At 47.8% G+C, this 60,948-nt stretch overlaps 1 long non-coding RNA gene across 1 annotated transcript; it reads left to right on the top strand.

Annotated features, from left to right (window-relative positions):
- Window positions 1–30,564: 30,564 nt before the first annotated feature.
- Window positions 30,565–36,162, top strand: LOC128842595 (uncharacterized). The gene is made up of 2 exons (XR_008446032.1): window positions 30,565–31,100; window positions 34,409–36,162. It is a non-coding gene; the product is annotated as an uncharacterized LOC128842595 (long non-coding RNA).
- Window positions 36,163–60,948: the final 24,786 nt, after the last annotated feature.

Consider the following 60,948-nt stretch of genomic DNA (forward strand, 5'->3'; position numbering starts at 1 on the left):
ATCTGACTCAAGTGAGAATGATTCTGGTGCATCAGGAACCGGCAGTCCTTCTCCATGGGGTACTGGGCGTATAGCTGATGGAATATTTGGATAATGCACAGTCCACTTTTTCTTCTTTGACACACCTTTCCCAACTGGAGGCACCATGCAGAAGTAACAATTGCTGGTATGATCTGTTGGCTCTTTCCAAATCATTGGCACTGCAAAAGGCATAGATTTCCTTTTCCTGTTCAACCACTGGCAAAGATTTGTTGCACAAGTGTTGCAGCATATGTGTGGGGCCCACCTCTTGTCCTGATCTCCAATTTTGCAGCCAAAATAAAGGTGATAGGCTTTCTTAACCATAGTGGTTATACTGCGCTTTTGTGATGCAAAAGTCACTTCACCACAAACATAGCAGAAGTTATCTGCACTGTTCACACAAGTACGAGGCATCTCTGCTCACTTTGGCTAAACAGAAATTTGTCCCTTTGCAAAATCAAACACTGACAAATAAAAGAGCACGACACTGCATGATTTCTAGAGCTGATATAGGGCAATTTGTTCAGCAGAGTGTTGTAAGCTTCCTTATGATTGCATCATCCATGACTTCTAGGAATAACACGATGCAATTCAGATCATGTATGACGCAATACCAGCTTCAGATTGCATCATTCATTGTTTTGCCTAAAAAGCAAGTACTGTCCAAACCCAGTCATAGATTTATTCATAGATCCAGTCAAAGCTGTATTTTAGTCATTTCTGGTTTAAATTGAGATCCCTTCCCTTTAGAACTCACTTATCCTCCGCCATTCCCAAGTCAAGGGTCGTATATACTGACCCAATAGCATATCGTGAAAACTAGAGCCAATCAACAATTTTAAGTATCATTTTTGTTCTCAGTGACCCAGAATTAGTAAAGTTTGACTACATTTATTTCAGAAGCATTTTGGCTGTAGCGCAGTGTTATCAGTTACTGCCTCTTTCTGTCTACTGTACAGTATATCTCAGCTGGCCAGGCTAACTGCATAGTTAAGTACATATCTTCATGACTAGAAAGCAAATGTCAAAAATAAAGATTTGTTTTTTCTTTAGAAATCAGTATAAAAGTGCCCCACTATTCTCTGCTGTTTTTGCTAGTCTCTCTCTAGACTCTGCTACCATCACTTTCACATGCTCACAAGGGCCTTGGCAATTCTTTAGGCTTGGGAAGTTGAACAGATTTTCAGATTGCTGTCAAAGCAATGTTTCCTATTCCCATTACCAAACATTTCTGCCTATTTTTCTTCTCGTATCCTTCCACTCCACTCAGGTTTTTCCAGTGTTGGGCACATGATACAGCTCGGTGTGTTGCCCTGGCAAGAGTTTCCGTGGTGCACAGTTCATCCAGGAGCCAGCAGACCAACAGATGGTCCATGGTTTGTGATTCACCTCAGTCACATGTGTCTGAGTGATTGGAATAGCCCTGCTTCCACATATTGATTTTTGCCGTGCCCACTCTTGGTTGGAGGCGATTTAAACATCTCCAAGTCATGCAAGTCTTCTCCACACCTGTGGGAAGGCATTTGGCAGCATCAACATGCATTTTGACATCCTCGTCGGGAATTTCGAGCTGTGTGTGCCACATTTCCAGTCATGTAGACATTGGTGTTTTTTTAAATGGTCCCGGTGCAGCTAAGAAGCTTTTCTGCTATTTCAGGTGGCTAACTGCTGCAGTGTGGCCATGTAGCAGATGTCTGGTATGTTCGACCTGTCATATTCGCTCCATTTTGCTTGTGACCTCTCTCCTAAGCCATCGGGGACCATAACAGGAGTGTTCATGTTGCAGGCCCTGTCAGATTCTCTGAATGCAAATCCTGCTGATCACCCACCACTACAGAATTTCTGCCAGTTACCCCGCAGCACTGAGCTCCATTGCTCTTTTTGTGGTCCTGCAGGCTGACAGATTCTGAGGAGGTGATCTGAGGTAAATGCCACTAACTCCAATCTAACTCCATTCTACCTGATGGGGAGAATGAAAACAAAGCAGGTGGCTGAAATGACTAAACATTTTTAGGGTGGGGGAGATGTCTCTGAAAACTAAAGCCTTTTAGTTGAAGGAGTGCAGGCAAGGGTTTGCAGTAGCCCAGGGCTTTCATCAGAAATTCTCTGCTAAACTACTCCAGTAGCAGAGTTTCTATGAGCTCTCGTGCTGACCACCATCTTAAGGCTGACACACGGGGGATTGGGCTGGTGACCTACAGAGCCAAAAGCATGAGCTTCGACAGCTTATGCTAAAGAAGCAGCTTCTCACAGGGGGGCTGTAACAGACCCATAACTCCTGTGGCCAAGCATAGAGGCGGACTCTTAACCTTTAGGGCCAGAATCACTGGTTCACTCTGGCTACTTTGCACTACTTCCAGCGCAGCACAAAGCAGCCCAAATGTACTAGCCAGAGAAACTGGGTTTACAGTCACTTTACATTGCTAGAGCAGGGCAAAACAGCCAGAGGTTGTTCCCCAGTTTCCTGCTACCTCCTCTTCTCCACTTTCCCCTGAACACACATCTCCCCCATCTCCTGCACCCTGACACTTTCTACTGCATGCACATGTACATTTTCATCTTCCATACCCCTTGTATACACTACCCCATGTTTCCCTTGATCTCCCTGTTCAATGGATCTGATACAGTCGGTAGTTTTTGAATCCTAGTGTTTAGGATGAAAGGTCATTTTTATTGTTATTTTTCATAACTGAAAGCTTTTCTGTCAGCAGAGGCTTAAGAATAAAAATCTCCTTCTGAGAAACTCAGGAAGCATTGCCCTTTTTCAAAATGGCCACCGTTGCCCCATTATTCTCACTGGGACTGAGGCTACTGGTTGTGGAGTTAAGATGCCCTCTTTCAAAATGGCTGCTGCTTCCCATTGTCCCCTTTGTCAGTTAAGCCAAACTGACCTCAGGAAAGATTCAGCATCTGAAAGCTTTTAAGGCCTGAAGAGACCAGCGTGGTCGTATGGTCTGACTTCCTCCGTAACACAGGCCACAGAGTTTCACTTTCTAACTCCTACAATAAATCCATAATTTCTGGTTGAGATAGAGCAGGTCTCTTAGAAAGAGACACCCACTTTTGATTTAAAGATTTCAAATGATGTAGAATCCACTATATCCTGAGGTAAGTTGTTCCAATGGTTAATTACCCCTCACGGTTAAAAACTTGCACCTTATTTCCAGATTAATAGAATCATAGAATATTAGGGTTGGAAGGGACTCAGGAGGTCATCTAATCCAACCTCCTGACCAAAGCAGGGGGAGGTGTCAGGTATGCTGACACAAGATTCATGTTGTTTGTGGAGGTGATGTTCCTACACGGACAGAAAAAACCCTTCTGTTGGCATCAGCTGCAGTGACAATAGGAGGCTGTGCCAATGTAGCTATGCCCAGCTCTGAGTCACTGGTGTAGCTTGTCTCAGGAGTTACCAAAATCCTTCCGTTAAGCTGGTAACATGAGCACACAGACCAGCTCTCTGTGTTAACACTTCTATTGTGTTTGACAATCACAAACCGCCTTCATCAGCTCTTCTCCCCTAATAGGGTCATTTAGCCTGCTGTCCCCTGCAGGGCCCATTAACACAAACCAGAAAGTGCCTGAAGGTGGGAGTTCTGCTAATCAAATGTGCTATTAAGATCCTAATTCATTTCATTATTCCATTTCATTTCCCACTTAGTGAGATTCAGAGATGCTCTATACAATGGGAAGAAATGCACACAGCCTTGTTCTGGGGAAGATCCTTTTCAATGGACTTGTCATTTCAGTTTAATATTTTATTTGCTTATTCTTAAAGCTAAGGGGCATTAAAGATACATAGCTCTGGCTACAGGTGAATTTTTTTTCTAAGTATGACTGCCCAGACTGCCTATTACACTTCTCCTCATGGAATCAGAACCGCGTCTTTACAAGAAGTTATCTCTGGGATTAATGTGCTTGTGTAAGCAAACTCTGCTAAGTGACCATGGTGAATGGCCATTGACCCAGCTCCTTACATCCTGCTGAGAAAGACCAGACTGTCCCATGCTACCTTAATCCTGGCAGTTCCTGATGTGTGAGTGATCCACTTTTCTTTTCATTCTGTATGGAATTGCCCAAGATTTGTTTTTAAGACAAACAATTCCATTATGCAGGACTATTCTCCAGAGTTCAGTAGCATGCTGCATCCTGCACTAGGCTGCAAACTCGGTGAAGCAAGGGTTCCTGCATCATTCCATGCACATTTGCCAGTACTCTATTTGATGGCACATTGCACCTGCCACTGCTCAACACACTTGCCCAAGGCTACTACACCCATGTTAAAAAGTTCTGGGTGCCCCAGGGCCTCCAGGGTGTGGGGGTCCCAAATGTTCTTTGTGCCCAGGGCCCCAATAAATCTTAAGCCACCTCTGCCATAATGCAATGTTTATTTCCCACTGACCAAGCTGCATGGGGCCTCATGGGAGTCACATGACTTTGGCTGCTTCATGAGAGACGTAGTCCAGCCAGGGAGCCTGGCCCATAGGGGAACATGGGGACATCAGGCTCCGGAACCACAACTCCCAAGAGACAATGCATCACAATGGAAAAAGGCAGCTTCATGTTGAACTGATTCAATATTTCAGAATCGATATTTTCTGAAGTGTCCATTGACCAAAAAAATTCAAAATTCCAATTTTTGGCCCAATTTGGTATGAAGAGAAATACCAGAATTGTCAACAGGCTGGAAATTACAAATTTTGCTTAGCTCTACTCTGAGCCTGCACTAGCTACACCTCAGTGAGGAACAGTGACGGATGCTAATTCTTCAGCTCGCTCCATGGTCCCAATATACAATTCCCAATCAGCTGGTGCCCTGAATCACAATGGTGGCTTACAAAAATAAATCAGCGTAGAGACTAAACCAGTGGCCCTCAATTTTTTTCCATAGTGCCCTCCCCACTTACCTATAATAACCTGTCCACGTCCATTCCTTCCAGAACCATGGTCGGAAGCTGCGGCCGGTAGCGGAGCCAGAGCCACGGTTGGGAGCTGGGACCAGGAGTGGAGCCGTGGCCAAAAGCGGAGTCACAATCGGGAGTCATGGCTAGGAGCGGGGCCATTGTTGGAGCCAGGAGATGAGGTTGTGGCTGTGGCTGGGGCCATGGCCAGGATCCACAGCCTGGGTCCAAAGTGGAACTGCTGCCAGGGCTGGGAACAGGGCTGCAGCTGGGGACCAACACCGGGGCCAGAGCTGGAGGTGGGGCTGGGGGCAGGGCCGGAGTGGAGTTGGGGGCAGAACAGGGCTAGGTGGCGCTCCCTCCCTGCCTCCCCCATTGGGGGCTGGCCCGGGCACTGCCACACCCCCTCCCAAATGTTTCTCCAGGTATGCCCCACAGTTTGGCATCCATAAAAAAGATGGAGAAAAATTGTTCTCTCTTGCACAGAGGACATGACAAACTACAGCACAGCAGTTTTAGATTAAATCTCAGGAAAAACTTCCTAACTGTAAGAGCAGTAGGATAATGGAACAGACTGCCTAGGGAAGTTGTGGAAGCTCCTTCCCTGGAGGTTTTCCAAAGGAGGCTGCATAGCCATCTGTCTTGGATGGTTTAGACACAACAAATCCTGCATCTTGTCAAGGGGTTAGACTAGCTGACCCTTTTGGTTCCTTCTAACCCTCTGGTTTATTTGACCTTCTTGTTAGTTATAGAGAAAATGAAAACCACAATATAAATATGGTTACTACTGAAGCACAAACATGATTGAGATCTAGTGTCATTCTGTTTATGTAATAGATCACAAGCTACCTTGAAGAGAAACTTGTTCTTCTAAAGTGCAATAGTAGCTTCATTCTCATTCGGTTTGCCTGTTTTTGTGTAGGATGAAATAGGGACTTCTACCTGTCTTGGATATGGACCATAAAACACCCACAAGCACATGAGACACCTTCCCTCTGCTCTTGTGTTGAATCAGGTGAACTAACAATCTGCAGCAGTGGAATTCCAATGGAGCCAAACCACCAGGATGAGACAGGATGTGGGGAATCAGGTGGAGGGTTCTCCTGAGGTGAATCATTTCAGAACTCAGGAATGTCCCTGGAAATGTGACCATCTCAGTGAGATCAACTGTCAATGTGAGGAACACAAGGAAGGCATGACACTTTAGGTTTGATGTTACAGGTTCACTTCTTGTTCCCTGGGCCAACAATTTATGTTACTCTGGATGAACCTACAGAAGTACTGAAGTCTATGGCAAAGTGCCAAGTGCCACCACTGAAGTTCACTAGGGTCTTTGCTAGTGCCCCTGATTTAATGTGGAAATCAGTCAGATACTGTGGTGATGGATGGTGGTATAACTGATAAGTCCCACACAGATGTTTCCATCAGTTGTTGACACAACTCACAGCAGTGCGAGCTATGGAAAGAAGAATATCATGTATAACGATGTTAGAAACCCCTTTAAAGAAGCCATGCTATTCCTTGATAAGACATTACTTCACCACACTTCTGGGAAATCAACTAGAAGAGCCTCAACTGAACATTTTGGAAAGTGAAATGATTAATACTTCAGCAAGATCTCAGAGAGTTTCTAATTTATTTCCTCTTGTGATTTGGAGTCATGAGAGCGATTTGAAAAGGTCAGTAGAAAGGTGGAATGGAGAATTAAATCCAGATCATTCAGAGTAAGACTGGAGGTTGATCTATGAGCAGGTTAAATTTGTATCAATAAATTTTAAACACAGGATGACATTATTTGATTTGCAGATCAGATTATATATCTCTTCAAAACAAATGAATATTGGGAGCATTGTACTAGATATATAGCGGATTTTGTATATGTGGCTGAGAAATGCAGGAAGGTCAGAAGTTATCAGGTCAATATAAGGTTAGCTGAAAGCCATTGGTTCATTTCATCCAGATGTTTGCATTTCAAATAATGTAGAAGATGTCGCAATGACTAGACACCAAAGAAAATATATGGGACTAGCATTATCAGTAACAAGAACACGCATATTGAGATATTGGACACAGGATTCGGTGCCTCCATTGTCAGATGGGATCAAATATATGGATACAGGTATCCTAGTTGAATGTATTACCTATGAACTTAGAGGACATCCAGAGACATTTAAAGCAACATGGGATGCATAGGTAAATTTCATTTAATTGGTAAATATATATTTAGTTCAGTGCTTGCAGAGTATATGGATATTGCTTTAAAGTTGATATATCAGTATGTTTTTAGGGGATGTTGCACTATGGGATGTGGTTTGGGCTTTTTTTCATGAAAAATAAAAATATAAACAGAACATGCAAGATAAATAAGGCTCATCTTGGCACTCTTGTTTCTATGGAACCAGATTTTCCAAAGGGAAAACCAGAGACATCTGTGATGGAGAATGGAAATGTGAGTTGGGAAGAACATGCCAGGGATGGAGGAGTCAAGAAGGTGACCGAGGGTAGAATTGTCAGCTGGTAGGACGTCTCCTATCCAGCTGGGTCAGCCCCTAAGAAAAGGGAGACTCCACCTGGAGAGTCCTGGGGAGGGAACCCCAGTTACTAGAAAGAGCCAGGTAGTAGTAATGGGGGATTTAATTATTAGAAATATAGATAGTTGGGTTTGTGGTGACTGGGAGAACCACATGGTGAATTGCCTGCTGGATGTGAAGGTTGTGGATCTCGTGAGACATCTAAACAGACTTATGCACAATTCTGAGGAGGAGCTGATGGTTGTGGTACGTGAAGGTACAAATGACATAGAGAAAGGAAAGAGAGAGGTCCTGGAGGCCAAATTTAGGTTTCTAGGTAAGAGTTTCAAGTCCAGGACCTCTGTGATAGCATTTGCTGAAATGCTTCCAGTTCCATGTACAGGGCCAAGAAGACAGCCAGAACTTCAGGGTCTCAATGCATGGATGAGATTGTAAGAGAAGGATTTTAGGTTTAATAGGAACTGGGGAACCTTTGGGGAAAGAAGGGGCCTAGACAGGAAGGATGGGCGCCACGTAAACCAAAACAGAACCAGATTGTCGGCATGTAAAATTTAAAAGGTTGTAGAGAAATTTTTAAAGTAAGGGTTGGGGGAAAGTCAACAGGTGTGGAAGAGCGCACATTTCGAGGGGAGACATCCCTCAGAAATGAATATATTAAAGGAGGAACTCTATATGCTAGTAAACAGGAGAGGAAAGAAGTTGGTAAAGTACAGGTAGGAGCTAGTGAGGAACAGTTAAACATAAACAAGTCCCATTTAAATATCACATTAAGGCAAGCAACTGCATATTGACAAAATGTACAAGTGCTTATATACAAATGCTGGAAATCTCAATACTAAGATGGATCAACTAGAGTGCCTGGCATTACATGACGATATTGATATAATAGGCATCACAGAAACTTGGTGAAATGAGGATAATCAATGGGATGCGGTAATACCAAGGTACAAAATATATCAGAATGACAGAGTAGGGTGTGCTGGTAGGGGAGTGACACTATATGTGGAAAAAAAGCATAGAGTCAAATAAAGTAAAAATGTTAAATGTATCAAACTGTCTCATAGAATCTCTATGGATAGAAATTCCATGCTTGACTAATATGAATATAGCAGTAGGATTATACTACTGATCATAGGCGCCAACTTTCCCCGGCGCCAGTGGGTGCTCGTGCCCTCCCGCCCCCGGCCCCGCCCCAACTCCATCCTTTCCCCACTCCTGCCCCGCCCCCATGCCAACCTCTTCCCCAAAGTCCCCGCCCCAACTCCGCCCCGTCCCTGCCCCTATTGGATCCCTTCCCCAAATCTCAGCCCCGGCCTTGCCTCTTCCCCGAGCGTGCCACATTCTCCCTCCTCCCCCCCTCTCTAATCAACCTGAGCATTTCACAGTCACCATCACCACCCTGGTCAGGTGGTCAGTAGCACAGGTGCTGACTCCGTGGGTGCTCCGGGCCTGGAGCAGCCACGGGGAAAAATTGCAGAGCACCCACCGGCAGCTCCCTGCTCAGCTCATCTCTGCTCCGCCTCCTCCCCTGAGCACGCTGCATGCCCACTTTTTCCCCCTAGCTCCCAGCACTTGCGCTGCGAAACAGCTATTTTGTGTGAAAACTCAATAACAATGGGGGATTTCAACTATCCTCATATCGACTGGGAACATGTCACCTCAAAATGGGATGCAAAGATAACATTTTTAGACACCATTAATGTCTGCTTCTTGGAGCAGCTAGTCCTGGAACCCACAAGGGGAGAGCCAATTCTTGATATAGTCCTAAGTGGAGCATAGGAACAGGTCCAAGGGATGAATATAGTTGAATCATTCCATAATATTGAGTGTAATATAATTAAATTTAAGATCTTTGTAGAAGGAAAAATACCAAAGAAACACACCACAGTAGCATTTAACTTAAAAAAAGATAACTACACAAAAATGAGGGACTTAGTTAAATGGGAATTAAAAGGAACAGTCACAAGGGTTTCAGCCAAGCTACACTTGGCATAGAAGAAAGGGGAAGGCAAATGTTTCAGAAAGCCACTGATGCTCTCCCCTGAACCCAGGGCCCAGTTAGGTCACTGTCAAAACTCAGAGCAATCTCAGGGCTGCTCTAACTTAACCATCTGGTAAGGGCCCTGTAATAGGGCCTCCATGTCCCCACTCCAGTGTAAACTGGCAGGCCAGCTCACCAGCCAGCTCTTTCAACAAAACTGGCACTACTGTACAGTATTTCATTCCCTTCTGCAAGGGATGCATGTATTGTTCAAACACAAACACAAGTGCACATCAATCATGACAGGTAAACCAGGTTCTGCTGCCTTCCCACTCTTAAGGCCTCAGAGGGCCACAGCTGCAGCCTATACATTCAGTATCCCCAGCCCAGTCTTTCATCCAGCTGCTGCAGGAGCCTCCCTCCAGCTCTCCCCCTAAAAGGCCAACAAACACCTCACTTACCTTACCAGTTGGATGGCAGCTGATTAGCGAGGGCTAAGCCAAACTTCCTCAAAGGGTCAGCCACCCTGGGATAGCCCCTAGGGGTCATGACACAGCCAGGATCACCAGAATGTAGTATGCTTCACCAGGGAGGTGAGTAGAGCTGGTTAGGATTGTCCGTCAAAACGGTTCATAGGTGGAAAATAAGGCTTATGCAAAATCAAAATGATTTTTTTTTTATTTTCTGTCAGAAAAATCTAACTGGAATATTTCATTTGGGATCAGACTGTCCAAATCCAAAGTTTGTTTCATTCTTCTTCGAGTGATGGTTCCTATGCGTGGTTGCACATGAGGGTTTCACACACCATGCGCCTAAGTCCAGAAATCTTTAGTAGGCAGTGTCTGTGATCCACACATGCAGTAGATCTCCTCGTGCTCTGAACTGAGAGTATAAAGGGCAGTATTGACCAACGCCTCGCCACTTTTTTCTTACCACCGCATGGCCTGAATTGGAATCCCATCTGCACTTCTTTCCTCTTCTGTGAGCCCATGAATACAATTTGTAAACATTTTAATACTTATGTGTATTAGTCTTTTGAGTTAGCATAATTAGTTTAGTTACTCCCTGCCCTGGAAAGCTTCTCCCACCAAAGAAGGACCATGCCCAGTGTTCTGGGATTCAAGATCTGTGTCTCCTGCCCCCATTCCTTCTCCATCAGTAACAACCACCAGTACTGCCTTTATTGCCTTGGGGAGGCTTATACTGCCACCAACATCAGCAGTTGCACTCCTTCCCTTCCTGAACTCATGAGGAATGAGAGCTCCATCTGCAGAAGCACCTCATGGAGCAGGCTATGAGACCTCATTAGGATTCAAGATGGGGAGGCCCCCCGTACAATGGCCTCAGATGGTGAGCAGCGCCCCTCCAAGCACAAGCTCCAGAGTACAAGCAAAAACTCTTAAGCCTAAGAAACTCTCTCATGAGAGAAGGTGACAGGAATATAAGGACAGATCTTCATCCAGATCTGTCTCTAAAAGAAAGGATCCCTCCCAATCTCGGTCAAAGTCATGTGAGCCCTCTTGCATGGGTCCTGAACAATTAGGTTTGCATAAACCTTCTGTCCAAGAAGGAAAGGCATGAAAGAAGGATCCAATGGTACCGGCTTCAGCTCCACCCCACAAAGCTAATGAGTGGTACCCAATGGTTCCCTCTGGGGCATCAATACTGGGATCCAATCCAACAGCTTAGATAGTCTCATTTTGGGATCCCCTGAACAGTAGATGACTCTGATCCACTGTCACCCCATTTATGGGCCCCACACACATGAGGGAGGACTGAAAACTTTACCTCGCTGGAGGATGCTTTGCCCTACCCATAATCTCTTCTTAGAGACATCCCTACTCCCCCAGAAAGCAGCTTGAGGGGAAGAATATCAGCCCCGACTCCAACTAATGTCCTCCCACTGGTACCGCCGGTGCTACTGGTAGAACAGGAACCTATATCTTCTCAAGTGAATCTGATGCTCCAGATGACACTCCCCCCACAAGCGAAACAATCCCAGTCAGAAGCCATGAACCTGCCACCTCCTTCCAAATACGGGTATCCAGGTACCCACTGCCTTTCATCCTCCCCCTCTGGTCAATCCCTTACTGGGGCCTGTGGGATCCATGCAGCAGAAGACAAGGATCCGTATGGGTATCACACTGATCCTCATCTCCCAGACGCTACCAAACAGCTTCATTAGAAGTTGCAGAGAAGTAAAAGATTGAGTCAGTTCTGCCGGTTCCACCAATTCCAACTGGTATATCACCCTCCTAACCAGATAAGGTGATTGCTTCATCCACCCGATGACCACAGACAATACCAGGAATTGTTGCAGAGGGTGGCCACCAAGTTGCAGATACCTCTTGATGAAGTGCCTATTGGACATCCTCCAGCCTTCTAGCCCTTCAAGGGTGGCCCTTCCAGTTAACCAAGTCATCCTAGAATCTGCCACATTGGTGTGGCACACTCCTGCCTCTTGTGCCCCTACCCTGAAGACAGCTGAGAAATGATATTTTGTACCAGATGAAGAGGCAGAGTTTGTATTCCCCTATCCAGTAGCCAACTCCTTAGTGGTGAAAGTGGCTACAGAAAGGTCCTGGATGCAGTACTCCAATACTACCCAAACTGACAAGGATTCTAACCACCTTGACCTTTTGGGTAGGAAAGCATTCTCATTGACTAGTCTACAATTCAGAGTTGCTAACTACCAGGCACTGTTAGCAAAATACGATTTCCTTAATTAAGCCAAATTTACAGATTTTAAAGACAAACTTCCACAGGAAGACAGGCCCAGTTCCAAGACCTCATTCATAAAGGCAAGCTGGTGCCTTTTAAGTGGCAGTTGACACAACTAAAACTGCCTCTAGAACCGTTGTCACAATTGTAGTCATGAGGCATAAATCTTCGGGATTCCCCGGGGAGGTCCAGAATACCATTGAGGACCTTCCCTTTGATGAGTCTAACCTTTTTAATGCAAAGACCAATACAACTTTTGACACTTTAAAACAACCTTATGCTCCCTGGATATTTACATCCCGGCCCCAAAGAGGAAGCTTCATAAGCAACCCTATAGGCCCAGACCACCTCCTCAAGTGTTCTATCATCAATGCTCATATAAAATCCCACATAAGCAGCAAAGGACTCAACAACCCAAATATACAGCTTCTTCCAGCTCTACAACCACCACCCAACCCCAGCCCACCCACCACACAAGGGGTTCTTTTAATGGTACCAACATTGATGCAATGCCTCATTACTCCCCGAACTTTTGGTGGTTGCTTTACCCACCTTCTCTCAACTGGGAAGCAATAACTACAGACAAGTGGGCATGACATCATCCTCCAAGGCTACACAACTGAGATTATCTCACTTCCAAACCACAAACCCCCTTTCCAGGCCCTTTTCAAGGACCACTCTCAAGAAGAGATTCTGAGTCAAAAGGTAAATTCTCTTCTCCAGAAAGGGGCCATAGAACTGGTGACCCTTCAGCAACGGGGTAGGAGTTCTACTCCCTATATTTCTTGGTCCCCAAGAAATCTGGTAGATGGAGATCAATTCTTAACCTATGCACCTAAATGTATTCATCTGAAAATTAAAATTCCACATGGTCACATTGTCATCAATAATCCCCTCTCTGGAAGATGGCATTTGGCTCATGGGCCTTGACATAAAAGACACTTATTTTCATATAGATTTTCACCCATCCCACAGACGTTCCTCAGACTTCTCATTGGGCAGGACCACTTCCAAATTAGATTCCTTCCATTCAGACGGGCTATGGCACCCATGGTCTTCACAAAGGTCCTTTCAGCAGTGGCAGCTTGGATGAACAAACACCTTTCCATATCTCAACCACTGACTTCTGACGGGCAGGTCCAGCATGGAAGACCAGTTGATAACAGCATTCCTACTTAGTCTTCTGTCTTCCCTGGGAATATGCATCTACTAAAAAAGTCTATTTTGACCCCCACAAGGTCCATAGACTACACAGGAGAAACCTTGGACTCGACTATAGCAAGAGCCTATCTTCTGAGAGATTCCACATCATGAGCAGCCTAATAAAACAGGTCACCCTCAAACCCTGGGATGCAGTCAGGACTTGCCTTTCCCTCCTTCTCCACATGGCATCATGCGCCCATGTTACACCATTTGCCTGGCTCCATCTCCGCTGCCTATCGACCTAGCTTCAGTCCATCTATTTACCAGAAAAAGACAACATCAATGCCAAAGTAACAATTCCAGCCAAAGTTTTGGTCTCACTCACCTGGTAGACAAAGCCGAAGAAAGCTGGGGTGGGAATTCCTTTCCTCACCCTTACGCCCAAAGCGACTATAGTTACAGATGCCTCCCTATTGGGCTGGGGAGCTCATATGAACAATTGCATCATACAAGGTATTTAAACCCCTTGAGAAGCAAGGATGCACATCAACTTACTAGAATTAAGGGTCGTCCATCAGGCCTGCAATGCATTCCTTCCACTCATCTGATCCCTTCATATCCAAATAATATCAGAAAATATGATGACTGCCTTCAACATAAATAAGCAGGGGGGAGCAAGATCCATTCCCATGCGTGTAGAGACATCGACCTCTGGAACTGGTGTCAGATATCACATCACTCTCTCAGCAGTATGCCTTCCAGGCACACAGAATGCTTTAGCAGACAGTCTCAGTAGACATTTTTCAATAGACCATGAATGGGAGATTCTCGAGTCCATTCTCAATGACATCTTCAATCAATGGGGAACACCATCCTGGGATCACATTGCCTCACAAGAGAACAGGAAACTTCTCCCGTATTGCTCCAAAGCAGCTCTGGTATGAGGCTCGAAGAGCAATGCCCTTCTGTTACTTCGGACATACCACCTCAGGTATGCCTTTCCTCCCATCCCACTGATATCACAAATACTGCAAAAGATCCATATGTTCTCAGACCACCTGAGGATTTTGACCTATCCGCTCATCAATATCCCCTCATTTCTGGATCTGCTGATGCAACACAGTGACACAATCAAGCATCACAACCCAGGGCCACTGCAAATCAAGGCCTGGCATTTGGATTGACATCAGGTGTAGAGCACTTGTAGTAGGAAGACGGCCTGAAACATAAGCCCTTGTATCAGATGTCTGGTATGGGGCCTAAGGCCTGAACTAAAGTAGTGGTCAAAACTTGCTAATATAAAGCAAAGCTAAGTTGTGAGCAAGGGGCAGGCCCTGCTCCCAGAATCTGGCAAGAACAGGGCTGATATTGCAGAAACACACATTTCTAAGTAGTGCTAGGCATATATATATGCAAACACATTCCAGAAAGGTGGTACCAGAACACCTCGATACAAGTACATCCCCAAAGATAACAGGAACACACTGACCCATCCTAAAGATAAGGTCAGGATGACAGCATGATGGATAGAGATGTTTTGATCGAACCAACAAGTACAAGGTAATGTGTGGTGGTTAGCTACGTCTGAGGGTGGCACCTAACTACGTCAGAGGAGTAATATGTAATTTGTTTGTATCTGTGTATAAAGATGTATTTCAGAGGCAATGTCTTTGTGTGGCCGAGGGGAGAATGGAAAATCCCGCCATTCGCTGAGCTGGTCCATTGTCACAAGCATACATGTGTTAGTGTACCTGTAACCATGGAGCCAGAACATTACAACCGTGCTTTGTCAGCACTAAACCTGACCAAGTACCTTCACTGAAAACCGAGTCTGGATTTATTGGGCAGTTCGATCAGAGCCTGCTGTACAGGCTATCTGGCCAGAGTCAGTACAGCACACAGAGAGAACACACACACACAGCCAAATATCTGACCACACTGGTGACTCTGACCGCTGATCTGGTAAATAAGCGAGCTTCCCTCTGTAGGAATTGCATCTAACATGGCAGAAAACTATGTGTTAGGGCAGGGGTGGGCAAACTTTTTGGCCTCAGGGCCACATCGCGGTTCCAAAATCATATGGAGGGCTGGGTAGGGAAGTCTGTGCCTCCCCAAACAGCCTGGCCCCCGCCCCCTATCCACGCCTCCCACTTCCCACCCCCTGACTGCCCCCCTCAGAACTCCCGACCCATCCAAACCCCCCTGCTCCCTGTCCCCTGACTGCTCCCCCCAGAACCTCCACTGCATCCAACTGCCCCCTGCTCCCTGTCCCCCCACTGCCCCCCAGGACTCCCTGACCCTTATCCAACCCCCCTGCTCCCCGCCCCCTTACCATGCCTCTCAGAGCACCAGGACTGGCAGCCGTGCCGCCCGGCCGCAGCCAGCCCCGCCGCTGCGCAGTCTAGAGCACCGGGGCAGGCCGGCAGCTCTCACAGCTGCGCTGCCCAGCAGGAGCTCGCAGCCCCGCTGTCCAGAGCGCTGGCAGCACAGCGAGCTGATGCTGCAGGGGAGGGGGGACAGTAGGGGAGGGGCTGGGGGCTAGCCTCTCCAGCTGGGAGCTCAAGGGCCAGGCAGGACAGTCCGGCCTGCGGGCAGTAGTTTTCCCACCTTTGTGTTAGGGAATCCTCTTAACCGCTCCCTGAAAATCCCCCAGGGTTTCATAAGGTATGTAGCCTTTATATGTAGAATATTGCAAACTATAACCATGGCTGTTAAATGGTTAAAACAACATGCCACAAAATTGGCAGAGCAAGTAACAGAAACAAAGAAAGAGTTAAAAAAGCAGGAAAAGTTACAGAGCCCTGGAATGCTCCCGCTCTCCTAACAGGGCAGCAAGCAGTCCAGAGACAGCAAGCACAGGAACACCGTAAAACTTTGGAAACAACTGTAACAAACCTACAAAAAAGAAATGTGCCGTCCTCCGTTATAAATAATGGTGGTCAACAGCAGGCTTCAGGTAGCTACCCTATGGGGAAAGAAATGGAAAAAGGTGGCCTTAGCAAAATTAACTCTTAATTAATGGAGCCTGCTCTATGGGCTATCTGGCCAAAGTCAGTACAGCACACAAAGAGAACACACACACGGAGCCAAGCATCTGACCACAGCACTCATGCTCAATAGCAGTTCGGTTCATCCTCAACCAGAGCAGGAAGGATTCAACCAAAAATCTTATTCAGCTGAATGGATGTCTGTCTATTTGGTCACAACAAGACCAGTTATCTCCAGAGTCCACTGGGAACCCTGCTAACCTAGATTACCTACTTACCCTTAAGACATCTGGTCTCTCTACCAGTTCCCTACAAGTCCATCGGGCAGCAATCAGTGCTTTTCATCCTCCTATTGAGGACCACATCATCTTCACTCATCCTATGATGGCTAGATTCCTCAAAGGACTTATTAGATCTTTTCCACCGATGGTGACGCCAACACCTCGTTCTTTCAGCTCTCACTAAACCTACTTTCAAACATTAGCCACTGTTCTATATCCCATCTCGTGATGAAAGTTGCCTTCTTAGTCACCATCACATCAGCCAGAAGGGTGAGGGAGCCAGGAGCACTCATGACAAATCCGCCATATACCACCTTTCATAAAGAGAAGGTCCTTCTTCGCCACCATCTGAAATTCACCCCTAAAGTAATTGCATCATTTCACATGAATCAAACCATCAACTTACCAGTATTTTTTCCAAAACCATATGCCTCTGATGAGGACAGATGGCTTCACTCCCTAGACATACAATGGGCACTGGTCTTTTATATGCAGAGAATAAAAACAATTAGAACCCCTATGCTTATTATTTCCATAGAAGAGAGATCAAGCTCTGTCTGCCCAGAGGCTCTCTAAATGGACCTCAGGCTGCATCAGCCTTTGCTATCAACTAGCTCATATTGCCCTGAGGAAGGGATGAGAGCCCCTTGCACCAGGGCACAAGCAACCTTTACAGCACCTTTGCAAGACATACCTTTACTAGACATTTGTAAAGCAGCTACCAGGAGCTCCTTATGCGTTTTCACATGACATCATGCTTTGGGCTAGTCCTCTACTACAGATATAGCTGTAGAGACAGCAGTCTTACAGACAGCCACAGTATCTCCTGTTTGACTTACTAATCTTACATGTGTGGAATACACACGGGGCCCATCACTCGAAGAAGAAATGAAGGTTACTTACTGGAGGTTCTTCAAGATGTGCGGTCCCTGTCTGTATTCCAGTCCCCACCCTCCTTCTGCCCTGCTACAGATCATGTCTAGATTCATGGTTAGAAAAGGAACTGGAGAGGCATTGGTGTGCACTGCCCTTTATGCCTTCGGTTCAGAGCTTGAGTTCTAGTGCGCACGTGCAAACTAACAGACACTGCTAACTAAAAATCTCCAGACTCAGGCGCATGATGCACTTGTGTACCCCACTTGTGGAATAATGATAGGGACCACACACTGCAAAGAACCTCCAGTTACAGGTAAGTCACCTCCATTTTTGGTTCAACATTGAGTTGCATACCACTGAGCAGCTGCGGTGCTTCATGGGAATTGTAGTTCAGGTAGGGCGACCAGACAGCAAATGTGAAAAATCGGGACGGGGGTGGGGGTAATAGGAGCCTATATAAAAAAAAGACCCAAAAATTGGGACTGTCCCTATAAAATCAGGACATCTGGTCACCCTAAGTTCAGGTGCCTCATGTCCCCATTCCACACTATGGGCTGGGCTACATCTCCCACTGTATACCAGCTCTGGCTAGAAGGAAATGGTGTATAACTGGCTAAGCCAGTCCTGTGCCAGCCTGGGAGTCCCCCACACAAAGGGACTCCCTGGATGATCTTAGAGCAGCTTACTGCCCACTTTGCCCTGCAGTGTGGTGTAAAAGCAACATATCAAGGGCTGAGAATCTGCCCTATGTTTTTTTTTTTAATGGTACCATCCATTTACAGAAGATAGCTTTCCTAGCTAACAGGACCCAGGATGTCTGAGCCCATTCACAATGAGTTCCACCAGCCCTCATTAGAATACTGTCACCTTGCACCTATATTCAGTCAGAGAAAGAAACTGACACCACCTTTGCTTTCTCGCCCCACCCCTTTTTCCAGCTTTGGAGCTTTCTTTGCCTAACTTAAACAACCCAGCGGTAGGATGTTTTATTTGCCTGTATTTTATAGCTCCTCATTAGCTCTAGCTCCAGGATTTTCATTGTCTGGTGTGTTTGCCATCTGGGCAACTAGTGTGGATAATTCATTTGTGATTAAGCCGTGCAAAGAAGGATGTGTTGAGTCTTGGAAACAGGAATGCAAATCAGCTGCTAATTAAGAGACTGCAATATAAAATCTGCAGGATGGAAAGCAGAAAGAGATTGCTGTCCTGGCTGTTGAAATATGTTCCTGTTCATCAATAGCTGATCGTCTGGCCCTGAATATAAGCTGAAGAACGTCTCTTGTTGGGATAGTGCCACTTCACTGTTAGGTAATGGTGCAGAGAGCACACTTGGGCAGATGTTACATCCCATTGTGCTGTATCACAAGCCTATTGCTCCCAGAAAAAGCCTCTTTATAAACTTCACACGACTGGTGTGGATAGGACAATACTGCATTTACCTTCAAGGTCTTGGAAAACTAGCAGAAAGATTAAAGAAGGGAAGGAAAATTGACAAAGGTTCTAGAGGATCTGACATGATATGATAGCGAGAGAGCAACTTAGTCGTGGAAGTACTCAGAGCTAGATCAACATAAAGAGCCTCAATCATTACTGTCTCTCCATAAGACAGAACTGAATAGGGGGTACATATCTTGCCAATACCCCATGCTGGAACTTTATTTTGTTTGTGTTTTTAGAGACCCAATCATTGTACCATCGCATATAAAATCTCTCTGTTTATAAAAAGAACAGGAGTACTTGTAGCACCTTAGAGACTAACAAATTTATTTGAGCATAAGCTTTCGTGGGCTACAGCCCACTTCTTCGGATGCATAGAATGGAACATATATTGAGGAGATATATATACGCCTACAGAGAGCATGAAAAGGTGGGAGATGTCTTACCAACTCTGAGAGGCCAATTAAGTAAGAGGGAAAAAAACTTTTGAAGTGATAATCAAGATAACTCAGTACAGACAGTTTGATAAGAAGTGTAAGAGTACTTACATGGGGAGATAGATTCAATGTTTGTAATGGCTCAGCCATTCCCAGTCTCTATTTAAGCCTAAGTTGATTGTATCTAATTTGCATATCAATTCATATCAAATTAGATACAATCAATTTAGGCTTAAATAGAGACTGGGAATGGCTGAGCCATTACAAACATTGAACCTATCTCCCCTTGTAAGTATTCTCACACTTCTTATCAAACTGTCTGTACTGGGCTATCTTGATTATCACTTCAAAAGTTTTTTTTCCTCTTACTTAATTGGCCTCTCAGAGTTGGTAAGACAACTCCCACCTTTTCATGCTCTCTGTATGTGTATATTGTGACAGACCCAGACCAGTGGGGTACAGGAGTCTGGTAGAGGGCAAATATACTGGTCACTGGATGAGTAGTTTTCTGTTCCCTGAGTGACCAGAGCAGGGGCTGCACTAGAGTAATCAGGAACCTGCTAGAACCAGTTAAGGCAGGCAGGCTAATTAGGACATCTGGAGCCAATTAAGAAGAAGCTTCTAGAATCAATTAAGGCAGGCTAATCAGGGCACCTGGGTTTTAAAAAGGAGCTCACCCCAGTTTGTGGTGGGAGTGTAAGGAGCTGGGAGCAAGAGGCACAAGGAGCTGAGAGTGAGAGGATGTGCTGCTGGAGGACTGAGGAGCACAAGTGTTATAAGACACCAGGAGGAAAGTCCTGTGGTGAGAATAAGGAAAGTGTTTGGAGGAGGCCATGGGGAAGTAGCCCAGGGAGTTGTAGCTGTCATGCAGCTGTTACAGGAGGCACTATAGACAGCTGCAGTCCACAGGGCCCTGGGCTGGAACCCGGAGTAGAGGGTGGGCCCGGGTTCCCCCCAAACCTCCCAATTGACCTGGACTCTGGGTTCTCCCAGGGGGGAAGGTCTCTGGGCTGTTCCCCAACCCACATGGTGAATCTCTGAGGCAAGAAAATCCGCCAATAAGTGCAGGACCCACCAAGATAGAGGAGGAATCTATCTTGCTTTGACCGTGTGCTTGATTGCTTGCTTGTTTGTTTGAAAAGTGTGAATTGGGAGTGCTTTGTTCCAGGTGGGCCTTGAGTGGGCCTGACTGGTATATAAGGGCAGTCAGCAGCGAACCAGCTGAGCGGCGAACAGCAGAGGCTAACAGCGGGAGTTTGCCTAGGGAGAGTGCACTGAGGCTTTCATCTGCAGGTTTCTCTAAGTAGTTCCTGCAACAGTTGAGGAAGTTAAGAGGAGGGTGATATGGAAGGTGAGCGATCAGCTGTTGTAATCTGCACAGGTTGTGCCATGTTTGTCTTTCTTCCACAGGAGAGAAGCTACTTTGTCTGTACAAAGTGCAAGCTGGTCTCCATATTGGAAGAGAAGGTTCGAGGGCTGGAGAAACTAGTATCGACTCTGCGTTGCATAAGGGAAAATGAAGATTTCCTGGACAGACGTCAGGAGATGCTTCTACGGCCACAATGTTCTGAAGATTCAGAGCAGGCGCAGCAGGGACAGAAGGATTGTGAAGAGGTTTGGCAGCATGTGACCTCCAGAAGGAGAAAGAGGAGCGTCCATGCACCAGCAATGGAGATACAGGTGAGCAATCATTTCCATGTTCTCTCTACAGGTACTAATGCGGAGAGTCAACTAGATGACCCATCTGAGGGAAGGGAGCAGAAGGAGACTCCACCGATTGGAAGGCAAAAGATGCACTGTCCTAGGGATGGGGGTTCCACGACCACCACTCCCAAGAGGAGGAGGAGGGTGGTGGTAGTCGGGGACTCCCTCCTCAGGGGGACTGAGTCATCTATCTGCCGCCCTGACCGGAAAAACCGAGAGGTCTGCTGCTTGCCAGGAGCTAGGATACACGATGTGACGGAGAGACTGCCGAGACTCATCAAGCCCTCGGACCGCTACCCTTTCCTGCTTCTCCACGTGGGCACCAATGATACTGCCAAGAATGACCTTCTTCTAGCAACTAGCAGAAGTTGCTAGATCGCAGGCCCTGGTTCTCATGGGAGACTTTAATCACCCTGATATCTTCTGGGAGAGCAATACAGTGGTGCACAGACAATCCAGGAAGTTTTTGGAAAGTGTAGGGGACAATTTCCTGGTGCAAGTGCTGGAGGAACCAACTAGGGGCAGAGCTTTTCTTGACCTGCTGCTCACAAACAGGGAAGAATTAGTAGGGGAAGCAAAAGTGGATGGGAACCTGGGAGGCAGTGACCATGAGATGGTCGAGTTCAGGATCCTTACACAAGGAAGAAAGGAGAGCAGCAGAATACGGACCCTGGACTTCAGAAAAGCAGACTTTGACTCCCTCAGGGAACAGATGGGCAGGATCCCCTGGGAGAATAACATGAAGGGCAAAGGGGTCCACGAGACCTGGCTGTATTTTAAAGAATCCTTATTGCGGTTGCAGGAACAAACCATCCCAATGTGTAGAAAGAATAGTAAATATGGCAGGCAACCAGCTTGGCTAAACAATGAAATCCTTGCTGATCTTAAACGCAAAAAAGAATCTTACAAGAAGTGGAAGATTGGACAAATGACCAGGGAGGAGTATAAAAATATTGCTCAGGCATGCAGGAGTGAAATCAGGAAGGCCAAATCACACTTGGAGTTGCAGTTAGCAAGAGATGTTAAGAGTAACAAGAAGGGTTTCTTCAGGTATGTTAGCAACAAGAAGAAAATCAAGGTAAGTGTGGGCCCCTTACTGAATGAGGGAGGCAACCTAGTGACCGAGGATGTGGAAAAAGCTAATGTACTCAATGATTTTTTTGCCTCTGTCTTCACGAACAAGGTCAGCTTCCAGATTGCTGCACTGGGCAGTACAGTATGGGGAGAAGGTGACCAGCCCTCTGTGGAGAAAGAAGTGGTTCGGGACTATTTAGAAAAACTGGACGTGCACAAGTCCATGGGGCCGGATGCGCTGCATCCGAGGGTGTAAAGGAGTTGGCAGGTGAGATTGCAGAGCCATTAGCCATTATTTTTGAAAACTCATGGCGATCGGGGGAGGTCCCGGATGACTGGAAAAAGGCTAATGTAGTGCCCATCTTTAAAAAAGGGAAGAAGGAGGATCCGGGGAACTACAGGCCAGTCAGCCTCACCTCAGTCCCTGGAAAAATCATGGAGCAGGTCCTCAAGGAATCAATTATGAAACATTTAGAGGAGAGGAAAGTGATCAGGAACAGTCAGCATGGATTCACCAAGGGCAAGTCATGCCTGACTAACCTAATTGCCTTCTATGATGAGATAACTGGCTCTGTGGATGAGGGGAAAGCAGTGGATGTGTTATTCCTTGACTTTAGCAAAGCTTTTGATACAGTCTCCCACAGTATTCTTGCCGCCAAGTTAAAGAAGTATGGGCTGGATGAATGGACTGTAAGGTGGATAGAAAGCTGGCTAGATCGTCGGGCTCAACGGGTAGTGATCAATGGCTCCATGTCTAGTTGGCAGCCGGTTTCAAGCAGAGTGCCCCAAGGGTCGGTCCTGGGACCGGTTTTGTTTAATATCTTTATTAATGATCTGGAGGATGGTGTGGACTGCATTCTCAGCAAGTTTGCAGATGACACTAAACTAGGAGGCGTGGTAGATACACTAGAGGGTAGGGATCGGATACAGAGGGACCTAGACAAATTAGAGGATTGGGCCAAAAAAAACCTGATGAGGTTCAACAAGGACAAGTGCAGAGTCCTGCACTTAGGATGGAAGAATCCCATGCACTGCTACAGACTAGGGACCGAATGGCTAGGTAGCAGTTCTGCAGAAAAGGACCTAGAGGTCACAGTGGACGAGAAGCTGGATATGAGTCAATAGTGTGCTCTTGTTGCCAAGAAGGCTAACGGCATTTTGGGTTGTATAAGTGGGGGCATTGCCAGCAGATCGAGGAACGTGATCGTTCCCCTTTATTCGACATTGGTGAGGCCTCATCTGGAATACTGTGTCCAGTTTTGGGCCCCACACTACAAGAAGGATGTGGAAAAATTGGAAAGAGTCCAACGGAGGGCAACAAAAATTATTAGGGGTCTGGAGCACATGACTTATGAGGAGAGGTTGAGGGAACTGGGATTGTTTAGTCTCCAGAAGAGAAGAATGAGGGGGGATTTGATAGCAGCCTTCAACTACCTGAAGGGGGTTCCAAAGAGGATGGAGCTCGGCTGTTCTCAGTGGTGGCAGGTGACAGAACAAGGAGCAATGGTCTCAAGTTGCAGTGGGGGAGGTCCAGGTTGGATATTAGGAAAAACTATTTCACTAGGAGGGTGGTGAAACACTGGAATGCGTTACCTAGGGAGGTGGTGGAGTCTCCTTCCTTGGAGGTTTTTAAGGCCCAGCTTGACAAAACCCTGGCTGGGATGATTTAGTTTGGAATTGGTCCTGCTTTGAGCAGGGGGTTGGACTAGATGACCTCTTGAGGTCCCTTCCAACCCTGATATTCTATGATTCTATGATAGAACTTTGTCACAATATATATCTCCTCAATATATGTTCCATTCTATGCATCTGAAGAAGTGGGCTATAGCCCACGAAAGCTTATGCTCAAATAAATTTGTTAGTCTCTAAGGTGCCACAAGTACTCCTGTTCTTTTTACAGATACAGACTAACACGGCTGCTACTCTGAAACCTCTCTTTATAAATTCATTTTATTGTAATTTTTAAGGAACACAATATAGTACAAAAGTATTTCACAATAGAGATGGCCTATTAATGAGGATCAAGACCTAAGACACAACGAAAGAAGAGCTGCATAATATTACTGAGATCAGAGGTTCCTGAATGTTTCATTAGCAATAAATGAGGCGGTGGGAAGGCAGAGCTGTAGGAAAGAGATCTCTATTAAGCATGCTGAGCAACCAATGTTATATGCTGATGCTGTACAGTTTTATGTGCCAGCAACCAGGGCCCAGCTTGCATTCCCCCATGGTGTCACATTGAACTAAGTCCTTCCTGAAACCTTATCTTCTTGCTTCAGTCCCACTCATCAAACTGCATGGGGCACTTGTGAGAAGACAGCTAGCTGGTCACGTGGTGCTGGCTAAATTGCACTGAGACTGCAAAAACTACGTGAAATACATTCCTAATATTACATTTCCAAAGAACCAATTTGTGTGGCAGGGAGGGTATAAAACCGTGATTGGTCCCTTTGGTTCAGGTTCCCCAAATGACCCCATCACCCGGCTTATGACATTGTGTGCCACCGAGGACTTGTCTGTTATGGGCTCCTGGTTTAGGCACCATCACTGGACCTGGGTTTCAAACAATAGACATGCCATGAAGGAAACTGACCACATCCTCACCAGAAATCACTCCGTAGTAAAATCTCACCGAATCTGCAGCAGCACAGAAGCACCAGTAAAGAAGAACTCTCTGTAGCTCAAAAGCTTGTCTCTCTCACCAACAGAAGTCCATCCAATAAAAGATAGGACCTCTCCCACCCTCTATCTTTCATATCCTGGGACCAACACGGCTACAACACTTTAGTTGTCACTCAGCTGTCACTAGGGTGACCAGATGTCCTGATTTTATAAGGACAGTCCTGATATTCAGGGCTTTTTCTTATATTGGTGCCCATTACCCCCCACCCCATGTCCCAATTTTTCACACTTTCTATCTGCCCTAGTTGTCACTGAGACTTCCAACTCCTCACAAGCCAGACATCCACCAACAATACAATGTCCAGTATCTCTCTGAGGTTCCTGCTGAAGCCATAAGATACACTCAGGCTATTGAGGATCACATGCATAACTTTGCTACACTCTTGGATGACATGGCGATCACCTGGAGTAGTATACATAATGCTATATCACATGCCGCTGCTGGAACAATCGGGCATCAGATGATCATGAACAAAACTGTGGTTTTCTGAAGCAGCCTTTGATATATTAGTGAGAAAGGCAGAGGCACACAAGCAGGGAGATGTCCAAAAATGTAAACTGGAAAGCTATTTTCCAGGCCATGGCAAAACATGACTGTATGATCTGCATCAACTGCCTGGGCGACAAAGCAGAGGATAGTCTAAAGTCAAAAATCTGTGCCATGTCTACAAAGCACACACCTGAGTGGGAGCCATAAACAGTCTTCTAACATCCCCATCACAAAACAAGAATACTTCACCTGCTCCTGCACAGATAGAAATCACATTCTGAAAGCATGCTTTACCACGCCCCTGCTGATGACTGTCCAGAGCTATGTGACCTGACAAACCACACGGCTGCACTGGTGACAGACACTGATCCTCCATTACTCAAGGAAGTATGAAAGGCCATCCAAAAGTCATGGAACATACATGCTGCTGGATAGATAGTATTCCACCTGAGCGGCTCAAAGGTAGCTTGAAACATTTCACTGGCCAGGTGTGAGCTGTCATTGATGTCATGCAGCTCTCTCAGTTTACAACAGCATGTTTGTAAGGCAAATCCTGTTTGGTTGGGCTTGTATTTCGTGAGACAGATCAGAGATGGTAAGGCTGAGATGTTCCAACCCACCTCAGGTTCCACACCCTAAAATTCTGACCCACCAATATTTTGTTTCAGCATTGTATAAATGAATAGTTTCCAGACCCAGACCCACTCCCTGGGTAACACAAAATGTACTAGCAAAGGGCTGCAGTCCTTGATTCTGCTGCCTTCACTATCTCTGGTACTTATACAATCCCCCATTACCACAGCATCTGCACACCACCCCTGGGAAGCAGGAAAGTATTATTAGTAACATTTTTACAGATGAGGCACCATAAGGCTAAGTAACTTGCTCAAGGTCACACCGGAAGGTTGTGGTGCAGCATGGATCAGAATCCATGTACTGAACCCAGGTGTTCCAGACCCCAGGCTAAGGCTTTCAGCACTGGACCCTCTTTTCTCTCTTACCCACACCAAGGAGCCTTTACCATTGCAATGAATCCCATGGACTTTAGCAAGCACTCCTCGATGCAATTAAAAGTTTGAGATTTGGGCCCAGAGTGTTCAGAAGTGACACAAGATTTCGTGATGTTTGGAGAATCAAATGTTGAGGGGAAAAGTCTGTTACTACTGGCCCCAGGGGCTTCACCTCAAGTTTTTCTGGTATTTACTCCTCGTCTCCCATGGAGAGCATTCCCTCCAGAAAGTTGGCAAATTTCCATACTTAAATTCTCATGCATAAGCAGGTATCTCTATACAGTCTTGGAAGGTCAATCCAAAGGTACTTAGGGAAAAACAGACCACTGTCCATAGTAACGTTCTCCTAGTCTGAATGTGCAAGTACATGTTTCAAGTTAGAGCCAATTGGTTCCATTGATCTAGATTAATTTTTAAAAAGTCCCCATGGTCTCTGGCACAATTGTGATTCGAAACTTGGTTTGACTGAAGTTTGTAAATTGTGCAGCTGGTTTGGGATGGCAGGTTTCAGCCTTTGCCTGGCCTTGAAGACAGGTAATTAGGAACCTCCTCCACAGCAAAAACATGACAACTCAACAATAGATTCCTGAGAGACAACAGACAAAATGCTGAGACTCTAGCAGAAGTGTGGGGAGCCCAGCTCCGACTGGAGACACTGGTCCAGGGGGTGACTTCAGAGACCTTGTCTGTTTTCCCTTCTCCAGCCAGAACCTTGAGTCTGGCTGAGCAGCACTCAGCACCGGACCTGGGCTGAAGGTTGTTCTAAGGTGCAGGCTTGTCCCCAGCCCACGCAGGAGCCAGTGCCACACCCAGAGTCTCTTTCCAGGCACAGGTATATTTTCCATCCATGGATAATGCCAACCAACCAGTTCCTCAGCCCACCCTGGGCTAGGGCTCCCAGGGGACTTCGCCCTTTGGTCTCTCCTGCTTTAGGGCCTATGGCAGAATTCTGCTATGCTTTTAGCTCAGCACCACCTCCCATGGCTTTCTTTCTGGAGGTGCTTTCCCCCCCGCCCCAGGTTCCCACTTCCTCCCCTCCCATGAGACTCTGGCAGCTTCTCCTAGGAAACTCCCTGCTGCCCCTGCTCCCTGAGCAGTGCCCTGCTTTACTCACAGCCTGGGTCTTTATAGCCCTAGGTGCTGCCCTGCCCGCTGAACTGGGAGCACCTGTTCTAGTACGGGGGTGCTGGACCTGCTTCATGCAAAGAGGCCTGTGACAGTCACCTCTGCATTGCCCTGATCCTGGGGCCAGCCTTCCTGAATTCGCTCTCTCCCTGCCCCCTGAACTGCAGGATGCAGGGCTGGCCTGTTTGCAGTTGGATCCTGCTGCACTTATCTCCAGCTGTAAGGACTGGTGGGTGGACTCTGATGCCTGAGTCTCCCCTTGTAAAGGCCCAGTGATGTCAATGGGAGTTACCTGTGCCCTGCAGTAGGAGAGGAGGGGCCCAAGTTATCACACCTGCCAACCAATGGGAGTGTTTTCACAGGCTAAGTAAGAGAGTGATTGGATGGAGAGGTGGGGGAGAGGTTCTCTGAGGTTATGGGACTGGGTAAGTGTTTGGTTCACTGGTTGCAGGATCCTTCTGCTCTGCAGAGGGGAACAAAACAAGGGAGACGTGCTGCAAAGCCATGACACTGGGGACACAGCGAAGAGATCACTATGCTCTAGCCTGACCTTCCTGCATAACGTGGGCTAGAGAACTTCCCCCAGAGAATTTCATGAATGCTGATGGAACTGCATCAGGAACGTGCTGAATACCCCGTGTCTGCTGCAAGAAGAAGCAGCGCTTTAGCTGTTTGGGGAACCACTGGTGTAACTGGGTCTCCCAAATGGTAATCTTCCTGCTGCATTTTAGTAGCAAAACAATCAACCCCAGTAAGGTGTGATGGTTACATCACTGTGACCCAGAGTTGAGTTCATACGGTATTCTGCTGCTGTGTCCTACAGTCCAGATGAGTTTATTGGGCAGGTAGATGCCTCTGGCATTGTTCAAGGGTGATTCTGAGCCCCATATGTTTTTATGTTGACCCCTCCCATCCCTTACTCTGCTTTCATCAACCCAGAGCTATTAGAGTTGGCAATGACCTTAGGTTACATCTAGCCCATCCTTCTCAGGAGCAGGTGTAGAAATGTGCTCTGCTGGTAGTTCTCCAAAGCTTTAGCTGGTCAACTTTTACACATCCCAGCACACACAGTGCGGCTTCCACAATTCCCTGGGGAGATGAAGACACATTCTAACAGAGCTCACAGTTAGTTTTAGCTTGTGCCACTCTGAAGTGTGCAATTGAAAGGTTACAACTCAAAGGCAGAGAATAAAAAGAGTTTCTTAAATCACAAAAGCTTGTCTTTTCTGTCGGAGATGCACATCCTGCCCTTTTCGGGAATGGAGTCAGTGCAAATATCAAGTGAATGCTAAGTGACTGTTCAGAGTGACTCTTGTTCAGCTAGTGGCAATAAACCAGCCATTGGACACACATTAAACATCAGCTAGGTGTAAAGACAGCACATTCTGGCAGTAATAAACACTTCAGCTATTTCAGAACTAATTCAGGAATGATTTCCTAGCACAGTCCTGCTGTGATGCTGAAAGCCGTGTCCAGGGGCGGGTGTGCAGTGAGACAGCTGCTGGTGACTGGCATGAAACTCATCTGATCTAGAGGAGAATTTGCAGAACACAACAGGAATTAATCAGTCCAAAAGTCTCATTTTATAGAGTACTGAGAGTTTGGCTCCAGTACCCAAAAACTCCAGCTGTTGGGTATGATATCAGATTAGCCAGTGAAGACAAGACATGTTAATTACACATTGCCTGTCTTTTAGCAAGAGGCTCCCAGCAGAGTTTCCTGTGTGATAAACCCCATATACATCCTTAAAATGATTTGTCCCTTTGGAGAGACATTACTGGCTCCAGGGGCACCTCCTCAGCTGATATAAATTGGCCTAGCTCCTGCTGAGGATCTGGCATCAAGACTCAGACCAGCAGTCCTTCCAAATAGACGGAGCTCTTTCAGAGGCTTGGGTGGAGCATGGGACTAGGGATGTGTGGTGTGGAATGAGTAGAGAAGTGATTCAATTGTAGCTGTAATGAGCTGGGTGAAATGCTTCAGGTTTTTGACCCCGAAAAATGTGACACATTTTTCACACACAAAAAATCCCAGCTCTAGCCATACCCAAGACAAGTCATTGCCACTTGGCAAACTCACTTATACTACATGCATGTGCTGGAAATCTTCCTCCAGGAAATCTCAGTTCCAAACAAGACCCCAATCATGGTCGCCCTCCCTCCCCCGCCCCCAGGTGCTACACATTACATAGCAAGCGCCTGTCCCTGCCCCCAAAGAGTTCACAGTCTCAGGGCAAGATGGCACCCTACTCTATGCATAACCCACAGTCCTCTCTGGCATTGTGGCTTCATCTCCAGGTTCTTCTTTATCTCTCATCAGGGCCATCCCTCACCTCACCCCACTGGTGGGCCATTGTGTCTTGCCCACCACAGGAGTGGGGAGAAAAAGGAGGACGGAGGTGGAGCAGTTTTAGAACACACACAAGTGGCTGTTATACCTGCGGCTTTGCCAAGCCACACCTAGTTCCACTTCCCTGAGTACTGGTGCCCCATGTCTTTTTCCTCTGGAGTGTCAGTAAGCAGACAGTAAGCAGACAGGCCCCTTCTTGAAGCAGACAGGCCCCTTGATGTAAGGCCTCAGTTCTAAACCCTATAGCTCCTTCTCTTGGGCTGCCTTTCCTAACACTCTCCCAGCACTCTTTTCTCTGGTGCTGCCTCCCCTACCACAAACTGAAAGGCCAGGAAATGGGTGGAGCCTTGACTGCATCAACAGATACTGCCCAGAACAGTTGAGCCAGCCCAAGGTGGGAAATAACCCGCTGCAGGGACAGACAAGGTCAAGGGAAAGCTTTTGCTCAAATAATCTGACACACATTTACAGCAAACAAAATAAGATGGAGGCTACAAGTGTTGTAAATCAAAAGGTAAACAATGGTGTTGGTGTCACTAGGCATAGCTACCAGGTAACTCGGGAGAGTGGAAGGCCAAAAGTGCCGATGAAGCTCTTCTGCTCTGGGCCTACCTGAACCACAGAACTCCATCTTGTGAACTCTCACCTACTTCTGTGCTAACTACTTACACGCTGAAGCAGAAATGTAAGGGTCAGCTTTTCTAGCAGACAGCTGTTTTGCTCACTCACAAACGCTGTAGTGATAAGACGAGGGAAAACTGCTATAAACAGGCCTTGCAAGGCCAAGAGATAAGCAGGCGAAGGGAAAGTTTCTAACATGCACAATGTGTACCTGCTGTAACTGTTGTCTGGAAGGAAGGGGTCAGGGTAAAATAGACAAAGGCTTGCACAAAAACTGCTTGAAATACAAAAGGGAAAATTTGTTTGTATTTGTTGCACTTGATTTAAGACATGGTGGTCTCCTAGTGCCTTTTTCAGAGCTCTGAAATAAACTTGGCTTGCTTTCTCCCCTCGATGTCTTTATTGGTGCCATGCACACTGGGCAACGAACCTCGCTGTTTGCCTCCTCGGGCCCTTTGAGCTGGCAACAGTTTTGGCGTCCCTGGGTGGGCTCGAGGCTGAAATTTAGCCTTGCCCGGATCCCTCCTGGTGGCCGACGGATTACAGCGACGACCGACGCCCAGCGCGCACCGGTGACTTCATCGGGGGCCTCGGCGGAGACGTGGTTTGCTCGACCCTGGAGGGCACAACGGTGCAACGCACTTAGACAGTAGAGAAGCAGCTGCGGGCGATGGTGGGGAACCGGTCCCGTGGATAGGGCGACGGTGCAGAACCGGACCCTTGGATAAGGTAGGAACAGTCCAGTGGGGACTTTATCTGTTTTGACCTGGGGACGCCCAGAGTCTCCCTATGGGGCAGGAACAGAGTACAGCCGTCAGGGTACAGTGTACACCCTTAGAATGCATTCTGGGGAACTGAAAAGTGTTTGGATCTGACCAGTTAATTAAAAGTAAATTGAAAAGGTTCTGTACAGTTGATTGGCCTCAGTATCAGCTAGAATGCCAAGAAAGGTGGCCACCGGAAGGATCACTCAATACAACATGATCCTTCAGTTGCTTTTGTTTTGTCAGAGAACAGGTAAATGGAATGAACATCTCTATGCATATACATTTATGGTGTTAAGAGATAGGACTGATATTTTGCACAAGTGCCATTTGACTCCGACAGGCTCGGTAGTAACGGTTGCTAAATCCCAGAAGCCTCCCACTGTTGTAATGGCAGAATCGGTATCCCCTTCGGCTCCTCCACCCCCACAGGCTCCAGAGAGTACCCCCTCAGTGGGATTGTATCCGTTAATTACTGAGAATGTGGTAGCCCGTCCAGGAACACAGGATCGTGCAGTCCAGATTGTGTCAGTGTATTCTCATGTTGCTTTTAACCCTGTACATCTAGTTGCTTTCAAGGCAGAAGCAGGGGAATTCTCGACGAATCCAAGCAGGTTTATTTCAATCTTTGAAGGGTGTCTGGCTAGCCATAAGCCTGACAGGAATAATTGCAATATACTTATGAGAACCTTGTTGTCTGAAGTGGGGCGGAATCAGGTTATAGCTAAGGCTAAGAAGAAAGGCACAAAGAAGGCATTTAAAATCATTAAAAAGGAAAGCTATTGAATACCAAAGATTGTACAAAATGGAATCCTCAGAAGTGAGTGTGCTTGTCCTGGTTTGTTGCTTCAAAGCGCTGTACAGAAGTTATGTTACTAAAAAAATGTATAATGGCAATGTGTATGTGGTTAAAAAATGGTAAATGGTTAAAAAAAAGTTGTATAAGTAAAAAGTAAAAGGTTCCTTTGTAAGTTAAAAAAAGCAAAAAAAAAAAAAGAAGCACAAAATAAATTAACTAAAAGAAAAATATAGCTAGCAGCTCAGTCATGCTAGCCTTATCCAAGGACCTTGTTCACAGCCAAGACTTGGCTGACAACCAAGAGAAAGGGGGGCCTGAATGTGCCCAAGCAACTATAAAATCTGCAAAATACTGCAAGGCACAAGGAGGACATCAAAAGGGTTAACAAGCAGCTTTGCTGGACAGTATTGGCCCAGGGATTTAAAATTCCCCCACTCTGTTCGGACAGGCTCTGGCCAGAGATTTTAAAAAGTGGGACAATAAGGACAAAGCCCTCCTTCTGCAATATGTAGATGATTTGCTAATTGCTGCTGTGAGTCGAATCCCTTCTCTTAAAGCTACTGTAAGTCTCCTGAATTTTATCGGACTCCGAGGATACAGGGTAGTGGACTGTGGGCTAAACCTCTGTATGAATGTGTTAAGAGAGCGAATTATGACCCCTTTCACTGGTCCCCAGAAGCGGACAGGGCATTTCAGCTATTAGGTGCCTGGAAACGTCCCGTGGCATACTTCTCTAAGCAACTGGATCAAGTTTCAAAGGGTTGGCCGGCATGTTTGAGGGCGGTCGCAGTCACTGCCCTAGTGCTTGGGGAAGCTGAAAAGCTGACACTGGAAGAAACTGTGCAAGTGTATATTCCCCATATGGTTCAAGCCCTACTGGATACTAAGGGTGGTCTCTGGTTCACACAGGCTTGGGTTGCTCAGTACCAGGCGAAACTGTTAGAGAATCCTGAAGTTACCCTGCAAACCTGTCCCTCCCTTAATCCAGCTACCCTGCTACCAGAGACAGAAAAGCAGGAACATGACCGTCTGAAAATCATAGATACCCACTACTCTAGCCACCCAGATCTAAAAGATCAGCCACTCCCAAATGCTGACTTGGAATGGTATACGAATGGCAGTAGTACTGTTGTGGATGGGCAAAGAAGGGCGGGTTATGCTATTGTGACACTTCATAATACCGTGGAAGCTAAAAGTTTACCTGCTGGGACATCTGCCCAACTTGCTGAACTAGTGGCCCTGACTCGTGCACTCGAGCTGGCAAAAGACAAACGGGTTAATATCTTTACTAACTCAAAGTATGCTTTTGGGGTATTGCATGCTCATGCTGGTCTGTGGAAGCAAAGGGGAATGCTAACAGCCCAAGGTTCTCCGGTTAAGCATGGGTCTCAAATTCTCCAGCTGTTAGAAGCGGTACAACTCCCCTCAGCAGTAGCAGTGGTACAGTGCAAAGCCCATCAAAAAAAAATCAAGATGTAACCAAGGGCAATGCCAGAGCAGAGAGGGAAGCCAAGCGTGCTGCTACCCTGAAATCACCAACAGAGGAGAATGCCCAAATGCATGCCCTCATCCCATCAGTAGGTGAGCTTGCAGCTCCTCAGTACTCCCATAATGACGGAAACCTGGCTGACAGTCTCAGTCTCCAGGAAAAGGAGGGATGGCTTTATTCCATAGAGGAAAAAATCCTCCTGCCCAAGGGCCTGATTCGACCAGTGTTGCAGAAACTGCATCAGACCACACACGCAGGCAGAGAGGCTCTTACCCCAGCTTATAAATAAATATTTTCTAACCTCTAGACTTAAACCCCTAGCATCACAGGTACAGGCTGAATGTTTAATCTGCCAAAAGAACAACCCTCGACCAGGAGTAGCAGTGTTACCAGCCACCCTGGAACCTACCCCAGGCCCAGGATTGGTGTAGCAAATAGACTTTACTGAGTTTCCCAGGACCCAAGGATACAGGTACCTCCTTGTCTTGGTGAATCAATTCAGTGGATGGCCTGAGGCCTTCCCATGTCGTAACAACACTGCCAAGACAGTGGCTCTTAAGTTTGTTAAGAAAATCATTCCTCGCTTCGGCCTCCCCCAGTGAATGAAATCTAATAATGAAACACACTTCACATCTCAAGTTGTTCAAAAGATATCAAGTGCTCTGCAAATCCCCTGGAAGCACCACACACCATGGCGACCACAAGCCAGTGGAGTAGTGGAACGCACAAATCAGATACTCAAGCGACACCTCTCAAAGGTCCGTCAGGAGGCCTCTCTTAGGTGGCCTGATGCTTTGCCCCTTGTGTTACTCCGCATTCGTGTTCTCCCTAAGGGTAGGTTAGGGCTTAGTCCCTTCAAAATTATGTTTAAAAGGGCATGGCCTCTGAATGGTACACTGGTTCTGGCAGGGGAGTGGGAGATGGGGTGTGGTTTTTTGTCTCAGTACATGTGCTCTCTGTCTGCTGTTCTTTCTTCTCTTCACAGATACACCAAAGATTCACAGCCTCTTCTGCTGGATACCCCGGTCCATTCCCTGCAGCCTGGTGACTCCGTTCTCGTGCGGACCTGAAAGGACAAGCCTCTCCAAGAGAAGTGGAAAGGACCCCACATCGTCCTGCTTGTTTCCCACACAGCGGCAAAGGTCAAAGGACACAAGAACTGGTTTCATCACGCTCGACTGAAAGCAGTACCCGCTCCTGAACAGTGGACTGTCCAGCCTGCTAAAAAAACTGCTAACGACAATTTGGGACTTAAGCTGTTATTCAAAAGACAGAAGCACTCCTTCTGTTACCTAATGTTTCATCCACATCGGATGCAGGATGGGAAGCCATCCCTGCAAATATGGCTATCAATACTTATTAGGCCCTGAAAATTGCCTTTGCCCGTGAGTTCAAGCTCTCCAACTGTTGGATATGTGCCCAGACTCCCCACCATTCAGCGGGATTGCCCTGGAGAGTAGTTTCCCAAAATTGGTCAGACTATTGTCAAAGGTGAATGGTTACCAGCAGTAGCACCTCTGACAATTTAAGTTTGCAATCTAACTGTACTGCAAAAGCTCCTTATAGCCTACACAATGGCTCTTGGAATTCCCACTATAGTAGCACTCTTAAGCCCCAGCCTATTCGTTTACGTTCTCCACCCATTGGTCTCATATGTTATCAGCAAGCCAGTACAAGTAATCATACCTGGTTTGCAGGCATTAGTAAGTGTAAATTTTATATTGGTCCTGGTATAAGGCTCACTGTTCCTTTACTAAATGCCACCGGTTTGCAAACCGGCGCTGCATTCTTTGCCCTTTCTCCACAAGCCACCCTACGGGACCTACAAGGTACCAATAAAAAGGCTAGTTATGGTAAAGCATTCTGGGTATATGGTAATAGTGCCTATAAATGGCTTCCTCGTGGTTGGCATGGTACCTGTTACAAAGGCTATCTCGCTCCTCCCCTCCGTGTTCTCACCAAGGCTCCCTCAGGTCGCCCTAGGTACTATCGGTCCCTAAAAGCTACCATTAAACCCATTGGTAAAAAAGACAGGTTTGGAATAATATCCCTCCCTTCCTATGGGGTGGGACGGCTAACCCAACTCTACAGAAGACTGTCTACATTTCTCACTCAGTTTGCCAATGATACCCTGGCCATAAAAAAACGCATAAGTGCTGAGCTGTACCAGCTTCGACTGCTGGCTTTGCAAAACCGCCAGGCCCTAAATTATGTGTTAGCTTCAAAAGTATGTGCCCTTATTAAAAAAAATGTTGTACCTATGTCCCAAAGTTTTCACAAAATATTAACAAGTATATCTTGTTGGCCAAACAGGCCTTAAATCAGTAAAAGGCCCGAAAAGGGGAACCCAGTATTTTAAATTCCCTTTGGGGTTAAAATACCTAGTTTAGGGAAACTAGGGGGACTAGGGAAAAGCATAGTTCGCATCTTGCTCACAGGTGTGGTAATATGTTTTGTCCTTTTCCTTTTGCTCATTTGTTGTAAAGTGCTCATATGTAAAATATGTACCTCCCATTCCCCAAAAGTTCCCTTATACCCTCTCATTAATAATCCTAATTGCATGAAGCTTAATCGCATTTTATCTTTAAAGTATAAAAAAACTCTAACAAAGATTTGTTAAGTGTTCTCAAAAAAAAAATTGTTGGTGTCACTAGGCATAGCTACGAGGTAACTCGAAAAAGTAAAAAGCCAAAAGTGCCAATAAAGCTCTTCTGCTCTGGGCCTACCTGAACCACAAAACTCCATCTTGTGAACTCTCACTTACTTACATGCTAAAGCAAAAATGTAAGGGTCAGTTTTTCTAGCAGACAGATGTTTTGCTCACTCACAAACGCTGTAGTAATAATGTTAAACACTGACAGCGTGTTGGTGTAGTGGTTCATATGTCTGCTTTCCTTGTTAAATGCAGGAGTGTGTTTTTAACATACAATATCCTCTCGAAACAAAATTAAATACACAGCACAGTTTGAAAGCAAGTGCCTATTGAGTTCTCGGAGCATAAATCACTCACTTTCTATCTCTGTCATGCTGCAGAGAATGGATAAAGTGCTGCAGACTAGGAATGCAAAAGAAATCTATTGCAGAAAAAAATCATCCTCCCAAATATACATTAGCCAAACCACAAGTGGTTTCTTCAATTTTTCCTTGAAAGTTTCATAGATCTGTGAGCTGATCTTACCATCAATTGCCCACACAACTCCTGGACTACATTAGGAATTGCAGCAATCAATCTACATTTATAAATCACCCTTCTTGCATAGCACAACTTGCAGCCTGGCACTGAGACACATGGTTAAAAGTATTGTCAGTGACAGATCCAAGGGCCAATGCAGAGCACATGAAATAGATCACAGCACCTTGCACAAACCAACAAGGAGCTGGGGTGTGCAAGGTGGTTCACTTGTGCTGACTTGCCATCTAGAGGGGTCCCCCAGTCTTCCTCATGCCAGCAGTCACTGAGTTAGCACATTCAACCCTTGGGAGGAGGCATGGTGCACCAAGTAGCATCTGCACATTCAGAAAGAAGTCATATCCAGCCTTCTTTGGTGCCATGGAAAGGATGGCTGCAACACAAAGAGCTCTTTTGGGTAGGTGCAGGACTAGCCAGGGGCCCTGCAGAGCTCTATCCTGGCCATAGGAGCTGAAAGACTGCAAGCAATCTTAAAGAGCTGCTCCAGCTACCTTATTTGCTCAATTCAGGGCCTTTTCTATACATCTGAGCAAGCCAGAGGGATTAGAAGAGGGAAGGGCTTACTGACTTTCTGGGGCAGAACAGAGCACCGCCCTCAGAGCTGTGAAGATAGATAGATAGATAATATGCATATGGACAGACGGACTACCCTAGTTCACCTATCAGCCTGTGTCCATTACAATATTAGTGTGGCGTTCGAGCTGTGGAACTGGGTGACTCATTTCCAGGCGAGTTGAGCTCCGCTCCCAGAGCTGACACACCTTGGGGTCTGCAACATCATTTTTGCAGACGACTCCAACTTGATGTTCAGAGCTTTAATGATTCATGGTTTGTGTCGGCAGGGCACTGACCCCTCTGCCTTGGGGACAAATGACAGGGAAGGGGGAGACGGATGGGAAAAAGAGGGAGAGCGAATTCACTTTGGAAGAGGTGGATTCTCCATCACTTGGAGTCTTCCCATCAGTATCGGGTTGCTGTTTCTGCTCAAGCTCAACCAGAAGTAATGGGCTTGAGGAAGGAAGCCCGGAGTGGCGTACTCTGGCCTGTGCTATGCCGGAGACTAGATAATCTTAATGGGCCCTTCTGGCCTTAAATCCTGCGAATCTCTGAAGATAACAAAGGGAGGGAGGGGCCAGGGTTAAAACGACTCAAGATAACATAACTCATGATGTTGCAAATGTCATTCACTGAGGCAATCGTCCCCACGTCATTGAACAATGATTGGCTCTAGGAGATAATTTGGTCCTTATTTTTCACATCACCATGTTCCATAGCTGGGCTACTTTAGCATCGTTAATTTTACCTCCTCATACACCTGCTTTAATCTGGGGCTTCTTTTCCCAGCAACATAGCACAAAAGCCATTTGTATTTCCCTGAGCCCCCTGGCAGCACTAACACGCTCTGCATTTCTGCTGCCCTTCCTCTCTCCCTGCACCTTAGCTGACCCCTTCTTTCCCAGAACAACTAGAGCCCAGACAGCAGCACTTCAAGCATTATTGGCACTATTTGTTCATAAACTTGCCCTGCTGTCTCAGGAACCTCTCTTCTTGCCTTGGTAAAATGAAAGATGTTGCATTCCAAATTTGGGCTTCGGAGGTGCAAATTTGCGCACCTCAAATGCCGCTACAAAAGGCATGTTCTTTAGTCAGTCATATGAGTAACAGCATGCTATATTAAAAACATGCTTTCTAGGGCAAATGCTGCTTCAGTGGCTAGTCAGAAGCGTATTTCCTTCACTGAGAGACCAAATTAATATTGGTGCCTGGCAGACATAATGATGCTGAGTAAATAACCTGCAATTGAGTTTCATTGTTATGATGCTTTTTGTTGCTGTTTTAGCCCCAAGAGAATGGCAATGAAATAGAAAGAAAGCAAATAGAAATCAGTAAGTGCCTGAAATAAATGTGTGTTTTGTGAGAGAGAGAGAGAGAGAGAGAGAGAGAGAGAGATTAATACTGAGTCATTTAGGGTGCATAGGAACACAAGAATTGCCAGACAGCATCAGACCCAAGGTCCATCTAACCCGGTCTTCTGACTCTCACAGTGGCCAGCCAGTGTGGGGTAATCTTCCCCCCACATTACTACTCATTCAAATTTCTAATAGTTAGAGATTGGTTAAACTCTGAGAAAGGAGGTTTAATATCCCTTCCAAAGTGTTTGTTAGCATTAATTGTTGTAACATCTTACCCATGTAAGTGTCCAATTGTTTTTCGAATCTTGCAAAGTTCTTGATCTCAGTGATATTCTGTAGCAATGAGTTCCGCAGTCTAATGACATTCCACACTCTAAGAGCAGACAATGAGTCTGCGGGTTTGGGATCTCTAAGTACTGACACATCAGAGAAGCCATAGTAATTCCAGTTAACCAATGGAGTGAGTCTGGATTGAAATTGAATTTGGCTCAGTTCAGTTAAAGCACAGAGATAGAAACAACGTGGCAAAGGGGGACATGGTTTAGTGAATAAAGCCTGGCTAGCACCGTAGCATCTAGTAGCTCCCAGCATGGGCCAGGATGCCATTGTGCTGGGCAGAGACGGGCCCTGCCTCAAGGAGTTTATAATCTAAGTATATGACAAGAGACAACGGCTGGAGACAGATCGGGAGCACAAGGAAACAATGAGACACTGCTGCTGAACAGGGTGGGCAGGGCTTTCTGCCCCCCCAGCAGCACGACTGCTGTCAAGTTCTTTGTGTTCTGTTCTTGCTACTACCACAAGCTTTTGTGTGACCTTGAACCATTTGTAACATTGGCCTACATCCATCACTATCACTGGTTTGAGGGGGCCCAGTTCAATTCTCACAGGCCACCAAATAGCTGCCATTTGGGTGGTTTTCAGTCACTGCTCAGCAGGACTATTAATCTGTAATCCAACCCATTTCCCTTTCTGGGCTGATTTTTCTACCTATGGGTAAGTGCTTTCTGTTTAGCAGCAGGAGGTGTATTTGGCACATCTGAGCTGATACCAGTGCAAGAGGGATTCTACCCTTTTGTAGAATACACAGGCTGGAGGTCAGTCAGGCACTGATGTGCACAGCAGTCATATTAATTTACGGCGTGTTATCATTCTAAAAAGATGTTTTAAAGACATAACATTATTGCCATACAAGGTGTGATTAGTCATGTAGAATAGAAGCATCTCCATATGGGAGGTTAACATTACAAAATACACATTAGGGTTTTTTAAATTAATCAGTATAAGCAAGAAGAATGCATTTAAAAATCTAATTTGAAAGCTCATTTACTTTAAAGAACCAGAGCGAATTAATATTAAATCCCAGAGCCATAAAGTCCATAGAGCAAACTGCCATGAGGTGAATGATGGGCGCTTCCTTTCTTTTAAAGAGTCACTTTGTGAAAATGCAGAAGAGATGTCATGATATTGTTACCAGATTTGCCAGTTACTTTGGGGTATGCTCATTTATTAGGGTTACTCTTTTGGGGCGGTGTTATGTAATTCTAACAATATACTGCTTGTGTCACTTGTGTTCTCATATGAAGCTCTACTTCTCCCTTCTGCAAGTTCCCTCCCAATGGAGCTATCCTGCAGGACCTAGGTTCCCCAGGGCTGAGTTCTTCCAGCCCCAGAATCAGACAAACCCACACACACATTAAGAGAGCGCATCTGAGAGGACCGGGTTAATCAGCACTTCCAAGCTGTCACCCTCATATGCCCTTGGACTCAGCAGGCTGGGTCAAACAGCACCTCCAAGCTGTCACCATCATATGCCATGGGCACTGCACCGGAATAGAGTACGCCTGAACAGACTGGGTCGAGCAGCACTTCCAAGCTGCCACCTCATATGCCCCAGGTTCAGCACGTCCTTATCCCCACTTTCAGTTACAATTGTTTCGGTAGTAACCCACTTGATGAGCAAACCCCACAGGATTTTTGGGCAGTGCAGGGATCTTTTGCTTAGGTATGAGAAGCCTTGCTGCAGAGTGAATGGGGAAGCCCAAAAACACCCACGAGGAGTGGGAGAGAGAGAGAGAGAGAGAGAAACAACCAGATTAACCAAGACATTTATTTATTGCCAGGTAATAACCATACAGGGGGAGTCAAACAAATAAAACAGTTATAATATTAAATCTAACTTTAATCTGATTATAAAAGTCAGGTTTAGAAAACTATAACTGATCACACAAATCAGCATCAGAACAGAGAGAGCGAGAGTGCTGGATTCTCAACACTCCGTGAAGCTTGAATCAATTGGGGTTTCCAGGTGGTGGTGGTAGCTGAGGGTCCAGAGTGCTGGAGACAGGCAGAGCCCCCAGCACAATCAGTCAGGAGAAGATGAAGTCCCAATGGAACTGATGCAGATTTTGGATCCAGGCATCAGAGCACTTACTTGAGCATGGGTAGGGGTTTTTGTAGGGAAAGAACAATGGTTCAAAGGAGAACACTAGATTTGTTTATGGGTAAACTGATGGCTCAATGGAGAATACCAAAGTTGTTTTGTTCAGGCTAGACAATAGGAACTGGTCATTCCTGACTATGGGAGGTGTTTGAGGGAGCTCAAAATGCAATTAGGCAGCTTCAGTACTTTGGATACCAATAAAGAATTCATTACTAAAATTGGTCTGATAACTACAGTAACGCCTCACTTAACGTTGTAGTTATGTTCCTGAAAAATGCGACTTTAAGTGAAACGATTTAAGTGAATCCAATTTCCCCATAAGAATTAATGTAAATAGGGGGGGTTAGGTTCCAGGGCAGCTTCCCCTACTCTACAAGCACCAGGGGCGGGGGGTTCAACCTTCAGCCTGCCCACTCCACTCCTTCCCCCTGCCCCAACCCTTGACCTGCCTCTTCTCCCCCCCGCCACTTCCTTCCCCTTTACTTTGCTTGCTGCATCCTGGCTCCTCCCCCTCCCTCCCTTCTAAATGCCGCAAGCCAGCTGATTGCCGAGTAGGGGAGAGAGGGGGAAGGTGCACCAAGTCCTTGCTCCTCCCCCTTCCCTCCTGCCTGGGGCAATCAGCTGGCTTGCCACGTTCAGGAGGCAGGGGGGACCTGCACGCCGAGTCCTCACTCCTCCTGCCTCCAAAACGCCACAAGCCAGCTGATTGCCACCGGCAGGAGGCAGGGGAGGGAGTGGAGGTGTGCCAAATCCTCGCTCCTCCCACCTCCCTCCTGCCCAGGGCAATAAGCTGGCTTGCGGCATTTTGGAAGCAGGAGGGAGGGAGAAGGTGCAAGGACTCGGCGCACCTCCACTCCCTCCCCTGCCTCCGGCAATCAGCTGGCTTGTGGCGTTTTGGACACAGGTGGGAGGCAGGAGGAGCGAGGACTCGGTGCGCAGGCTCCCCTTCCCTCCCCCTGCCTCCTGAACGCCGCAAGACAGCTGATTGCTGCTGGCAGGAGGCAGGAGGGAGGGGGAGCCTGCACGCCAAGTCCTTGCTCCTCCCCCCTCCATCCTGCCTGGGGCAATCAGCTTGCCGTGTTCAGGAGGCAGGGGAGGGAAGGGGAGCCTGCACACCAAGTCCTTGCTCCTCCCCCCTCCAAAATGCCGCAAGCCAGCTGATTGTCGCAGGCAGGAGGCAGGGGGGAGGAGGGGGAAAGCGCTGATCCTCAGAGTCTGCCGGTGGGTGGGAGGCGCTGGAGGGGAGGGGGCCATAGGGGGGCTGCCAGCTGTGCAGAAAGCAGGCAGACAAACAATGTAAGAGTGGAGCATTGCACAACTTTAAATGAGTATGCTCCCTAATTGATCAGCAACATAACAACGAAACACCGTTAAGTGGGATGACTTTAAGTGAGGAGTTACTGTACTGAGCTGGGTGTGTACAGGCGTGGGTTCATTAACATCTGGAGCAGAGATCCCCCATCATGCCGTGCTTCCCTGCTTTTCTGGTCCCAGAGTTCCGTGCGGTTCTTGCCTTGGAATCTCTGTTTTCCATTCTGTATGCTAATGCAGATGCCTCCCTGTCCCATCTTTGATGCAAATGAGGCTAGGGGAGTTTCCTTAATCCTGTCACCCTTGTCCGGAGGGATATAGGTGTGTCTTTCACCGCCTTTTCATTGCTTTTTGTAAGTCTTTCTTCTGATCGGCTTTGGTTCAAGCAGAGGCTGGGAGGTGGGGGGAAGGTCTTTCATGAGTCAGACAGGCTGGGTACTGTGCTCTGATTCCCCAAGAACACAGAGCTGACAGGCAACAATATTTGACACCCTCTCATCCTGTATTTCTAAAAGCAATCGTGGGTCTTTCTATAACCTTACAGAATGAATGAGGAGAAGACATCATCTTCCTACCTGTCAGGATGATTAAGCACTGGAATAAATTGCCTAGGGAGGTTGTGGAATCTCCATCATTGGAAATTTTTAAGAACAGGTTAGATAAATACCTGTCAGGAATGGTCTAGATAATACTTACTCCTGCCATGAGTGCAGGGGACTGGACCAGATGACCTCTTGAGGTCCCTTCCAGTCCTATGATTCTCTGTCTCTCTGCGTCCTGTGAAATAATCAGCAAACTTGTATCATTCTGGGTCAGCAACTGTACCTGTGTTATAGCAATTAGAAAATAAAATACAACACAGTAGAGAATCGATACAGTAAAACTTTGCCACTTGTGAAAATGCATTGAATCTTTGCTATTTCAGCTGGGATGGAAGGAACTGAATGGTAGAAAATCGAGTTTTGTTAGTTTAGCTAGCAAATGAGTTTGGATGAGATAATACTTATGCCAAGTCTTTGGCCTAGCCTCTGCTTGGCATGAGTGTTGTCCTTCCAATTATTCTCTTACATAGATTTGTGCAGCTACTGCTTTTTGCTGACAGGACGAAGGCAATGTTTTGTTACTGCATTGGAAGATTTAGATAAAAGGAAGTAAATTAGTATAACAAATACACAAAATTGTAATGTTAAAGTCCCGATCCTGGGAAAACCAGAGCAAGATGGCATGGAGACATAATGAGATGAAAATAGTGTAAACAGCAAAAGTTGTGTAAATTGAAGCTTGTGCAAGCGTATTGTACAGGTCTCATAAGACACAATGCTTAGTGCTGATTGGAGAAAAGCTAATGAATATGTACTGTGGAAATATATAAGAGGCCAAAGGAATGAAATACCAGACCAGAAACTGAAGGAATGAGCCTGAAGGGCCAGACAAGGGATCAGAGGGCTTTCTGGAATCCCAGAACTTGGTAACTTGAGCCCCAACCTGTTTTGTCTTATCTGTTCATTCTCAGGCATAAATATATGTCCAGGAACTGCACGTGACAATAATTCTCTCTGAAAATGTGTAAATAAAGGTGAAAATTGATTAAGCCAGAATTGGGTGGACTCGTAACTCCATTTCCCAATTTATACTTCCAGCAAGTCCGTGGTCTGTAAATTCAGGGTGACCCACTCATTCTGGGCACATCCTGCTCTATTCCTATTCCCCTTCATGAGTACAGCCACAGTAACAACTGGTTGTCATTTGTACAGTCAGAATACAGACAGTTTCAACCACACACAGTATATGGAGCGGTAGGTTAGCAGCATTATAAAACTGGTGTAGCCTAATTGATGGATAGGTGTATTGTTCATTAACTAATTTCTTAGACTATAAGGATTCAGTCTTCTGAATGGGTCCAGCACCAGGAAGATTATTACCAATGTTATTAGAATGAGACACCTGAGGAGCACGTGAGAAACAACTGCAATTTATCACAAGTCCCTTTATTAACAAATCCACTCAGCAGATAAACAATCCCACAAACACTGAAATACCACAGCAGAGAGAGAGTGCAAACCTACGACTGGCGTCACTGTCATCTCCTGCTGTGGTACCCTCAGTCCTTGTCTTCCTCATCATCACCATCTTCATCGTCACCAGCAGCAGCAGCAGGTGTCATCCTGGCATCTCCCACAGCACGCAGACCAGGACACAACTTTTATGTGTGATGCTGACACCCACTGGGATTCAGACATATTTATAAAGGTTTCAATCCCCTTTTCCGCATTTGAACTTTCACACACTACTGCTTTTGCTGTGTCCTGTTTTTCATAAGCTAGCTTGTTAATTCCCCTCATACACATTAACATTTACATTATACAATCACAATAGCAACTCGTGGTTAGCACATTGCTGATACCTTCTGTCTACCAAAAATCTCCAAAATACGCTCACTATCTTTGACCAGCACATTGCAGTGCATATTTCCGAAATGTCAGCAGTTTAACACACTTCCTTCATGCAGCATTCTCTCTTAGGACATCCTACATTATAGGTCATTGCTATCTTGCGACAATTTATCATCTAGGGTCACTTACTCGTTAGTTGCTTGTTTCATGTCTTTCTTTAGGCCTGAGGCCTTGTTTGCCTAACCTAAGTATCTTACTGGCCTGAAGACTGTAGACCCTGTGTTCCGAGGTCAATTAATACTTATATTTCACCTTTACATCCTAGATATCACTGATACCTTTTATCCTTGGCTATACTGGCCATCTCCTTAGGGGATTGCTCTCAAGTGCAGGATCAAGGGGTAATAGCTATGCAGCAGCCACGAGGGGGTGACTTACACGTCTGAGCTGATTTATTGTTGCTCCTGACTGTCATGCTAAGCCCTTGATCCTGTACCAGGAACCGGGCCGGGGGGGGGGGGGGGGCAGGGGATTTCAGTGTTAACTAGGATGCTGATTCATCCCCATGTTCTTCCTGTTGCTGGGTGATGGAACAGTGTGAGGGCTGGAGGTAGCTATTTCAGTGGGAATGGAAAAATGCCCAGCACTTTCTCCAGGGCGCTATGGACCAAGCGAAATAGCACCCAACAGACTATAGGGGAGGCCATAGTGGCACTGAAATCTCCAGCTTTCTAAGCTGCACACATCCCCAGGGTAATGGGGCTCAGGGCCAGCGGTTCACTATACTCCCACATTAGCAAGGCTAGGAGACATTGTTCACCCAGTTCAGTCGCTGGCTCTGAGACCCTCTCCCCTTGGGCCAATCCTTTTAAAGAGTCCCAGGAAATACTCACCCACCTGTCCTGTTGGATCTTTTCTCCCTCCCGTCCCCAACTGACCTATGGACTAATGGGTCACTCCGGGGTGGGGAGGGCAGACTGCAACACCTGATACATGGCATGGGAGAAAGTGAAATGCGATAACACTCCATGGGTCTGTGGCCCATAAAGAGGTGACCACTGATTTATCTTCAGATGGTCTCAAGGAAGCTCCAGGCAGGGGCTTGTCTGCATGGAGTGACATAAATGGAAAGCGTACTGGACTGGGACTCGGGAGCCCTGGATTCTCTTTCCTGGCTCTGCCACTGATTTGCTGACACACCTCGGTCAAGTCACTTCCCCGCTCTGTGCCTCAGGTTCCCTATCTGGGAAACGGGGCTAATGGCACTTCGTACAGCACTTTGAGATTGAAGTGGAAAGCATTAGGGCATATCATTAAATCCTCCAGAGAAGTAGGTGATCGTTTGACGCATCTCCTCAGTATTTCTGGGGTAACTCATTGGGGCAGGGAGCACTGGGCTGGTAGGGAACACAGCTGAGACCCGGTCGCCTTGGTGCTGGCCGTTCTTCCAGAGGCCCAAGAGCCCTTCTGTGGAGGTGGATAGAGATGGAGGCTACTTGTCAGCAGCCTCAGAGCCACCTGTCACTGGCAGAAACTGAGCCCAAGGCAACTGCCTTTATCTCTCACACACAGCTGCAGCCTGTCTGTTCGGATCAGAACGGGGCATTGCATGCTGGGATCTGCACTCTGTCGTACTCCCTGAGCTGGGTTAGGCCTCAGAGCCACTTTGGAAATGGGCTCTGTGGGAAGAGTGGCTGGGTGAAATCTGGCTCCCATGCAGTCCACAGGATAACTTGAGCAGACCTCAGCACAGCCAGGATTTCACTCTTTGTGCACACAGCATGCCTGCCATGGCCATCAACAGCGTGCAGCACTGCAAGAGATCACTGCAGCCGACTGGCCACGGAACAGGCACCACTAAGCTATGCTGAAATGCCCTGCTCCCCAGCACCCTCAAGCCCACTTGTTTGTCTCTTCTCTTGTAGAGCACAAGTCCTCTGGCAGGGAGTAGCCCTTCCTAAGAGTTTGTACAGCACCTAGCACTGTAACTGCACCATCGAGATACAACTAGACTCACCCTCCTGGCTGGCTGAGTGAAGCAAAGCCCTACACTCACCTCAAGGGCCTACCTCTATCTGTCTGTCTACAATGCAATGATATACAAAATCAGCATCTGACCAATTCCAGCATCCCAGGGCATGTTCTAGGTATCAGTGGGCAGACCCCTAGTGGTTCAGGAGGAAACTGGAAAACCAGAAGAGCTGGATTTTTTTATGGGGGGGGGACCCAGGCGTAGCTGGGGAGATGGGCCTGGCTGGGTGTGCACATTGGCCTATATAAGCAATGAAGTGTATGATTGTCTATTAATAACACAACCTAGAGCTTATCTAGTGCTTTTCATCAGCAGATCTCAAAGCAGTTTACAAGGGAGGTGTCAGTATCATTATCCCCATGTTACAGATGGGGAAACCGAGGCACAGAGCAGGGAAGTGACTTGTTCAAGGTCATCCAGCAGGCCAGTGGTAGAGCTGGGAATCGATGTCATGCCTCCTGAATCCAGGCTCTATCTGCTAACCCGGACCATTTATAATAAAAAACAAAAAATATCTTATAAAAACCTGACCATTTTCTGTCACAGGGGACCCACTTTGTCAGTTTCCCACAAACTAAGCATGTGCCCAGCTCCTGCGCTGACTGGGAAGGGAGCTACAGTTCGTTGGGCAGCAATGGGATGACGTTGCCCAGGACTGAGCCGCCAGATGGACAGGCTCCCGTTTTGCACAGCATTGATAGTCTATAGAACAGGACCACCCCCATATGTGACATAAGCAAGCAGCTTGCCAGGGTGCAGGGGCTGCTGGGAGCAGTAGTTCACCAGCAGAGCTCCAACCCCTGCAGGGATGGTAGCAGCTGCAGTGCTAGTAGTTGAAAGGTGGGCACTGGGGAGAACAGCTGAGGACCCAAACTGCTGCCATCCTATGGCTTACCAGCTCCAGGACAAACAGTGCATGTACATTGGGGGCGGGGGGAGGTGTGACAAACTCATGGCGGGGGAGAAGAAAATGGACCCCTTAGATTGGCCCATAAACCTTTCTACTTGTCTCCTTTGGGAAGTGATATAAGCTGGAGCTGTTCTCTCAGAACCAGAAGGCGGTAGGATCCAAGCACCAGGCTGAAGGTAGTTAGTGCCTTGTTTCATGCTGGCCAGGAGAGCATGAAAGTGCCCACCGGCATGAAATCATATTGACACCTTATAAGTCCTTCCCAAGGGCCTGGGAGGAGGAAACGGTTGAGGGTGTGTGTTTATTCTCTGTTTTTCCCAAGAGTCAGTGGGAAGAAAAAATACCAGACAGCTAGGAACAGGCTCACAGTAGGTGTGAGTTAGCTGTAGGATCAGAGAAATTCATCATAGGAGTTATCTCTGGCTGCAGAATTCAACACAGTCTTTCCCAGAGAGTGCAGCTGCAACTTCCTAGAGATTCCTGTAACTTCTTCCCCCAGTATAACCCCCCCAGTACACTGCTTCTCCCCAAGAAAGCAGAATGACAATGGGGGAGAGGATCAGTCACAGGAGGCAAAGGGATTAGGACAGGCGTGGGCAAACTTTTTGGCCCGAGGGCCACATCTGGGTGAGGAAATTCCATGCAGGGCCATGAATGTAGGGCTGGGGCAGGGGGTTGAGGTATGGGAGGGGGTGCAGTGTGCAGGATGGGGCTCAGGCCAAGGGGTTGGGGTGCAGGAGGGGTGCAGGGTGTACGAGGGGGCTCAGGGCAGGGCGTTGGGGTGCAGGAGGGAGTGCAGGAGGGGGCTCAGGGCAGGGAGTTGGGGTGTGGCAGGGGTTGAGGGCTCAGGGCAGGGGGTTGGGGTGCAGGAGCGGTGTGGGGTGCGGGCTCCAGCCCGGCGCCACTTACATGGAGCGGCTCCAGGGTGGCAGCAGCACACAGCAGGGCTAAGACAGGGTCCCTGCCTGCCCTGAGGTTCCCCATTCCGAGCCAATGGGAGCTGCAGGAGGTGGTGCCTGCAGACGAGGGCAACACGCAGAACCCTCTGCCTCTCCCCTCCGCCCCCCGCCAGGGGAGTCAGGGACATGGTGCCGGCCACTTCTGGCCTGCAGCCCCTCAGGGGTGGCAATGCCGCGGGCCAGATCCAAAGCCCAGATTCGGCCTGTGGGCTGTAGTTTGCCCACCCCTGGATTAGGACATAGGCTAAGGCAAGCACTGGGAGTGAGGATGGTGTAGGGCAGAAACCGATGATCCATAGCAACAAGCCACAGAGGACTGTTTCTTCCTTTGAACTAACCAGAGGGAGATGAGGCGGTGCAGCACGGGATGAGCTTTCGGGAGCCGCATTCACTTTCCCAGGACCCTGCAGATTGGCAGCCAATACCTCCCCATGGCTTCACTTTCCATCTCCAACTCCGATCACATCAGCAGTAAGTCACTCCAGGCAGTTCCTGCCAAGGACTTGACAGAACGTCTTGGCTGGCTGAGGCTTGCGCGCTATAACTAGAGTGGGTTTGGTTTTGCAAAGCTAAAAGCTGCCCTGGCACTAGGTCTGGGCTGGGGCCTGGTTTGGCATTTACATTGGCAGCTTATAAACACAACACAATGAATAATTATTATATAGGAATGTAGCATGGATCTAGCCCATCTTGCCCCATACGTTGGGCTGTTCCTTAGCTCTCTGGGGCAGCAACTGTCCTGTTCTGTTTGTAAGGCACACAGCCCAACAGGGTCCTGATCTGGGCTGTGGTTCCTAGGAGGTACGACTTTAATTGGTTGAGCAAGGCATGGCCAGGAAGCCTTACAGACAGAGAGAGGCCGTGGGGCTGAATGTAATGCAATGGCTTTTGAAATCTGCATTGGAGAATTGCAAAAGTTCAGGGAACCGTGTAGGTATCAATGAGCAGAACCTTAGTGACTGAGGAGTGGAGGGGCTACCTGGAGTTGGGCAAGGGGCTGGTGTGCGTACAGCTCAGCATACCTAAGCAAAACAGTGTGTGAACTTCTAGTACAAATAAATAACAATAATAATGATGATAAAGAACAGTTACCTGTTCCATAACTGGCGTTCTTCAAGATGTGTTGCTCAGGTGTATTCCACAGTAGGTGTGCATGCTCGCCACGTGCACCGGTGCCGGAAGTTTTTCCCTTAGCAGTACCCATAGGGGGAGCACTGCTGCGACCCCTGGAGTGGCACCTCTATATCACGCTATAAGGGGAGCTGCGTTCTTGCCAGCCGACTCCGACAGAGGGGAAGGAGGGCGGGATGTGGAATACACCTGAGCAACACATCTCGAAGAACGCCAGTTACGGAACAGGTTGTCCTTTCTTCTTTGAGTGATTGCTCATGTGTATTCCACAGTAGGTGACTCCAAGCTATATCTGATGGAGGTGGGTAGGAGTTTAAGGGTTACCAGGACAGAATACCGCCCTACTAAACCCGGCGTCATCCCATGTTTGGGAGACAATCGTGTAGTGCGAGGAAAAGGTGTGGACAGAGGACCACGTGGCACCTTTACATATGTCCTGGATCGGGACGTGAGCTATGTAGGCGGCTGACGAGGCTTGAGCTCTCGTAGAATGCGCCTTCACGATAGGCGGCGGGGGAACCCCTGCCAGGTCATAACACGTGCGTATGCATGAGGTGATCCAGCGGGACAAGCGCTGGATGGACACTGGGTGCCCCCTCATATGCTCAGCCGACGCAACAAACAGCTGCGAGGATTTTCGGAACGGTCTGGTTTGGTCCAGGTAAAAAGCCAGTGCCCTACGCACATCTAGCGTGTGTAGGCGGCGTTCCTCATTGGAGGAATGGGGCTTAGGACAGAGTATCGGTAGGAAAATGTGCTGATCCATATGGAAGGCAGAGACCGCCTTCAGTAGAAATGCAGGGTGTGGGCAAAGCTGAACTTTATCCTTGTGGAAGACCGTATACGGGGGTTCCAAGGTTAGGGACCTAAGCTCCGAAACATGACAGGCTGAGATGATAGCCACCAAGAATGCCACTTTCCATGACAGGTGGGACCAGGAACACATGGCCAAGGGTTCAAAGGGAGGACCCATGAGGTGGGATAGCACTAGGTTCAGGTCCCATAGTGGGACCAGGGGCCTGGCGTATGGGAAGGCACAATCTAGGCCCTTTAAAAAGCGGGAGGTCATATAATGGGAAAAAACCGAGTGTCCTTGCACCGGAGGGTGGAAGGCTGATATGGCAGCCAAATGCACCCTGACGGAGGCAGGAGCTAGCCCTTGATTCCTAAGGGACAGGAGGTAATCGAGAATGAGTTGGAGTGATGCGGACGATGGGGAGATTCCCCTCTGCCTGGAGGAGGCATCCCCTCTCCGGGGAGAGGAGATCCTGGCAAAGCGGCAGCCTCCACGAGGGAGCCGCTAGAAGTTGCAGGAGGGTCCCGTGCCAATGCTGGCGGGCCCAATCCGGGGTTATGAGGATGACCCTCGACCTGTCTGCCTTTACTTTCTGCAGGACTTTGCCTATCGGGGGACTGGTGGAAAGGCGTAGAACAGTTGGCCTGACCACCAAAGAAGGAAGGCGTCCGAGATCACCCCCCAGTTCTGCTCCTGCCCTGGAACAGAACTGGGGGCAGCATCGGTTTTGGGCGGTAGCAAAGAGGTCGACCCGGGGAGCTCCCCACTTTCAGAAAAGTTGCTGGACGACCTCCCAGTGGAGTGATCACTTGTATTGGTGGGAAAAAACCCTGCTGAGGTGATCGACTTGCACATTGCGTGCGCCAGGTAGGTGAAAGTCTCTCAGGGAGATATCATGGGCTTTGCAAAACTCCCATAGGTCCAGGGCTTCCCGGGAGAGGTCCGAGGAGCACGTGCCCCCCACCTGCTGATGTAATATATCGCGGCCGTATTGTCCGTGAGGACTCTGACCACCTTTCCATGAAGGTGCAGACCGAAAGAAGCGTATTGCCCTGAGGTCCCTGACGTTTATGTGCAGGGACAATTCCGAGGTCGACCATCTCCCTTGGGTTTGAATGTTCCCTATTTGGGCTCCCCAGCCCAGGTCCAAGGGATCCGACATGAGGTCTAGTGAGGGGAGGATTTCTCAGAAGGGGATCCCCTATAGCATGTTGCTCAGGAGAGACCACCATCGCAGGGCAGCCACTATGCTGGGTGGTATCGTGACAACCTTGTCTAGGCCGTCCCTGGCCTGGGAATACTGGGAGGCCAACCAGAGTTGGACGGGCCTCATTCTGAGCCTGGCATGTCACACTACGGATGTGCATGCTGCCATGTGACCTAGGATTTGAAGGCACACCCTTGCCGTCGTCACAGGGAAGGCCGCGACTGAGGCAATGAGACTTTTGAGTGTCTCGAATCTGTCCTGGGGAAGAGAGGCTGTGGTCTCTAAAGAGTCTAGCAGAGCCCCTATGAAATGTATGCACTGAACCGGTACCAACGCGGACTTGGCCTCGTTCACCACAAGGCCTAGACCCACGCATGTGGACAGCAGGAATTCCATCTGGGCCTGTACCTAGGACCGAGAGTTGCTCTTGAGAAGCCAATCATCCAGGTAAGGGAAAATTTGCACCCCGTTCCTCCAGAGGTGGGCTGCTACCACTGCCATGCATTTGGTAAAAACCTTGGGGGCAGTGGAGAGACCAAAGGGAAGGAACGTGAACTGGTAATGGTCCCCCGCTACCAGAAAGCGGAAGAAGCACCTGTGATCCTCGAAAATATGGATATAGAAATACGCATCCTGGAGGTCCAGGGTCGTGAACCAATCCCCCAGGTCAAGGGAGGGGATGATGGAGGTCAGGGATACCACACGGGACTTGTAGCAGACCATAAACCTGTTGAGATTCCGCAGGTCCAGGATGGGTCAGAGCCCGCCTTTCGCCTTTGGGATCAGGAAATACCAGGAGTAAAACCCCTTGCCCTGGAATTCTACCGGTACCCTTTCCACCGCCCCCAGGCTGAGGAGGCGCACCACCTCCCGGCCTAGAAGGGGGGCATGCTCCGGATCATAGAATCATAGAATATGAGGATTGGAAGGGACCTCAAGAGGTCATCTAGTCCAACCCCCGACTCGAAGCAGGACCTAATCCCAACTAAATCATCCCAGCCAGGGCTTTGTCAAGCCTGACCTTAAAAACCTCTAAGGAAGGAGATTCCACCACCTCCCCACGTAACCCATTCCAGTGCTTCACCACCCTTTTAGTGAAAAAGGTTTTCCTAATATCCAACCTAAACCTCCCCCACTGCAACTTGAGACCATTACTCCTTGTTCTGTTATGTGCTACCACTGAGAACAGTCTAGATCCATCCTCTTTGGAACCCCCTTTCAGGTAGTTGAAAGCAGCTATCAAATCCCCCCTCATTCTTCTCTTCTGCAGACTAAACAATCCCAGTTCCCTCAGCCTCTCCTCATAACTCATGTGCTCCAGCCCCCTAATCATTTTTGTTGCCCTCCGCTGGACTCTTTCCAATTTTTCCACATCCTTCTTGTAGTGTGGGGCCCAAAACTGGACACAGTACTCCAGATGAGGCCTCACCAATGTCAAATAGAGAGGAACGATCACGTCCCTCGATCTGCTGGCAATGCCCCTACTTATACAGCCCAAAATGCTGTTAGCCTTCTTGGCAACAAGGGCACACTGTTGACTCATATCCAGCTTCTCATCCACTGTAACCCCTAGGTCATTTTCTGCAGAACTGCTGCCTAGCCACTCGGTCCCTCGTCTGTAACACTGAATGGGATTCTTCCGTCCTAAGTGCAGGACTCTGCACTTGTCCTTGTTGAACCTCATCAGGTTTCTTTTGGCCCAATCCTCTAATTTGTCTAGGTCCCTCTGTATCCTATCCCTACCCTCCAGCGTATCTACCACTCCTCCCACTTTAGTGTCATCTGCAAACTTGCTGAGAGGGCAGTCCCCGCCATCCTCCAGATCATTAATGAAGATATTGAACAAAACCGGCCCCAGGACCGACCCTTGGGGCACTGCGCTTGAAACCGGCTGCCAACTAGACATGGAGCCATTGATCACTACTCGTTGAGCCCGACAATCTAGCCAGCTTTCTATCCACCTTATAGTCCATTCATCCAGCCCATACTTCTTTAACTTGCTGGCAAGAATACTGTGGGAGACAGTATCAAAAGCTTGCTAAAGTCAAGGAATAACACATCCACTTCTTTCCCCTCATCCACAGACCCAGTTATCTCCTCATAGAAGGCAATTAGGTTAGTCAGGCATGACTTGCCCTTGGTGAATCCATGCTGACTGTTCCTGATCACTTTCCTCTCCTCTAAGTGCTTCAGAATTGATTCCTTGAGGACCTGCTCCATGATTTTTCCAGGGACTGAGGTGAGGCTGATTGGCCTGTAGTTCCCCGGAACCTCCTCCTTCCCCTTTTTTAAAGATGGGTACTGTGACAGCGTACCCCATAAGGCTTTATGGGGGGGCGTTTATAAATGTATGTATGATATAACTGGCTGTATGCTTGCTTGATTTTTAAGTAAGCTCTGTGAGGCATTTGGTCAGCTTCTTTAGGAAGGAATTCACCAGGTTAAGTACCTGATCAGGAAACACTTGGGGATCAATGCATCTTGGAATGCTCCAATCCACATGAGAAGTCTTCCTGGAGACATGCAAGATACCATGTGGACAATGGCTTCAGCCTGTAAAGACTGAGTCATGCAGGGACATGTGACTTGCCCAGGTGACCCCAGAACTCCATCTTGGAGTTGGACTTTGCATAGGAGGGAGGAGGGGGGGTCTCCACCCACAAGAGAAAGTCTATTTAAATCCGTGGGAGACCCCTCCATTTTGTCTTCAGCTGGCTAAAGAAGGAGCCTCTCCACCCCACCCCCACCCCCCAGGATACTTGAAGGAGACTGAAACAAAGGACAGTAACTGCAGGGGGTGTGAGTGATTGCTGGACCCAGGCTAAAAGGAGATTAGCCTGTAAAAGGGAGCACTCTGGAACTGGTGAGGAAATTATCTGTATTCCGTTTGATTAGGCATAGATTCGCGCATTTTATTTTATTTTGCTTGGTGACTTACTTTGTTCTGTCTGTTACTACTTTGAACCACTTAAATCCTACTGTCTGTATTTAATAAAATCACTTTTTATTTAGTAATTTACTCAGAGTATGTATTAATATCTGGGAGAGCAAATAACTGTGCATATCTCTCTATCAGTGTTATAGAGGGCGAACAATTTATGAGTTTGCCCTGCATAAGCTTTATGCAGGGTAAAACGGATTTATCTGGGTTTAGACCCCATTGGGAGTTGGGCATCTGAGTGCTAAAGACAAGCACGCTACTGCGAGCTGTTTTCAGGTAAACTTGCAGCTTTGGGACAAGTGATTCAGACCCTGGGTCTGTGCCTGGAGCCAGACGGGAGTGTCTGGCTCAGCAAGACAGGGTGCTGGAATCCTGAGCTGGCAGGGAAAACAGAAGCAGGGGTAGTCTTTGCACATCGGGTGGCAGCTCCCAAGGGGGTTTCTGTGATCCAACCCGTCACAGGTACTACATTAGCCTTTTTCCAGTCATCTGGGACCTCCCCCGATTGCCATGAGTTTTCAAAGATAATGGCCAATGGCTCTGCAATCACATCCGCCAACTCCTTTAGCACCCTCAGATGCAGCGCATCCGGCCCCATGGACTTGTGCTCGTCCAGTTTTCCTAAATAGTCCCGAACCACTTTTCTCCACAGAGGGCTGGTCACCTTCTCCCCATACTGTGCTTCCCAGCGCAGCAGTCTGGGAGCTGACCTTGTTCATGAAGACAGAGGCAAAAAAATCATTGAGTACATTAGCTTTTTCCACATCCTCTGTCACTAGGTTGCCTCCCTCATTCAGTAAGGGCCCCACACTTTCCTTGACCTTCTTCTTGTTGCTAACATACCTGAAGAAACCCTTCTTGTTACTCTTAACATCTCTTGCTAGGATCCCCTCCCGGGGAAGGGGGTGGAGGGGGGGTGAAGCAAACTGCAACATGTACCCCTGGAAATAGTGCTGAGGTTATACGGGACCGACGTTATATGGGACCACTCCACTTGGAAGGTAGATAAACGGTTGCAGAACACAAACTTTATTAACTGGGGGACTTCCCTGGCAACAGGCTTGGTGGCCCCCCGCAAAGAGTCAAAACTGCCTCTTTCCCAGCTTCTTGCCCTTCGAAGGGCCTGGTCGTTGGGACCTGCATCTCTGCTCCCTCGGTCTCTTAGGCGGGGGTTCGTATCTGCCCCCTAGTGGGAGGAGCCGAGGTCTGCGGCCTGGGTTTGTCCTTTGCTGGCGGGACATACAGGCCCAGGGTTTGCAGGGTGGTGCGTGAGTCCTTCATCCCATGCAGCGGACATCAGTTTGATCTGCAAACAACGCTTTCCCGTCGAAGGGGAGGTCCTGCATCAGGGACTGGGACTCCGCGGACAGTCCGAACAATAGCAGCCACGATGCCCTGCATATGGATAGGGCCAAGGCCATTGAATGGGCTGCCCTATCAACAGCGTCCGACGCTGCCTGGAGGGCTGCTTTCGCCGCAGCTGTTCCTTCCGCAACCAGAGCCCTGAACTCTTTTGTCTCCTGCTCCTGGAGAAGAGGCTCGGTGCCGGCTAGTGGAGGGAGCTTCACTCTGCACCGAGGACGTGGTGCCCAGCGCCGACTTGGGTCGGCGCGCCAGTGCTGGGGCCAGCGCTTATTCTATTAGCAGGGCCCGGAGCCGGATATCTCTCTCCTTCTTAGTTCGAGGTTTGAATGACCTACAGATCCCACTTATGTGGGTCTCGCCCAAGCAACGGAGACACTGAGTGTGTGGGTCGCTTCTTGGCATAGAACTGCGACAGGAGTCGCAGGACTTGAAGCCTGGGGCACGGGATATGCCCCAAGCCCAGACGACTAACTAGAGAAGCTAATCAACTATTGAAGAACTGTACTACTAAGGCTAACTAGAAAGGCTACAGCAAGGCTAGAGCACAAAGTTCTGACTACCTTCACTGGCGGCAAGAAGGAACTGAGGGTTGGGGGAGTGTGCAGCTCCCCTTATACTGCGATATAGAGGCGCCACTCCGGGAGTCGCAGCGGTGCCCCCCCCATGGGTACTGCTAAGGGAAAAACTTCCGGCACCGGTGCACGTGGCGAGCACGCATACCTACTGTGGAATACACATGAGCAATCACTCGAAGAAGAGTTAACTATTTTTACTACATCACTGATGCTTACGGCCTGATTCAAAGCAAACTGGGTCCATGGAAAGACTCCCAAAGACTTTAATGAGCTTTGGATCAGCTCCTGGTGCCTAGACAGACAGATGTTAACATACTGGATAAATCCAAATAAACATGCATCCCAAGGGAGGAGGGCATTCCCATGGGGGAGGGAAGAAGAAAGCATGGTGGATTCAGTCCTTACCTAGCCCCAGAGGAGCCAATCCCACCCAAAGGGCAGGCTGGGGGGAAGTTGAGACAAACACCTGCAGTTCTGCAATGGGACAGCAGCTGGAATAGCCAAAGCAGGGAACTTTTAGCTCGCATTACAATGATACTCATAACTTGGAGGAATTCCAGGCTTTTCACAACTCCATAGGGCAAAGTCAACAGCATGGATGTTGCTGCCAGACTGACTAGCTCTGCCAATGCTGCATCCCTCACTCACAGCACTCCAGACTGAACACTGATCAGTGGGTTACGTGACCCCAGTAGTGTAGCTAGGGGGGGTGCAGGGGAAGCAGCCGCTTCCCCTCAGCACATTTTCCAAAAGCGGTGCCTTAGTTAGGGGTTACCATGGCGCCAGCGGGCGGGGCCCATGCTCCGCTCTGAAGCGCTGGGCTCCTGCAGGCAAGGGGAGCAGCACGGCCGGAGGAGCCATGGGGGGGCGCGGAGGAGGCATGGCATGGTGGGAGGAGCCATGGGGGGGCAGCGTGGCCAGAGGAGCGAGGGGGGAGCAGCATGGCATCCCGCAGCATGGCTGAAGAAGCCATGGGGGGGGCAGCACCGCTGGAGGAGCCCATGGGGGGGGGCCGCGGGGTTGGCCGGAGGAGCCAGCCAAGGTGGGGGGCATGGAGAGGCCGGAGGACGAGCCAAGGGGCGTGGCCAGAGGAGGAGCCAAGGGGGGGCGCCTTTTTAATGTTTGCTCCCCCTGCTCTTAGAACCTGGCTACGCCACTGCATGACACCCGCCCCCCCATATGGTCTGACTCTCCAAGTCAGTCCTTCTCTGCTTTCCTTGGACCTGGTTTCTCCGGAGCAGCTGTGGGGTTTGTATGTAGCAGAGGCCTCTAGCAGAGCAAACAAAAACTCAGGCTCCACTTTCCAGTGTGCTAATAAAAGCTGGGAGAAGGTGAGAGTTGCCGGAAGCTGAAATCCACCTCTGAAATGGCTGGCTGCCCCAAAATTAGTTGTTCATTGGCCTTTGATGTGCAATCGACAAAACTACACACCACCCTGTACCTCAAATATTTATTAGCCATGCTCAGTGCTAAAGTCAAAGCACAAAATGCAAGCAATGTGATGCTCTGTACCAGGCACTGCTGACACAGAGCCTGTGGGTGAGATGGGAGCATGCTGGGGCTGCCTGCTCCTCTGCCTGAGATAGCAGCATGCTAGAGGCGAGGAGAGTGACTAGCTGGCTGGTTGCTGGTCTGCTCTCCACTGTAGAGACAACTGCTTAGACACTCCTTCTGGCACTCCCTACAGATAAGAGAATATGGCCTTTCTGTCCTCTCACACTAGTGTGAATCCAGAATAATTGTGTTTGCTACAGTTCTCAAGTCATTATCCTTTGTACACCCCATTGACTTTCGGTTTGTCTACGTCCTTCTGTAACCATGCCTTAGTGGGTCACAGCTGAGGATGCCAAATTCAGGACGAACTACTGAGAAATAGGGCAAACACAACCCAAAACTGGTGGTTATTCTTTTATAAGATATACCAAACCAGCCACAAAAGTAAACTCCTGTTTCACCACACTGGCTGACAAGAAAACATAAAGGCAGTTTCCTCAGGCATTCCAGTTCTTATATCACCACCAAAAACACTGGATTCAGAGATGAGTGGTTCTTAACAACCAGTCTTATCAAATAATAGGGTCTTCTGATCTCAAAGGACCAGCCACATACCCAGTATATAACTTAGATCTTACCCAAAAATCACGCTTGTGCCAATCATTTACTATCTAAAATCTAAAGGTTTATTCATAGAAAGAAAGAAAGAAAGAAAGAAAGAAAGAAAGAAAGAAAGAAAGAAAGATGAGTTAAAATTGGTTAAAGGAATCAATTACATACAGTAATGGCAAAGTTCATGGTGTTCAGGTTTGTAGCAGTAATGGAATAAACTGCTGGCTTGAGTCAAATCTCTGGAGTACATCCACACCTTGGATGGGTCATTTAGTCCTTTGTTCAGAGCTTCAGTTTGTAGGAAGGTTCCTCCAGAGGTAAGAAGCAGGATTGAAGACCAAATGCAGGGGTTTCCAGGGCGTTTTATAGCTTTTGTGATGTAAAGGGCATCCCATTGTTCTCACTGTAAAAAATTAGCAACAAGATGGAGTTTGGAGTCACATGGGACAGGGCAAGTCACATGTTCATGTCCAATTTCGCTCAGTCATTGCAGGAAGCCATTACCTACACTCCAGTCAGCATGTTTACATGACAGTCCAATCAGTGTAGATGGGCGTCTCCCATGGTCCACTGTCAAGTAGGAGAAGGGAGGTGGTATTCTGTCTGTACTTGGCACAGGTGAGACCACTGCTGCAATATCGTGTCCAGTTCTGGGGTGCACCCTTCATAAGGGATGTTGACAAACTGGAAAGGGTTCCGAGAATAGCGACAAGAATGATTCAAACTCTGGAAAACCTGCCTTCTTAAAGAAAGTTAAGAGGTAACGATCACAATTCACAAGTCCTACATAGGAAGATTTTTAATACCCAAGGGCTGTTTTACTTGGCAGAAAAAAGCAGAAGAGAATCCAATGGTTGGAAGTTGAAGCTAGATAATTCAGGCTAGAAATAAGGTGCAAATTTTAACAGTGAGAGGAATTAATCAATGGAACAATTTACCATGGACTGGGGTGGATTCGCCGTCACTTGGAGTTTTTAAGCTAGAAGGTCAAATGCTTTGTTGCTTATGCAAGCCGAGCTGGCAGGCGATGGGAGGGCAGGAAAGTAATGTCTATCCCTGCCTGAACCTGTATCAATTTTACAGGATACTGCCACTACACCTACATTTGCTTGTCTAGTTGCCTAAGCCACTCACCTTCTTCTCACTTCCCTTTGATAGTGCCGATGTGGTGCTGCAAGCAGAGGAGCCTGAACAGCAGCATTGTGACATCAGAGGTAACTCAGCCAATCACCACTCCTCCCTCCAGTAACCCTAACCTTAAACCCTGCCACCTGCCTTTATCATCTCACCCCTTGCCAGAGCCCACTTGATGCTGCAGGTGGAGGAATCCCTCTGCCTGCTGCACCTAATGGGAGCTGCCTAGAAAAACAGTTCTAACTGAGCAAAGGTCAGTGACCTCGCCTGAGTCAGGCATAGTGTGAAGACAGCCTCACTCCTACTCAGCCAATACAGCTCCTGAACTGAACCAGCCCCTGCCACCCCCACCCTGAACCCCTGACCCCACCCCACGCACACAAAGCAGCTCCGTCCTGACCTGCAGTTTCATCTGCTGTCTCATTTCAATGGGACTGAAGTATGCAAGTGAACTACATGGGGAGCGAGTGATGAGGGGCTGTTACCTCTGCAGTCACAATGCTCCTTTGCCCACAGCACCCCCAGATGGGTACTGTATGGAAATCAGGCCTTACCAGTTTTTACCAGAATCCACAGGGTTCTTCCCACTGATGTCTTGAATGTTCCCTGAAACATTACAGCCAGACGTGCCCCTCCGATGAATGATGGCCGTACTTTGCTCTGTGAATCAACACTGGAAGCCTCTTTCTTAAAAACATGTTCTAACCAAGACTGCAGGAGGTCAGACTTGATGGCCCTTCTGTCCTTAAAAACCCATGAACTAAAATCAATTGAGCTTGGTATATTTCACCTTTTAAATAACTGCTGCCCAGATACTTTTCTTGTTGTCTAGCTCGGGCCTGGGCTGTTTTAAAACATCAGACTTGGCACGAGATGGGCTAAGGTTTTTGTCTTGTTCAAAGACACTGGCCAACATTTTTAAAAGGGGGGAGGCCTAACATTAGGTGCCCAAGTCTGTATTTAGGCTCCTAAATAACTGGCCTGGCTTCCAAGGTGGCGAGCTTGCTCACACTGACCTAATGGGCTGTCAGCCTGGTGTAATGGGGAGTAGAGGGGATTTGACACTGCCAGCAGGAGAAGGGCTTTGGCTTTTGGAAGGAACAAAGAGACTGAGCAGGG

Source organism: Malaclemys terrapin, chromosome 8 (genome assembly GCF_027887155.1).
Source record: "Malaclemys terrapin pileata isolate rMalTer1 chromosome 8, rMalTer1.hap1, whole genome shotgun sequence".
Taxonomy (NCBI): Eukaryota; Metazoa; Chordata; order Testudines; family Emydidae; genus Malaclemys; species Malaclemys terrapin.